Source organism: Protobothrops mucrosquamatus, unplaced genomic scaffold, assembly GCF_001527695.2.
Source record: "Protobothrops mucrosquamatus isolate PMUCROS unplaced genomic scaffold, P.Mucros_1.0 scaffold2282, whole genome shotgun sequence".
In the NCBI taxonomy this organism is placed as follows: domain Eukaryota; kingdom Metazoa; phylum Chordata; class Lepidosauria; order Squamata; family Viperidae; genus Protobothrops; species Protobothrops mucrosquamatus.
Genome location: NW_015388369.1, coordinates 273,014 through 345,102, shown reverse-complemented (window position 1 = coordinate 345,102; position 72,089 = coordinate 273,014). Strand labels below are relative to the sequence as shown.

General features: G+C 41.6%; 2 protein-coding genes across 2 annotated transcripts in view; one reads left to right on the top strand and one right to left on the bottom strand.

Annotated features, from left to right (window-relative positions):
- Positions 1-27,188: 27,188 nt before the first annotated feature.
- On the top strand, positions 27,189-50,747 carry SMPD3 (sphingomyelin phosphodiesterase 3). Its single transcript, XM_015824561.1, has 8 exons — positions 27,189-28,004; positions 28,035-28,532; positions 36,350-36,425; positions 42,710-42,865; positions 45,184-45,273; positions 46,173-46,236; positions 49,558-49,720; positions 50,646-50,747. Exons 1-8 carry the CDS (start codon positions 27,189-27,191, stop codon positions 50,745-50,747), a joined length of 1,965 nt encoding a protein of 654 aa, XP_015680047.1.
- Positions 50,748-64,798: 14,051 nt separating this feature from the next.
- The window catches only part of PRMT7 (protein arginine methyltransferase 7), a 23,051-nt gene continuing 15,760 nt past the window's right edge, over positions 64,799-72,089 (bottom strand). The window contains exons 12-17 of the mRNA XM_015824567.1: positions 71,926-72,015; positions 71,464-71,625; positions 70,257-70,331; positions 68,133-68,293; positions 65,983-66,079; positions 64,799-65,034 (exon numbers count right to left, since the gene is read on the bottom strand). Of these exons, the coding sequence (XP_015680053.1) occupies positions 64,873-65,034; positions 65,983-66,079; positions 68,133-68,293; positions 70,257-70,331; positions 71,464-71,625; positions 71,926-72,015 (747 nt within the window). The 3' untranslated portion in view covers positions 64,799-64,872. The remainder of the gene's footprint in view (positions 65,035-65,982; positions 66,080-68,132; positions 68,294-70,256; positions 70,332-71,463; positions 71,626-71,925; positions 72,016-72,089) is intronic.

The following is a 72,089-nucleotide window of genomic DNA, read 5'->3' as shown; positions in this document are numbered from 1 at the left end:
GTAAAATCAGAATAGTTTAAAGCAGCAACAAGGAATTAACGGCTGCTGGTGTCTTTCTGCTTTGAACCCTTTTAAGACTTCTGGATATCTGTGAGCTTTGCAGACGTGTAGATAGCTCCACTTCCAGCAGGATTGGCCTTTGTTTGTCAGAGTGCACTGTTACTGGAAACGAGGATAATAAAATTAAACAAATAAACATAGCTAAGGTTCTACAAGAATAGTCATGATTTTGATGGTCCGGTGGAGAATTTAAATAAATCAGCCAGAGAAACTATCTGATCTTAACTTCCCTCAGTTCTTGTGAGGGCTAGTTTGGCATAGTGAATAAGTATTAAACTTAGAGGTTGAGGTGCATGTCCCTACTAAGCCATAGGCATCTCTTCTTAACTTGCTGATGGCAAAAGAAAAAAGGAAAATGAATAGTGGGTCACAGCATGGTATGCAAGTATGCAGAGGCAGAATCTGTTTTGCAACATTGCAAGCCGTGCTTTAAGTATTAAAGTATTAAGTATTAACACCCCCCTCTGCCTTCTTATACATGGGATATTCCTGTTTAGTAGCTCTGGATCCTTCGTACCAAATGTGCCTTTTGCAGCAAGAACACTAATGAGGCCTCTCTAGAAGGAGAAGGAGAAGGAGAAGGAGAAGGAGGAAAAGAAGGAGGAGAAGAAAGAAGAAGAAAGAAAAGGATGAGGAGGAGGAGGAGGAGGAAAGAAAAGGAGAAGCAGGATAGGAGGAAGAGGAGGAGAAAAAGAAGAGGAGGAGATGGAGATGGAGATGGAGATGGAGATAGATGGAAAAGGAGAAGAAGGAGAAGGAGAAGGAAAAGCTGTCTTATCTCCAGAAGAAGGGGAAGGACAAGGAGGAGGAGGAGGAGGAGGAGGAGGAGGAGGAGGAGGAGGAGGAGGAGGAGGAAAGAAAAGGAGAAGCAGGAGAGGAGGAGGAGGAGGAGGAGGAGAAGAGGAGAAGGAGAAGGAGGAAGAGGAGGCTGATTTTCAGATATTTATTCAGTATGTTTACAAGCTGAATATAATGAAAAAATAATTGAGGGAAACAACTGCTACATTTGTTTTGGCTCACGAGCAGTAAAGGTATCAGGAGGACAGAAGAACAAGGAGTAGAAACATTACTAAATGTTCACAGAATATTTAGGAAGTAAAACCGAAGACAGACGCCTGCTGCAGAGATTATGTTTTAATTCGTGCTGCTAATAATAATAATAATAATATTAAAACAGATCAGGAAACAGCACCATACTGCCAGCCACAGGGGAAAAAAAATATGCTAAGAACATAGCACTGAATCTTGGGTTATGGAATTTGGTGCCTAAATCTTTTTGCAACTCAATAGTCTCAGGCAGTTCCATTGTTTAAAAATCATAGAGTTTCTTGCTCCCCGTTAATTTTGTTCTGGTCATTTAGGTCAAGACATCTTTAAGACGACCACCGGAAATACATTTTGGTCTTTTGAAATGTAATAAATGTTATGGAAAAGTTGAAATTTTAAGTTTTGTCCCGTTAAGAATATTATTGTTCCCGATACGTTTCTTTACTGTTTCTCGAACTTTTATTAATGATGGACGTAATTTATATTTAGAAGATTACCTTGTCACCATAAGCAAGTGAGGGAGATTAAAAAAATATTTTAAGGAAATCCGCTGTTCCTAAGAACCATCTGTGTTTTAGGCCAATATTTTATGATTATGATTTTCCCCACCCTTTTTTTTTACAGATTTGCTTGGTGAGCTTGTATTGGCTTTGAATCTGAACAGAGTTTTGCATTTATTTCTGAATATGTAGAGATCAGACACTTTGTTAGCAAGCTTTACAGTATATTTTAAGAGATCTAAACCAAATAGTCTCTGATTTCAATATGTATTTGGAAAGCATCGCATGTAAGGCAGCCCAGAAACTTGACGTGTGTGTTTCTTTGAGCTTACTAGGAAATAAGAAGATTGTGACAAATACTTTTCAGATATTTTATTTCCTTTCCGGATGCTTTTAAAACCATTCTGGAAGGCTTTTGAAATGGGAATATGCAGTCTGTTTTCAGAAAAGTCTTAGCTGCAACATATAGCAGTTCTTCATGTGGGTGTTTAAACAGATGACAACAAACTTTTCATTAAATAAAAAGTCTCTTTCATTATGCCAAATTAAATAGCAAATGCACAAAGGGAGCTATGTGGATAATGTGATGGACGATGAAAAGTAAAATCAAATCAAATCAAACATTAAAGAGCAAAGCCTGAAAAAAAATTATACCTTAAACAAAACACAGGCATCTCCATGCACTCAAAAGTATTTAAGTATTTAGCCAATTTGCTTGGAAGTCTCTCTCTCTCTCTCTCACTGGCTGAGGAATTCTGAGAGTTGAATTCTGCAAGTCTTAAAGTTGCCACGTTTGAAGACCCCCTGCTTAAGATGGGCAGGCATACAAATCTTTAAATAACGAAATAAATATCACCCCGTTGAATATAATTCTGCTTCTTGCTAACCAGGAAGCCAACTTTGCATTCTGCTAGCACAAAGCTTCATTATGAACACAACCTGTTGCCTGAAAGGGGAAATGAAGCAGCTGATTGAAAGTATGCGTTATAAATATTAAACCTGGCTGCCTTCTAAAATTAGAAAATGCATTCATGCTTCTGACTAGGAAGGAAATGGCTTTATCTTTGCATGCCGCCTTCTTTATTCCCTCCAACCCTGGGCTTATTCTGTTTTTCTCTTATTCTGTTTATTCTGTCTTGCAATTTTTGGAAAGGGATTTATCCCTTGATCTCTTTTCCCTCATTTGGATGTGTTCTTGATATGAGAAGAAGGCAAGGGATGTTTTTGCAGGCAGCAGATGCCTCCATCTGTGGCAAGAACATCTGAACTTGCCAAGGTGTTTTGGAGTTGGTGAATTAAAGATTTCAAGGGGTTGACAACCTGATCTGATACAATTGCAGGAATGGGAATGAACTGTGCATCGTGCCCAGTGGGATTTTACTCCTTTGAGTAAAGAAAACTATTGACAAAGAATGAAAATGAGGCCAAGGGCAATCATTTGATTGAAAACTGTACGAGGATTTCTTAATTCAAGCACCAAGTCCAAATTTTAAGAAAACTCTGTGTCTCTTCAAGTTTCTGGAACATTATTAAAACAATTCTTTTTTTTAATGTTTTAGCAATGTTGGAGCACCCACAACTTCTGAAAGGCAAGTCATTCCACTGATTAATTGTTTTCACTATGGGGAAATTTCTCTTTAGCTCTAGGTTGGATCGCTCCTTGATTAGTTTCCATCCATTGCTTCTTGTCCTGCCTTTAGATGCTATGAATGAATGCTAATTCTCCCTCTCTGTTCCATAGCATTATATTATACTAAAATTCACATCCACTTGAATTCCAGCTCAGAACTCTAAGTCCATTTCATTATCCAAAGTTTATGGGCTTTTGCACCTGAAATTCACATTCTGGTAATTCATTCTGTTGAACAAATTAACAAAAGTATGATTTTATCTGTAGAGCATTTATGGCATTGTGCACTGAAATGACAAAGCACTAAAGTTGATGAAGACAATAAAGCATATGATAGCGAGTATACCAAGGTGTTTTTTGTTTTTGTTTTTTTTTAAAAAAAGAAATTAAAATAATGACAAGTGTCGTGCGTACTTTTTTATGATCTTAGTTTCAGCAGGGACAAATTCTCCTTTGGATTTGGCTGCAGATCAGACAAAATGACTTAAAGCCTGCCCTGCTTTTTGTTTTTTTGTCTGAGGTCAATAGGAAAGTGATTTTTGTAAAGAACAGACCAGTGGGTTTTATTCTGCAAATGAGATGTTGACATTCCACCCCCCACCCCGGGTTCTGTGACAAAAAAAAACCAACATGAAGCAACTACTGAGTTGCAATATTTGAGGGGGGCTGTCACCCAGGCGAAGAAGTCAACCTATTTCCCAAAGCACCCAAAGCAGGAAAAGATGGAAACTCATTAGGGAGAGATACAACCTAGAAATAAGGAGAAATTTTCCTAGAGTGAGAACAATTAATCAATGGAACAGCTTGCCTCCTGAAGTTGTGGGTGCTCCATCACTGGAGGTTTTTAAGGAGATTGGACAACCATTTGTCTGGAATGGTATATAGAGTCTCCTGTTTGTGCAGGGGGTTGGACTAGAGGACCTCCAAGGTCCCTTCCAATCCTATGATTCTATGTCCTATATATGTTCTAGAGCCACATAAGGTTTTTATTCAGGTAGGATTGAAAAGATCCAAGATTTGCATTCCAATTGCTTTATTCATTCTACTTCATTCCCCATAGTTGTATTACAGAAGGTCATAATATCAATGTTGATATTTCCTTCTTTGGAATGGGGGTGGTGGTGGAAATATCCCTTCCAGCTCTAAGCCTATCAGTTTGATAGAGTTAGTGGAAAAGTATGTTTCAGATATCTTCTGATTAAATTAGAAAATTGGACTAATTGCTAATTTGGGGGGGGGAGGATTGTTTTATTATTTTTGTGGCATTTTTTTTAACGTACTTAGATGTTTTGTCGATTTTTCTTTTGCAATTTATAAATCAAATTTGAAAAAAAAATGGAGACATTGAAAAAAACAATCTCACCAACGATCAACTGATCTGAGGAAATTCTCAGAAAATAAGAAGAAATTTAACAGATTTGCTAAAGAAAGAAACAGAGGGGGGGAAATATATTGAGTGATTCATTTTATAATTCTTTAGATTTCTGTGGTCCTTGGTGCTCCTTAAGCATGGCTGTTTTCTTGCAAACATTTCATTACCCAACTAGGTAACATCATCAGTGCTAGAAGGGATTGGGGTTGGGGTTGGCTCTCTGTTTATATGCAAGTGGCAAGAGTTGTTGGGAGTAGTTTCTTGGCTGGGTTATTGTCTGCTGTTTGATTATTTTTCAGAGTCTGTAGTTCCTTAATTGGGGTATTGTTTTATAACTCTGTTAAGGAAAGGGAATGCATCAAGCAATCCATTTCAATTGCATTCATATTCTATACATAAAAATGAAACCAAAACGTTTTTCTGGGCCTCATCCTGCCCACCTCCTTCCCATGGTCTCCCCCCGCTGTTTTTGTGGAACATGTTCTCAGCGAGAGAAAGCTAGCACACCCCTTTACGGACTCCAACTGGGAGATGTTCATGAGCAACCTTCAAAAGGATAAAGCAGACCTGTTTGAAGAAGCCCCACAAAGGTTACTCTCATTAGTACTGGGAGAACCAGAGACTGGGTTCTTGCTGAGACATCACTGTTCCTTTTGAAAACATTAAGTTTCAAAGATGGTCTCTTCTGAGCAATTGTTTCTCTGTCATTACACTGGGCTTTTAAAAAATGTATATCTGAAGGTCCTTGCATAATCAAGCAGGATCAGAGAAGACCTAGCCTTGTGGTATCTTAACCATGGGAGATTCTCGGTTGCTTGCTGTGTCTTATGTTACCTGCGCCCAGCCCATCTCCAACTGTCTCAACTTTTGTCCTGCCATTGGAACAAGATGGAATCTGGGAAGAGAGAGTGAGGCTGACTATGCGCACCTCTCCCTCACTTTAATCCAATCCACGCGCAAGTCTTGACATCTTGACTTTCCCTAACTCCCACAAATCTTAAAGTCCTGTGGCGATAGGCGAGCGGTGAAGCAGCAGGTGTGGAATCACTGGGAGCTGTGGACGCGGACCTGCACACAGGCGGCTCAGGTCTAATGGTCGCTTCTTGCTGATGAAGCAACAGCTGGATTCGGCGTCTATCTGAGTGACTGAGCAGCCCTTTTTAGGACCACACTGCTCACCTCCGTAGTATGAGGAAGGGGCTAGAAAATGTGCCCTAAACATTGTTGCTTCTTTTAAACCCTGTCCAGCCTACCGCGGTTGGAGGGGATCCCACTTCATGCGGTCGAAATACAAAAAAAATGTTACCTCAGAATAAGGAAATAACACTAACACTAGCAATAATAATAAAGTTGGAAGGGACCTTGGAGGTCATCTAGTCCAACCTTCTGCTCAGGCAGGATACCCTAGACCAGAGGTCTTCAAACTTGGCCCTTTTATGACTTGTGGACTTCAACTCCCAGAATTCTGGGAGTTGAAGTCCACAAATCATAAAAGGGCCAAGTTTGAAGACCCCTTGTCCTCTACCATTTCAGACAAAGATGGCTGAGAAGACATTTTACTCCAATGAAATCCACGTGTCCAAACATCTGGAGGTTGTTGAGACCGGTGTCTGCCTCAGAAGCACAAGTTCTGTGCTGTTCACAGCACCAAATAAGAGCTGGATTTTACATTACTTCCCTGAACAACAAGTCAGCAGAGTTCTTTTAAAATATTAACACTTGGCATTGGGCTACCCAGTAATTCATTGTGCTAATCAGGAACTTGAAGAGGAAAAACAGCTTGTGTTGCTAATATGAAATATTTTGGCCAAGGGATGCTGCTCTTACAGTCCTTTGGTTTCCATCAAAAAATAAAATAGAATAAAATATAATTACTGACTAGGAAAGGAACAGTCAAGAGGAATAGAAGAAATAAAAAGTTACCTGTGAAAAGCACAAGGATAGCAGGCTTTGGAGGGGTTCTTTTTAGTGAAGCAATCCGAACAAGAGAGAAAATGTATTATTTTGCTGTATTTAAAAGAGCTGTCTTCCACATATGCTACAATTTGTTTGAATGTTTTTGTCTTTTTTCCTCCTTTTTCTTCCATTGTGTTCTTTTTGACATCCCTTTATCCTTTTCATTTTAGTAAATTAAATAGTGCCAAAAGGAAACGTGTTGTGCTGAAGCACAGATTTAGATTGTACATTCTTAATCAGTGGGTCTCCCTGGCCTGGCCTGGCCTGGCCTGGCCCGGCCTCCACCTCCACTTCCCCTTTATATTTCAAATTAAAACTGTGGAAATCTCCAGCCTGGCCTTAAGAGGTGTTTTATAGCAGCAGAATAAAAAAAATGTTTTAGGCTTTCTTTTCCCATGCTTAACTGGGAAAAACAGAAGCTGAAAAAGATTCTAACTATGCATAAATCTGATAGCGTTCACTTCCTCTCCAGAATGCTCTTGAAAGTAAGAGCCTAGGAAAGATTTAGATATTTTTCTTTTTCTATTTCTGTTTAAGAGAACAAAAGAGTAGTGGAGGAGGAAGATAAAACAATGGCGAAGGAAAAGGGGGGAAAAAAGTTTTATTTTCCCAGTTAAGAAAGAAATAAGAGAGAAGAATGGTATAAATCCTCCATGTTTTGTACTTTATTAACACTACTCAGGTGTACACCCTTGTGAAGAGACTGCTCTAATTTCCCCTCCAATATTGACAACAAGTCTAATGATAGATTGAGCACAAGGAGAATGAGATTGAAGTTGAACCAGGACTCCCTTCTGGTAAATTAGGACTTTAAGCAAATGTTTTATTCATTTGATAGATGCAAGGCTATAGTGGCTTAGAAAGTAAGACACTGGGCGTGTCAACCAGAAATTTGGCAGTTTGAGACCCAAGCACCCCATGATGGGGTGAGCTCTGGATTCTTGCCCCAGGTCCTTCTCACCTAGCAGTTTGAAAGCATGCACATGCAAGTAGATAAATAGGTACCGCTTCAATGGGAGGGTAGCAACATTCCATGTGCCATGGTCATGCTGCCCACATGACCGTGGAAGTGTCTTTGGACAACATTGGCTCCTTTGGCTAGGAAACAGAGATGAGCGATGTCCTCTAGAGTTGAATATGAATGGACAGGGGAAATCTTTAGCTTTATCAAACCAATCTGGGAGGATATCAATAGTTTTTAGGGATTTTCCACTTAATAATAATAAAAAAAGAAACAAGATGCCATCAATTGTTGCAAAACAGGAGTGAGAACAAGCTTGGGGAAGAAGCAAACAAGTGACAAGGAGATTTGTTGGCTGTATTGCTGGCTCAACCCACTAATGGAAGGGAGGGAAGTGAGCTAAGATGGGTGGATGCCAAGTCTAAGTGGTCTAAGACATCATGCTCTCAGCCAATAACATTCCCCAACATGATACCTACAAGCTCCCTCTGTGTCCTAAGAAATGTAAGGCTGAATCAAGACACAGCAGGTGGCAATATCTCAGTTGATCTTGGCTATTCTCCAGAAATTAAGCTGAGCTATAGACCTTTTTATGCTTGGTTGGGAGACTACTTGGATATATAGGGCTGAAGACTTGACTGGGGTGTTGAATGGACATATGCCCATCCATCAGGTATCTTCCCAAAAGTACCAAAAGGCAAGATGAGAAACAATTGATGGAAACTAATCAAGGAGAGAAGCAACCCGGAATGAAGGAGAAACTTCCTAACAATGAGAACAATTATCCAGTGGAATGGGTTGCCTTCACACGTTGTGGGTGCTCCATCACTGGAGGTTTTTAAGAAGAGACTGGACAGTCAGTTGTCTGAAATGGTACAGGGTTTCCTGCTTGAGCAGGAGGTTGGACTAGAAGACCTCCAAGGTCCCTTCCAGCTCTATTCTGATTGATTGATTGATTGATTGAAAATTATATTGCTTATTAACTTATATTTGGGGTACTTATTTCATAAATAATAAGAGAAGGAAACCACGATAATGGAAAGGCAGAGATATTCTCATCTATCTTGCCTTTTTTCCTAGTTCTTGCACTACAAAGCTCTCACGGTTGGGATGTGTGCCAGCAATACTGAGAAGTGTGATTAGGATTGCCCATTGTGGCTATTGATGAGAATTATGAGTCAAAGTTTATAAGCACAAAGGATGCCAAGGTTGGAAATTCTGGTTCATTACATTACATTAATCCATTTGTTACTGCGAAGTATCATATGATAAGCATCTTATCTTGGAAGCTTTTGTGAGAATGTGTTCCAAGTTTCTGGGAGATGATTCCGATGGAGATAAAGAGTTTTGGAGGGCTACCAAGCGCTGATGAATGCAAAATAGTGGCTCGGATAGGTAGATGTATCCTACGCATTGAGGAATAGGCTAACCCTGCGACACATTCTCAGCCAAAAATCAGTGACTATCGCTAGGACCCGTGTTCAGTTTAAATGGAAACACAAAATAAGAGGAAAATCAATGTCTGCAATGGTAGGAGATCCTGAAATTATACCTATAAATATCTTTGCTTTATGAGCTGCATCGGATCCCAGTATACTTTGAGGTGCACTTCAAGATGCTGGTGGTTACCTTTCATGGCTTGGGACCAGTTTACTTATGGGACCGTCTCTCCCCAAGGGTGCCTATCCACTCCGTTAGATTCAGCAGGAAAGGCACGCTCCAGTTCCCACCAGTGAGAAAGTGCCATCCGATGGGCTAAGGAAGACGGCCTGTTCTGTCATTGCCACTACCTCTGGAAGCTCCTTAACCCATAAGATCCTTTTGGAACCCCTTGTAAGATCAGACTTGCCCCAGTCCTCTTGATCTTTCATAAGGCATTAAAACCCTGGCCTTGCCACCCACGTTCTGGTCCTGACAGTTACGGGTGAGCCTGTTTCATGCTTAGTTTAAGTGTGGGATGTTTGGTATCTTCTCAGCTGTTATCTCATGCTACTTTATAGTGCTTCTTCTTTTTTAAAAAAGTTGCTTTTATTCTGTTTTTAATTGTCACCCACCTAGAGTCACCTGCATGAGATGGGCAGCCACATAAATTTATTAAATAAACGAGCAGTTGCTTAATGACCCCCCCCCCCAAAAAAAGGAGATGGAAAAATAATGCCATCTTCTTTGCTTGCATGTGTCCTGCCCTAGACAATTTTGGCCATGTCGATCATGTTCTGAACAGCAGGCCAATCTCTCTGTGAATTCTGTGTATTTTTAATGGCATTCCAGCTGGGAAGCGTTTCTCTGCTTGATGACAAAGAGGTATTAATATGTTCTGAACAGCAGGGAAATTTCTAAATGTCTAGGATTGGGAATAAACTGGGTCCTCCTTCAGTGCAAAAAATAGGAAACAGGCTTTTATCCAATTAGAATTTGGGTGGGGGTATGTAGATTTGTCTTCCTAATCTTTTCCGTTTCTAGCCAGAAACCTCCAACCTTTCTGAAAAGATTATTAAATTTGCATTTCTAAAAGCTGGCCTCTGCCTAGTTTCTGCTTGCAGAAGAGGGACTGGGGCTGGTTTTGTCTTTTTTTAAAGATCTTCTCCATTATTCCTTTGGGGAAATATATTCTGCCTCTTTAATATTTCCCAAAATATTTCCTTCTCTGGATTCTTCCCACAACGTAGCCAAGGGGATGCTACAATGGTTGTAAGTGTGAAAACCGGTCATAAATCGCTTTTTCCCCCGTGCTGCTGTAACTGTGAACGGCTACTAAACAAATGGTTGTTGTACATCAAGGACTACCTGGATACTGTTGTGATTACCAGTCCCATTAGTTCAGTCAGCCTCACAAATGTTGTTGTGAAGTCCAGTTGAGGGCAGACCTCCCACTCAATCTGCCTTGAACTTTTAAAGAAAAGATGGGAGATAAATAATAAGTCACGTCTCTGTCAACTAGGTTCCAAGCTCTTTTGCAAATGAGGACCGTTTAATTTTGAAGCATGAGAGACTGTGGGTAATGTTCAGTTCATCTTGATGGGAAACGGACCAGAATAGGAAGATAAATTAAAACTCATAGAGGAGTCGGTGGCAGGAGAATTAGAGCACAGCTTGACTTGAAAGCTAAGGGTGGATGATGACTTACAAGAGTGAAATGTCTTTCTTTCCTTCTCTTTTTACTTCTGAAAAAGAAAATGCAGCGGCAGCAGAAAAGTCTACACGACAAAGTCAACATCTAGAAAAGATGTCATTGTTTGTGACATTTGACACTTTTTGTGCATCTTTTTCTCCTTCCATCTCTGTCCCCCATCAGGACTATCAGCCGCTCTTTTCCAAAACTTCTGGGAGATGTTTAATGGAGCAGCTGCAATTAGAGATAAAAATTGGAACCGTTCCTCTGCAGTGATGGCCTTGTACCCTGTTTTATTGGAGACATTTCAAAACACCTTTTCTTTCAAAGTCTGCCCATTTCAACCCAAAGATTAAGAACTGTAAAAAGAAAAAAAAAGAAAATAGGGATTTTGAAGCTGTTACATCTTTAAGCTCTTGAGCACAGAGTCTGGAGGATATCTCTTCCAAATAGGAGAATGAATCACATATAATTTTTATACATTGATATAGATGTATTTTATTTCATTGTTGCTCGACCTTCAAAGACTAGAGAGATAACATATTTGTTGCTGTTCAGTTGCTGTTGTATTCAACTCTTTGCAACCCCATGGACCATAGCAACAACCCCCCCTCCCATCCTCCACTGTCTCCTGGAGTTTGCCCAAATTCATGTTCATTGTGTCAATGACACTATCTAAGCATCTCAACACTATTTAACTATCTAAACATCTCAACACTATCTAACCATCTCAGCTTCTGTCGTCTCCTTCTCCCTTTGCCTTCCATCTTTCCCAGCATCAGAGTCTCTTCCAAGGAACCATCTCTTCTCATTTGGTGGCCAAAGTATTTGAGCTTCGGCTTCAGGATCTGTCCTTCCAAAGGACAACCAGGGTTGATTTCCTTCAGGATTGGCTGACTTGATCTCCTTGCAGTCCAAGGGTCTCTCACGTTGTATTTTCTGCAACATGAAAATAACATATAACATAGACCATAAATAATGCACTGTATAACAGTAAGACACTATGAATTTCAGCAAATTCAATAGATTCTGTTCAAAATCTTCCGGAGACAAACTCTTCCTGAAAAGAGTTCCATCAGATCAAATAAAAATAATTTTAAAAACCTCAAAAAAGCAAAAACAATCAGATTTTATAAAAGATAAGGATGCGGGTCTCTCCTTCGTTTGGGGTTGGACTACCCCAACCACTTCTCCTGGAAACAGCAACGACCTCAAATTTTGATCTCTCAGCAGGCAAGCTACAATCATTTATTTTGTTGGTCTAGGAATTTGCTAACAAAAGGTCGAGTGAGCTCAAGATGACGGGTATGATGTAAAGGGCAGTTTAATGGCATGTAAGTTATTGACTCAGTTTCAGTATCTGAGCAGATAAAAAAATATGGTAAGGAAGATTATACTCCCCTCCCACCATCAGTGCTAAGAGCGAAGTATTGAATCGCACGACAGTCAGTCCTCAGTTTACAACCATTAATTAATGCAGCGATTTCAATCAGAATAGAGCTGGAGGGGAACCTTGGAGGTCTTCTAGTCCAACCCCCTGCTCAAGCAGGAGATCCTATACCCTTTCAGATAGATGCTGTCCAGTCTCTTCTTAAAAACCTCCAGTGATGAAGCACCAACATCTTCTGAAGGCAACTTCTGTTCCACTGGTTAATTGTCCTCACTGTTGGGAAGTTTCTCCTTAATACAAATTGCTTCTCTCCTTGATTGTTTCTTGTCCTGCCTTCTGGTGTTTTGGAAAATAAGTTGACCCCCTCTTCTTTGTGGCAGCCCTTCAAATACTGGAATACTGCTATCACGTCACTCCTAGTCCTTTTTTTTCTAGACTGGCCATACCCAATTCCTGCAACCGTTCTTCATATGTTTTTTGCTTAACCATTGTGGCAAAAACGATCCTAAAATTTAGTGTGTCTCACTTAACAACAGCCTTACATAACTGTGGAAATTCTCATGTCAGTTGTGGTCATAAACTGAGGACTACCTCAAATACGTGTGTCTGTTAAAGGTAGTTTTCAATTTATGTCTAATTCCTTCCTAGGTGGAATTCCATGTTTTGGTTTGCCAGCTCGGACAACTCAAATACTCAAATATATTTAATCATAAACTAAGGAACCAGACTGGGTTTGCTCAAAAGAGTCAAACCACTAAAAAAATAAAGTATGTTAGAATTAACCAAACCTCACATGCTGTTCAAATGCAGCATTTTTATCTATTAATATTGTGTGAAAATAATAAGTGTGGTCAGAAATATGTATGCATCTGTTGATTGGAATGGGGAAAAAAACCCCATAATCACAAAATCAGTTAAATTAAGCAATGCTAATACTGTGTATAAACACACAGACACACAGAGACAATTAAAAGATGCTTCTGATCAGGTAGCAGACTGTAATCTAACACAAACAAACAATGTGAGCATTCATAAAATCTGCAAAAAAAAAACACAAATAACCACTTAAAACAGATCAATACGTATTTGTTATAGTCAGCAGCCAGAAAAATACAGTTAAGACAGCAGAATCTACAGCACTTGCATAAACATTTCTAATTAAATCAGACAGGAAATAAAATAAGATTAATACAGAAATAAAAATACAAACAAAACCAGAAAAATGCCTGGACAAGCCCTTGCAAATTTTTTGGGCAAATTTTTGTGAAAGTGGTTTGCCATTGCCTCCTTCCTGGAGCTGAGAGAGAGTGGATGGCTCAAAGTCATCAAGCTAGCTTATTCCTAACTAGAATTAGGAATTCCTAATTATTCCGAACTAGAACTCACTTTCTCCCAGTTTCTAGCCTGGTAACTTAACCACTACCCCAAACTTGGTGCAGAAACTCTTCTACCTGTATTCCAAGGAATCTATAAATATCTAGCTATCTCTTATATCTTGAATTATGGAACTTTTAGTTCCTTACACACACACACAAAACAGAGAGAAATGATTTTTAATAAAGAAAAAAATCCACTGGCCTTCTGCCACTTTCTATTTTCCTTCGCGTGGCAAAGATATCCTTTGATTTATTTCGTTCCAAGTCCCTTGGCCAAGGAGAGACTTTTCTGTGTACATATTGGATATGCCAAGTGATCTCCGGGGAAGGGTTGTTGTCACTTGTTGCAACCTAATAGAATAAGAGTTTTGGTGGTTCGCCAAGTGGTTGTGAGATCTGTGAGATAAACAGAGCGACGGCTGTGCAGGCCTGCAACAAACCCATGGAAATGGCCAGTGGGTTGTTAGTGGCACCCTTAGTCAATCTTCAGTAGGTGGAGTTGTGCTCCAATGCCACCTCAGCAGGAACATCCAAAGAGGAGGATCAGAGGTCAAGATGAAACTCTTGACTTGCATTGGGACACGAGTAAAAAGAGGTTGTGTCAGGAACCAAGGCTGTTGAAATGAGTACAAGTTTATTCCATGCTAGTTCCCTACAAGAATCCAAGCTGAGCACGGTCAAGGCAAAGTGGTGGTACTGTAGATAACAGTCAATGGAATTCAAGGAGGGATGGACTTAGATCTCTTGTGGATGTGAAGGGACTTCAAACTGATGACACGCTTGGCTCCTCCCTCAGGCTCAGACTGGTCAACTCCTGCAGGTGGGCCTTCACTCATGTGGCCATCTTCTTCCTCTTCCCAATATCTGAGGTGCTTTTGAAACCACCCTGCTCTCTGCTTGATCATTCAGATCAAGGTTCTTCTTGTTCTCAGTTTCGACACGTTTTCTCTGAGATTCCTGATGGCTCCCTCTTGCCTTCTTTGCTCAATTGCTTCAAATTGATAGAGATCAAAACATGACAGCATCATTTGTTCTTCCTGACAGGGGAGAGGCGCAACTGCTGAGAACCAGGACATGGTGGCACCACCGTGACAAACTTTATAGCATTACTCATGAAGTCCCCTATCAACCCGGCCAAATCTTTTCCCCTGGCACGTCCCAATACGCCAATGGGGTGATCTTGTTTAATTGTGAATTTTGTGATTTAAAGTTCATATCCTGTCCTTTCTCCCCACCAGTGACAAATCAACGAAGCTTGGGTGGAGGGGAGGTGGAGGGCAAGGAGAGTGGAAGAGAATTTTTGGCTCCCTTNAGAACAACGTGCTAGGTTTTTTTTCCAGGGAGATGGAGAAGTCTGCAATTTCCAATCTGTGGCTGAACTTCCTCTTGCAGGCAGATGAAGATGGCTCATTAAATTCCTATGGTGGATTTCCACCAACCCGCACACACAGACACACAACGATGTAAAAAAGACGCTGAGACTCTAGAAAGAGTACAGAGAAGAGCAACAAAGATGATCAGGGGACTGGAGGCTAAAACATACAAGGAACGGTTGCTGGAATTGGGTATGTCTAGTTTAACGAAGAGAAGGACGAGGGGGTACATGATAGCAGTGTTCCAGTATCTCAGGGGCTGCCCCAAAGAAGAGGGAGTCAAGCTATTCTCCAAGGCGCCTGAAGGCAGGACAAGAAGCAACGGATGGAAATTCATCAAGGAGAGAAGCAACCTAGAACTAAGGAGAAACTTCCTGACAGTTAGAACAATTAACCAGTGGAACAACCTGCCTCCAGAAGCGGCGAACGCTCCAACACTGGAAGTTTTTAAGAAGAGACTGGACAGCCATTTGTCCGAAATGGTATAGGGTTTCTTGCCTGAGCAGGGGGTTGGACTAGATGACCTCCAAGGTCCCTTCCAACTTTATCATTATTATTATTATAATTCCCTTTGTGGCATTCAGTTCCACAGCCCTCTTAGAGAACAAGGGTAGGAAATGGCATTGCAAAACTGTCATGCCACAAAGGCTTTGTGAGCATTTAAGGTAAAATTCAAAATGACGGTCAGCTGGGCTTTTCAGGGCTCCTTTGATGCGCTTGTCTTTGCAAGAAGGGTTGATCTCTGCCTCTTCTCAACGCTCCCATCCTTTTATCATCATCTTAGCATCATCGGGAAGCTGCTCTGAAGGGGATCTCGGTATCCTCCTGACGAAACGAGCGAATCTTTCTCAAGACCCAAGTCCATTACGAGTGTCATACAGATGCAAAATAACCTGAATGGGGAGGGGGAAAAAAAGGTACGCTTCACGCTTGCTTCGGGTTCTGCAATCTTCTCTTTCATAGCCCAGAAGAGGATGCATGCAGCCCAGTATAATTGCAAAGGTGGAAAGTCGGTGAATGAAAAACCTCAGCGGGTTGAGAACAAGAGTGGGTGGAACATTGTGAAGGAGCAATAAAAAAAAGCAGGCATGTGAATGCAACGGAGCAGCAAGGAGGACGCTTTCTCCAGATCCAGCTGGTCTGAATCAAGGCGCAGCTGTTTTCTCAGATCAGCGAATGCCCACTTTTGTCATTTTGAAAGGAGAGTTCATAGATAAATGGCGCTTCTGGTTGCTGGAGGCCTGCCCTGTGATCGCAAGATAGAATAGAATCTGTCTGAGGGCTCAAACATTGGCCCTGGAAAGTGCCTCCAAAAAACCCTCAGCAGCAAAGGGATGAATCAGAGAATCGTAGGGCTGGAAGAGACCCCAGAGGTCTTCTAGTCCAACCCTTCGCTGCCAAGCAGGAGACCCTACACCAGTGGTTCTCAACCTTTTTAATGCCGCGACCCCCAACCGGTCGTACGTCGAGGACTAAACCGGTCGTAAGTCGAGGACTAAACCGGTCGTAAGTCGAGGACTCCCCAACCGGTCGTAAGTCGGGGACTTTCCCTGCCCAGGAGCGCCACGCATGCGTGGTTCCGCCCCCTGCGCCGGCCGAGGCGTAGCTGGCAAGCGGCAGAGACGGAGCAGGCCGACCACCAGCTGGCCCAGCCCAAGGGAAGTAAGGCACCCGCCGGAAAAGGGGGAAAAAATGGCGGACAGCCTTGTTTGGTGACCCCCATGAAATGGTCGATCGACCCCAAATGGGGTCGCGACCCATAGGTTGAGAACCGCTGCCCTACACTATTCTGGACCAATGGCCGTCCCATCTTTTCTTGCAGACCTCCAGCGATGGAGCATCCCCAACTCCGGGAGGCAAACTGATCCACTGATTCATTGTTCTCACTGTCGGGAAATTCCTCCTTCGCTAGTATTTAACTAACTCTGAAGAGCCAACGATTTCCATCTCCTACAACAGGGGTGTCCCAACTTGGCAACTTGAAGACTTGTGGACTACCACTTCCACAATATGCTAAGCTGGCTGGGGAATGCTGGGAGTTGAAGTCCACAAGTCTTAAAAGTTGCCAAGTCGGGAGATCCCTGTCCTGCCACACCAGCCGTTGGAGAGTGGCCATCGGTGCAGCGTTTTTAGCCTGATTGATTCTGTACTGTTGGGATGACGAGAAGATGTATTCCCGGAGCGTTTGTGCCACTAGGGTCTTGTAGATAAATCAAGCCAGTAGAGGCCTTGTCCTCAAGCCTGTAATCAATGAGCCAAGCTAGACATGACATTCTTGTTCTGTGTCTCTTTCTCCAGACAGGCCACATTGTGAGCAGAAAAACACTTAAGGGAGGGGACGGAGTGATTGCTTGACCCCTGCCCTTCCTCCTCCATTTCTCTGCTTGGATCAAATCAAGCTCTTGCTCCTCTTCCCTCCAGCATCACCAGCCTGGCTGCTTTTTTATTAAACATAAAAAATCATCTGGGGGGAAAAAGGCAACTGAAGCCCTCATCCATTTACTAATACTGATACTGATACCAATACCGATACCAATACCAATACCAATACAAAGAGCAATACCGATACCAATACCAATACCAATACCAATAGAGTTGGAAGGGGCCTTGGGGGTCTTCTAGTCCAACCCCTTGCTCAGGTAGGAAAGCCTATACCATTTTTCCAGTCTCTTCTTAAAAACTTCCAGTGTTGGCGCATTCACCGCTTCTGGAGGCAGGTTGTTCCACCCTCTCACCAACTCCTTGTAGCCTTTAGGCAAGACAGAGAAAGGTTGATGTCGGTCTTCAAAAACCAAGGAAGACACAATGAGGTTCTTCGAAGCAGTTTCCCTAATGGTTCCTCACCTATATACAGAAACCTTGCCAAACGATATGCCATTAAACATATAGAAACAGAAATAGAATTCTTTATTGGCCAAGTGTGATTGAACCCAAAAGGAATTTGCTTCCGGTGCATAAGATGATGATAATAATAATAATAATAATAATAATAATAATAATAATAATAATAATAATAACAACAACAACAACAACAACAACAACAACAACAACAACAACAACAACGCTGGAAGGGACCTTGGAGGTCTTCTAGTCCAACCCCTTGCTCAGGCAGGAAACCCTATACCATTTCGGACAAATGGCTGTCCAGCTTCTTCTTAAAAACTTCCAGTGTTGGCGCATTCACCGCTTCTGGAGGCAGGTTGTTCCACTGGTTAATTGTTCTAACTGTCAGGAAGTTTCTCCTTAGTTCTAGGTTGCTTCTCTCCTTGATTCGTTTCCACCCGTTGCTTCTTGTCCTGCCTTCAGGCGCCTTGGAGAATAGCTTGACTCCCTCTTCTTTGGGGCAGCCCCTGAGATATTGGAACACTGCTATCATGTCCCCCCTCGTCCTTCTCTTTGTTAAACTAGACATACCCAATTTCAGCATCTGTTCCTTATATGTTTTAGCCTCCAGTCCTCTAATCATCTTTGTTGCTCTTCTCTGTACTTTTTCTAGAGTCTCAACATCTTTTTTACGTCATTTTTACAATTTATTCACACTTCATTCAGACCTAATCTGGTTATTGAAGAAACCCATTTTCTTGGCTTGCACAATGCACCAAACTATAAACTCATCAGTGAGCTGGCTTTATCCAACACATGATGCCACAAAAACCTAATTGACACTAACCAGGTTTAGCGTGTTGGGTGCAAGCAAACACTGCATCTTAATTGACCTGCTTGAAGAAAGCCATGCCTTAGTCATTTGAAATCAGAAACCAGATTGCATTCACTGATTATTCTAAAGGTTAATGCACTTTCTTTGGTAATGATTGAATATGTCGTGTGAAGCCACCCATTAGGGTTTAAAGATCAATGGAGGCAATTTTTTCAGTCAAGATCTGCTTCCTTTTGAAAAATATTTACAGGTAGTTGAACTGGCATGTGGGCCGAAGTGGTGATGTGAAAAGGGACAGAGAGAAATACTGGAGAAATACTCTGGAAAAGTAAGAAATAGTGAAAGTTTAAAGATTGAAAATAGATGTATTTGGGTATATTGCCCTGCCTTGTTTGAGAATGTAGTTTGAACCTGGTCAGTCACTGCTTATGCAATCATTCATCCTATGGATTAACTTCCAGTCCCCTAACCATCTTTGTTGCTCTTCTTTGCATTCTTTCTAGAATCTCAGCATCTTTTTGTATCATGGTACCAAACCAAAGCAGTAGTCCAAGTATGTTCTTACCAGTGTAGTATAAATAAATAAATACATATGAGTGATTTTCTATTTATTGATAGTGCTATCTAATTACTGTTTCCATACAGGGTCACTGAGGTGTGGTTGGTCTGTTGGGTTGGAAATGGAGAGATTCAAACTCAGAAAACACATTTGACTATTTGCATCTTTCAGCCTTACCCGCCTCACAAAGTTGTTTGTGCCATCTTGAAGTCCTTGGAGAAAGAGCAGTGTATATAATAGACTAGGTACTGTGTGTTATTCAGGCAAAATAACATTTGACTACGTCAACTGAAATCATCATATTTTTCTGACCAACCGTTCCTTGATATTTTACTTTTGTTTGAAATCAGCTTGGCTTCCAGTCAAACTGTGATTCCATCTCTCAGAGTTTCAAGGCATAAACAGGGTCATTTTGATTTATGACTCTATTTTTTTTTTTTCTGAGGAGGTCAAAGAAACTAACATTGGATTCCTTCTCGTTTTATCTGCCTAGCAACAGCCCCATAAAATAGGTTGGGCTGAGATAGTGGGCATTTCTCACAGTGAGCCAATGAGCTTCCACGGCTGACGATGGACTTGGATTGGGGTCTCTGTTAATTGCCCATTCTCTATTCTAATATAATGTTTTCACCACCGTACCATGCTGGCTATCCGTGAGCACACAAGATAGATTTTAATAAGGTCCCTTTTTGAAGAGATGGTCCCATGAAATGTGTTAAGTTACAATTGAACTTAGCCATGTGCTTAGAAAGGACCCAGTGGGAAACAATGGAATAAAAATGGATCTAAGCCAGCATCTGGCTTAGCACATCGTTTTTAACTAACAGGATATGGTTTTGCTCAGGATGGCATGCAAATCTAACTTTTATGGCTTCTGAGTTGTGTTTGGTGGCATCACATTATGTGTAGGTTTAGGAGAAGAACAGGCAGAACTGGGAGGGGGGCAGAGTTAAGTGAATCGTTAGCCTAGAGTTGTTACGTTCCCACAAACGCTCTAAGCACAATCCCTCCTGAATCGCCAATTAGTTGACTACATTGTATAGGCTTGAGCAATAGATCTTCTGAACTGCAACCTAAGCAGGGGGTTGGACTAGAAGACCTCCAAGGTCCCTTCCACCTCTGTTATTCTATTATTCTATTATTCAAACCTTCCTCCTACTAAATCACATGGAAGTTCTCACCGTCAAGTAGAACATTCCACAAGAAATAGCCTTTCCCTTTTCATAAACACAGAGGTGATTTAACACAGATACCTTGAATCACCCTTACTCCGAGTTGCAAACAGATGGGGAATTGTGTGAAAGAAGAAGCCTCTTTCTCTGAGCTGTGTTTTTTCTTGGGAACAATGGAGTCTCCAGGAATGAGATGTCCCAGCTTTCTCAGCCTCAGTAACCACTTGGTCTGCTCAGTGTGTTTTTAAAGATGAAATGATTCCCTTTCCACCTGAACAGTTGAGCACCCAAGGAAGAAGGAATGTAAACAGCTCTCCTTTACATTAAATAAATGTTCCTTTTTATCCAAGCAAATATTCCACAAAGTCAGAATGTGACTCTTGTAAAAGTGGAAAGAGACATTAGAAGGTTTCTGGCTTAGCATTCCATACTGAGAATCCAGAACTAGAACTCTCCCAGACAGTTGACTGTTGAGCTTCTTGGGGAAACATCTTCAAGGAGAGAGCAGGAGATCCTAATCCTGGTTAGATATGTGAGCCTGTTGCCAAACTGCTCTATCTAAGAAGAAGCCTTGTCCATGGGCTTTATCAAATTCTCCACCCAATTTGTGGAGGAGAAATTGGGTGGACAATTTGGGCATATATCTCCATAGAATCATAGAGCTGGGAGAGACCTCAGAGGTCTTGTAGCCCAACACCTTACTCAAGGCAGGAGAATTTATACGACCCCAGTCAAATGATTATCCAGACTATTTTATTTAAGAACAAATTCTCCAGCACTTCTCATGGACAATACTGTGGACATCCTGTAATCAGAGGTGCCCCCTGATGTCTTTCCTTGGGGTTGAATGGAAACATGGAAGGTGGAGAAACCGTAAATCAATCCCGAGAGGTTTTGATCCCGAAAGGTAGGACGGTTGCTATTCAAAAGCAAATTCTCTTTCATCAGGCTGAATGGGAATTGATAGACCACGGTTTTTCTCAACCTTGGCAACTTGAAGATGTGTGGATTTCAGCTCCCAGAAGGATGGTTGGGGAATTCTTGGAGTTGAAGTCTACACATCTTCAAGCTGCTAAGATTAAGAAAACTGTGATAGACAATTTGGAAGGGTTTTTCTTCCTGGCAGTAATACTAGTTTCCAGTTCTTCCCAAATGTAAACTTACGTCATTTATACCCACTAAATTTAATCCTGATGACTTCAACTATATCATCTACCTACCTACCTACCTACCTCTCTCTCCTCATATCTCTCTCTCTCTCTCTCTCTCTCTCTCTCTCTCTCTCTCTCTGTCTCCATCCATATCTATCTATCTATCTATCTATCTATCTATCTATCTATCTATCTATCTATCTATCTATCTATCTATCTCTCTCTATCTAATCATCTTTGTTGCTCTTCTCTGCACTTTTTCTAGAGTCTCAACATCTTTTTTATAGTGTGGAGACCAAAATTGGTTGCAGTATTCAAGGGGTGAGAAATAAAGGCTGATTTCTTGAAGGCATCTCAAGCCCAACCAAAGCCAAAATGGGTTTTGATTTCAGCATCTGAGCTAAAAAAGAATATCTAACGAACTTGATCAGGGACCTTTGTGTATCTCTCTGTTCATCTTGACGCTGCTTAGGCAACTGATGTTTGCTCTTGAAGCCTCCCTCAGTACCTTCTGCGCATATAAATAGGTCCAGGGCAAGATGCTCTGAGTTTCATTTAATATTGAACATGTGTCACTGTCTTCCTGGCTCCGCTGGGCTAAATAAAGATGGATTTGGCTGTTTGGGGATTTTCCTACTGAGTTGAACTCGATGGATGTAGTTGGGGACCCAGCAACTCAAGTCATTTACAAGCACAAGTTAGAAATAAAATTTTATAGTAAAACACAATTGAGTTGACAACTTGTTTGGAACAGCCTTTGGTACTTTATGGACTGCCCAAGTGGTAGACAGCTGCAAACTGTTTGATTTAACTTTGAAGGAGTGAAGGAAAGGGATAAACCTTACAAGTGAATTAAGACATGATATCTCATGTCCTTCTCTGCCGGTATGATTGTAAGTGGACATTGTCACATTTACACATACAACCAGGCAGGCGTATTATGGTTGATTTTACCTTGGATCAGGTGGGATAATTGTCAGCCCTTCAAATAATTGAGTGGTAGGCAATATTTCTTCTGTCAAGGGAGACAGAAACAACAAAGTAGGTGGGGCTGAGGTAAAGAATGGGAGAGACCAAAGCCCAGTCTGGATGAGGACAACACATTTTCTTTGACGTCTTCAGTTTTTTGACACTCCTCTTTTGTCTTCAAGTTGTACGTGGCGGAGAAGGGTCTCCCTTTTTTTTTTTTTTACTAGAGTCCGAAACTGCAGGAAAAAGTTCAGAGAAGAGCAACTAAAATGATCAAAGGCCTGGAGACTAAAATATATGAAGAACGTCTGCAGGACTTGGGTTTGGCTAGTCTAAAGAAAAGAAGAAACAGGGGCGACATGATAGCAGTGTTTCAGTATTTGAGAGGCTGCCACAAAGAAGAGGGGGTCACGTTATTCACCAAAGCACCAGAGGGAAGGACGAGAAACAATGGCTGGAAACAGATTGGGGAGCTCTGCCACAGAGTATAAGTCAATCCCCTCTTCTCTGTCATAGCTCCTCAAGTACTGAAAGACAATTATGTCCCTCCTAATCCTTCTCTTTGATAGGCTAATATACTGTATCTAGCTCCCTCAACCATTCATCCTGTGGTTTAGCCTCCAGGCTGCTCGTGGTCTTTGCTGCTCTTCTCTGCTCTCAGCTTCTTTTTTGTAATCGTGGCGACCAGAACTAGACACAGTATAAAATCTTGGGGAAGCTTTCTCATCTCTTCCTTCCATTGGGAGGTATTGGGAAAGAGAAGTAAAATCAGAGCAGTACACCTGCCAGAAGGATGTCAACCCACCAAAAAGTGTGCTGCTGTTATTTGGCTGTTTGCTGTCAATAGGCTGGCTTCGTGGAATGTCTCTGAGGTTATAACAAAGGGGCCGGCGGCTGTGTGCAACTTGGAAGACCACAGTCTTCCCATCCTTGTGGTCTGACTCACGCTGAGACAAGAACAAATTATTAGAAATTCAGACTTTATTCTACCCCAGAAAGAGTAGAGTTATTGAGTGCGTAGGAGGGGTGGTGTGGATTTTTTTTTACTTAGTCAGTTCTCCATTCCTGTCTTCCCGTAGAAGAGAAGACCCTCACCATGCCCTTGGGTGACAAATGTACATTTATATTCTCTGCGTTCATGCTCTCCCTTTCAGGTCATCCACCCAGCTAGCAAGACTTTTTCAGCCATTAACTGAACTCTGGCCCTTGGTCAACCACAGGAATTCACAACAGGAATGAAAAAGTGGGCAAGTCAAACCACTCTTGCGGCCTCTTTTCCTTAATGTGGGAGACAGCAACAATCACCCATTTGCTTATCTAAGCAGATGTACGTTAGCTTTTAAAAAGGCTGAATCACCGCACATTCATTAATGGAGTCAGCAAGTACATTTCTCCTGACTTCTTCACTATTTTCCCCCCCCTAAGCAGTTTGAATTCAGTAGATGAAAGAGCATTTGCTTCTGTGGTGGAAATTTCACCCATAAAGCACCAACCATCGGAGAGATTCCAAATAATTATTTTATGAAGCTTCAAAGCTACCAAGTTAGAGTGAGCCACAGGTCTCTTTCACCAAAGAGCGAAGAGCTTCTATGTTACATACACCACTATTGAACAAAGGTAGTTGAAGTGGATGTGTCAATCAGCAGAAGATCCTAAATAGAGAATAACAGAGTTGGGACCTTGGAGGTCTTCTAGTCCAATCCCTTGTTCAAGCTTATAAACCGGGTATCATTTTTGGAAACCTCTGCAGGCAGCAGGCAACATAGATGGGATAACTTTGAGTGGCAAGTAGGGATCCAAAGGACCAAGATGGGTCATTTGGCCATCTTTTTCATTGATAAAAGGAGGACGAGATGGAGGTTGTGTTGCAATGCACCATTCTTGCTCACTTTGATCCCTCTGTTGGAGATGCCGCTGGAAGATTTACTTAACCACTTAAAAGATTGAAGTAACTGTGTGTGGCCTCCTTCCATAATAATACTGCATCAGACAATTTGTATATTTATCGTCATCAATTTGGAGTGGCTTTCTTTGCCCCCCACCCTCTTGTATTCTTCTTCTACCAACTTCGTATCCCAAAGTTCCTTGTGGATTGGTAGGAAAAGAGGACAGTTTAAGCATGCTGTGGTTTTTCAGTACACAATCTCTCTGTTTTGGTTGTTTGTTTTGAATGAAAAACTGTCCCTTTTCACCAAATGAATCCTAGATAACTTGACATCTATCCTAACAATATAGTGCTATCATGGGGACACACATTTTGGCAGTAAGGAGGGAGAGAAAGAGGGAGAGCTACATGGAGTGGATAGGGAGAGAATTCTATATTGCTTTATTGAATTTTGGGCTACATCTTAAATGTGTTTAATTTAAGTGGTGCTGAGATCCTTGAAAGAGGGATGAGAATGGAACCCAATTATAAAATGAACAACTTCTTACACAACATCCAATCATCTCTATTGGATACACATCTTGAAAAGAAAAGAAAAGGGAATTACTCTAAGTCTTTTGGCCACATGGCATTTTTATACCCTAAAGAATGTCTCGTTATTTTCCCTAGATAATAGCTGCAGATTAGAGAATTCTGCTCTGGTGAGCAATTGCACAATTAGCTAGGCATTTAGAACTATATTATAAATACCTAAAAGATTTGGGAGTCCTGTTTCAGGTGGAGAAGTTAATTGTAGGATGAAAAACTTGGGTTACTTGTGAGCAGTGAAGGCTGAGCCAAGTAATCTTCTTTTTATACTGTTCCATAATCTCATTGTTTGTTTTGGAAAATTAAGGGAAGTTTCTGCTAGACCTTTTCGTACTGGCCAAATTTATTAGGCCAGTCTCATGATTTTACCAATTGTGTTAACTTCAATCACTTTAATCCTACGCTTCCTTCAGTGACCTCCCAGTAGGGTATATTGAGATATTTAAATTTACTGAGAGAAGGGAATATTTCTAACTCAGGGTTGAAATATGTGGGGGTCCTTGGTGCTCTCTGAGGTTGGTGGTTTCTTGCAGTGGTAGAGCACTGATGATGTTATCTAGTTTGGTAGCGGAATGTCTGCAAGAAAATCACCAGGTTAAATGCTCTAGAATTCTATTTTCTTTTTTGTTCCAGCTATAGATTCTCCTGGTCATTTCAAGGCTGACTAACTTAGCAGTGATAAAATGGAAATACAATACAATCTAAGATCCCATATGCACATAATTGGTATAACTGGCTAAGAGGCAGTTAGTGCCAAGATACGTGACAATGGCATGAGAGAGAGAGAGAGAGAGAGAGAGAGAGAGAGAGAGAGAGAGAGAGAGAGAGAGAGAGAGAGAGAGAGAGAGAGAGAGAGAGAGAGATGGTTAAAAACACCATTCTCACTAAACCAGCCCAAACATCTTCCCAGCAAGAGTTGAAACTGCCACAAGACTGTGTTTTCTGTGAATAGAAATGGCAATGGAATTAAGAAATATATGCTGAGGATGTCTATGGAGATTCTCAGTCATCCAGGCCACGATTTTCCCAAAAGTGCTTTTTCAAGAGGCAACTGGACTTCTTTGTTTTCCTTGAAGATGTTTTGCTTCTCATCCAAGATGCTTCTTCGGTCTTCAAGGAAAAACAAAGGACGTCCCGTCCAGTTCTTCATCCACATGTTCTTCATATGTTTCTCTTTCCTCCACACCCCAAAAAGTTAAATCCTGACCTTGACACTCCTCTGGTCAACTGAAATCTAAGTGCTCTATCCACACATTTCCAATTGACATATGTTTTGCCTAGGAGGTAATACAGGCTGGGTTGTGTACGGGTGTTCGTCTGCATGGTAGAGAGGAAGCCGTGTTGAAAAAGGCGAGAAAGGCCTCCCTAAGGGGATAGAGACAGCACTGCCAAATGTGCTCCACATAAATAGCATGCCAGATATGTTTTCAGTGATTTATACTGCACTCATGTGCAAGCTTCTCTGGAAACTGCATGGGACCTGCTTCTGAATAACAACCAGGAGGGGCTGGTAAGCTTGATTTGACAGCTCTTTCATTTAGCCACATTTTCGTTTTACCCAATTTAATAACCAGCATTTTAGCGCTGTCAGTTATCCTCATTCCTTCTCCTTCATTGTTCTCAAATTCAGGCAAAGAGGCAACGATTTGATTCTTAGTGGGCCGTTGTATAAAATGTTTCCAGCACTTTTTTTTTTCCCTTTTTAAACTCTACAGGTCAAAGTGCTGGAATTCTTTTTTTTTTTTCCTCATGGAAACTGAGTGATCAAGCAGAATGCCTGGAATGATTTTGTGGAAACAATCGGCAGGCTTAGGTGACTCAATTATAGCAATGGTCTTGAGGTTGGATAACTTGATAGGATGCTCCTTTGGGAGTAAAGCTCTGTGATCTAGAACAGCTGCTAACCCACTAAGTTGTCCCCCTAGCTATGTAAACCCAATCATTGTAGGACATAAACTATGGCTTAGAATATTGGTCAACCCAGCTAATGGTTTATTCCAGTCATGGTTATTATGCATATCATAAGCTTTGTGTAATGTGTGAAGGCCACTCATGATTGTCTCCAGCAAATATCTGATAACTGACAGCTATTCTCAATCTCCTTCTTTTTCTCTCTCTTTCTCTTGTACCTTTTCAGACACTTCCATTTCTCATGTCCCGATAACCTCCATGTTGCCTGCAGTGAGGAAATGATACAACCTGTTGCCTCCAGACCTTTGAAGCTCACAGGAAACCCCACCTTTTGCTCATCCTAAATGAAGTTGAGTTGGTGTCCTTCAGAGGATAAATGCTCATTGCAATCCAGAGGACCTCAACTGCCAGGAGCATGTCCGTTCCACCTCTTGGCCTGCAAACCCAGATTCTGACGGATGGCAGACGGTGGTGACACCATGTAGAAGGTGTTGAAGGGGTGTCCTAACTGAGTTGCAATGGTTTTATACACTTCCCCATTTCCTAATGGCTTTCTTTCTGCACTGCATTCCTTCTCCTGGGGCTTAATCTTCCCATGCTATTGGCTCGGGGACCGGCTTCTGGCCTCTTTTGTGCCTACCACCTATGAGAAACGTCAAAGGGGAGATGACCCGTGCTACTTCCATGCTCTCTGCATCATCATCACCACTCCCATCTACTTAGCATTGCTGGTGGTTTCCCTTCCTTTTGCCCTGATTGGGTTCCTGTTATGGTCCCCTCTCCAGTCCACGAGACGTCCATACATTTATTCCAGACTACAGGACAAAAGCCAGATCAATGGATCCACCTTACTCACCGAGTGGAAGGCGGCCAGCAATGGGAAAAGCTTTTGTTTTAGCAGTGCCAACGTCTGCTTGCTCCCAGATTCCTTGGCGAGATTAAACAATGTCTTCAACACACAGGCCCGAGCAAAGGAAATTGGGCGAAGGATCCGGAATGGGGCAAGCAGGCCCCAAATCAAAATCTACATAGATTCTCCCACCAACACATCGATCAGTGCAGCAAGCTTCAGCAGCCTCGTTTCGCCACAAGGTGGAGATGGCAATAACCGGGCGGTCAACACGAGCATTAAGAGAACCACGTCCATGGAGTATAAAGGGGACAACGCTGGCTCTAACCATGAGGATGGCAGAGATCCCAAAGCTGGAGGAGATGCTGGTGACGGAGAAGATGGTAACACTTGCATTGTGCGCATAGGTGGTGAGGATAATGGTCATATTTCAGACCTAGAGGCCGACGGGACGGGAAGCCACATGAATAACAGCAAGGGAGCAGTCAACTGTTCACCTGAATCAGAAGCTGAGATCCTGAAAGGTCAAACACCCAACCATAAGCAAAAGGAAGGGGATTCTGGAAGCTTGGATAGTTATACTGCCTCGCGAGAGTCCCTGGTGAAGATGCGCTCTGGAGATGGTCCAGTTGACCAAAGCACCGTGAACAGTAAACTCCTCTACAAGGCATCGCTTATGAAGAAGACCTCTGTGAAGAAAAAGAAGAATATGGATGAGCCTTTTGACCACGAGATCTCCGCTTTCTTTCCTGCCAACCTGGACTTCCTCTGCTTGCAGGAAGTGTTTGACAAAAGGGCGGCAGAGAAGTTGAAAAATCAGCTGCACCGCTACTTTGAGTACATTCTGTATGACGTTGGCGTCTACAGCTGCCGTGGCTGCTGTAGTTTCAAATTTGTGAACAGTGGCCTGCTTTTTGCCAGTCGCTACCCAGTTATGGATGCTGCCTATCACTGTTACCCCAACGGAAAAGGAACAGATGCCTTGTCTTCGAAGGGTGCCCTGTTTCTCAAGGTAAGACCCTTGTGGGACAGAATAAAGGGAAGCCGTTCCACGGGTTGATTGTTCTCACTGTCAGGAAATTTCTCCTTAGTTCTAGGTTGGTTCTCTCCTTGGTTAAGTTTCCATCTGTTGTTTCTTGTCTGGCCTTCGGGTGCTTTGGAAAATAGGTTGACCCCCTCTTTTAGTCCTTCCCCATAACATTTTTACAATTATGCTTTGAGAGAAAGGAACCGTGAGTGGCAGATGATATTTGAGAGAAATAAGCACACAGCAGGAACCAAGTTAGCAATTGAATTGTTGGGGAGGAGGAGGAGGAGGCATCCTGGGCAGCAAACAAACAAGGAGGATAATTAATTTCTTTTTAAGTGCATCAGTCTTCTAGAGTGATATATTTCAGGAGGACAGGAGAGATGCAGCCTTAGCATGAATTGCTGGCTCACAGTTTAGAGAAACAGAGGGAGGCAGGGAGGGAGAAAATAAGATAACGGCTAAAATGTTGAACAGAGAGTGTGGGGAATAACTAAATAAATGGTGGGAGTATTAAGAAGGAAGCACAGAGAAAAGATGATGTGATTTTGTGGAAATGCCTCCCGGGAAGGTCTTAGAATAGCGGGAGGGACCTGAAACCACCCAGATCTTTTGAAGGACATCACATCATCTAACAAGCTGCGGCATTGCTCATGCTGCCCAGCGCTCTTATGATTGTAGACCAAAAACATACGAAAGATCCACAAATTTCTCACCTTGGTTAACATGTGATTTATGATTGCTCTTCACCCAGAGTCACCTGCTTCAGATTGGCAGCTATAGAAACTGACTACATAAAGTAAAATAACAGAATAACAGATTTGGAAACGACCTTTGAGGTCTTCTAGTCCAACTCTCTGCCCCTAGCAGGAGATCCTACACCAGTGATGGTGAACCTTTTAGTGACTGAGTGCCCAAAAACTGGACCCGCCCCTTGCCCCGCCCCTGCACCGCCCCAATCTCCCACCTGCCCGCAGGGCCACTCATCGCCTCCAGGGCCCGCCGCAGATCTGCCAGGCATCCCAGCAGCCACGCCCTCTGCCCACACCCTGCAGCATCAACTGTGCACGATGGGGTGTGAGGGCAGAGTCTTGTCTACGCTGCCTGGCTGCCATGTCCTTGGCTGCGCTGCTCCGCGTGGGCCACGCTCAGGGGTGACTCTCCTTCAAGGGGGCTGCTGGAGAGGAGGGGGTCATGGGGGGAGCGAGGCTGGGGCAATAACATGTGTGCCCGCAGAGAGGGCTCCGAGTGCCACCTCTTGCACCCGTGCCATAGGTTCGCCACCACTGTCCTACACCATTCTGGTCAAATGGCTATCCAATCTCTTCTTAAAAGCCTTTAGTCTTCTAGAACTGAAGGCGTTATCTAGATAAGTAATGAAATATCTGCAGGAAAACAGCCAAGCTTAGCACCAAGGACCCCACAGAAACAGTGAAAGGGGGACAAAATGACTCTTTAGTTCAGGTTTTCAAAGTCAACAGCAGCCAAGAATTGCCCCCTACCCCCAAAAGTGGAAAGTGGACCCTGCCTTCATAAACTAAAAAGCAAGTCAAATGGATGTGATTGTGATTATTGCTGTGAAGTCTCTCTTTTCGAGTACGTGAGGCCAGCAGTTAATTTGCAAATAGGATCTGCTCCTTGGAAACTTCTGAGATTTATAGTTTTGGTTCTCTATGTCCATATGCAAACTCTTTGGGGAGATGGAGCTCAAAGCAAAGGATTGAAAAGACAGCCAACATTGTGGAGACAATGAAGACCATAGAAACACCAGCAGGTACCCCGAGTCATGAATAATTAGAGCCATAGCATCCTACAGTCATCTTAAGCATCATTAGATATATTCCTCTTCAACTGATTGATTGTGAGATACCAAGGAGTGAGTCATTGCATGCTATTTTACTAGATGAAGTTCCCACAAGCTCCCTGAGAAATTGACCCGAGGGATTGACCTGTTGGTCAATTCCTCAGCTAAATAACCTGAGGAATTTGCCAACAGGTTTATCTGGCGGGAAGATATGTAATATTAAAACCCTCTGTCCCTGGCTGTAAAAATACAGTGAATTAATTCTGCCATCCCTGCGTGACATCTCAGAGCTGTTGCCTGAAGCATCTGCTTCAGTTTACTTAATGATTGGGGTTGGTCCCCTGTGAAGTTATGACTCAGCCGGTGAAACTGTCCAAATGAAAGAAATTGAGAAAAGTTTCAAAGAGAGAGAAATTAACAGAAGGTACCATTTTTTTCCCTTAAGCAAGATCATCTCACTCCCTAAGCAAGAATGAAAAGATTTTGTTTTATTTTTAATTCAAGTGGGTGGGTTATTTTTTTTAAAGAAAAATAAGGACTTATCAATTGGATAGATTTCATCCAAATCGTGGTAGAAAGAATTTCAGATAGTAACAAATAATATCAATGATAGAATCAGTTGGGAAGGGGGACCAGGGAGAATTCATGGTTGATCCATCTAATAACTAGGGTTTTATCCAGCATCAATTAAAGCTGGTAGAAAGCTTTTATTTTAATCTGCTTTGAATCTCCAGAATGTGGTTGGTGCTCAAATCTCTGGTCCTCTTTCAGCATGTGCATATAGACAAAGCCCATGCATTTTCTTCAAGACTATCTCCTTATACTAAACTAATATTTTTTCAAACTTGGCAACTCTAAGATGTTTGGATTTCAGTTCCAGGAATTCCTGCAGGGTTATTCTTGGAGCTGAAGTCCACATATCTTAAACTTGCCAAATTTGAAAAAGACTGCTCTAAATCTTCTACCTATACTGTAGCTTTACCTATAGGTAAGAACAGTGTGCTATTATGTTTCTTTTGGTTCTGTTTTGGTGATATGACCTTCTCCTCTTCCTCCTCCTCTTTCTTCTCCTCCTCCTTCTTATCCTTATCATATCCTAGAATCTGAATTACTTCTAAATCTTTGCCAGAAACAAAAACAGAAGCCACCTCAGTTTACAGAATGTAACTGAATGTAAACGGAATGTAGTTATTATTACTCATTTTAATTTGGCTCAAAACGAGGAGGAGGAGGAGGAGGAGGAGGAGAAGGAGAAGGAGAAGAAGAAGAAGGAGGAGGAGGAGGAGGAGGAGGAGGAGGAGGAGGAGGAGGAGGAGGAGGCGGCTACTCAAAGGTGCTTTCTTATAAAGCAACTGGACTTTGGAACTGTTGAAAGGACTGCGTTGTAGACTGAAGATAGATGATGTCATATCCCTCCCCCTCTTTTGAGAAAAGGCTGTTCAACTTTGATATAGATGGCCTCTTTGAACAGCCCTCTTTTAACAGAGGGGGAGGGATATGACATCATCTATTTTCAGTCTACAACACATTCCTTTCAGCAGTTCCAAGAAGGCTCCACACCCATTTGCACCACTCAGGTGACCATGATGACATAGATAAGCCTCCAGGTGGCATCGACTCACTAAAAAAATGCAAATGACCAGCTGTCTGCAAGGAGTATACATTCTTCCATTCCCCACCATCCGGGCAGATCTGAAGAAGCTTCTTGGATGAGAAGCGAAACGTCTTCAAAGAGAAAAAAGAAAGTCTAGTTGCCTCGTGAAAAAGCACCTTTAGGGCAACCATGACCTGGATGACTGAGAATCTCCATAGACAAGAAGAAGAAGAAGAAGGAACTTTTTAAGTGCATCTTCTCCAACCCAGCACTTTCCAGATGTTTCATGGCTAAAACTCCTACCGACTGACGAATTTCAGGAGTTGGAGCCCCAATATTTCTAAAACTTTCCTTGATGCAGGCCATTGTTGTACTATTACTGATCAAGGTCTAAAGGTCTTCCTCTAATCTGAGACTCTAGCTTGGAGTTTCAGTCGACAAAATGTGATGCGAATATCAAAAGTAACATCAAGGCAGGCTGCTGTGTGCCAACGGGGCAGCTCTTCAAAGAGAAAAACAGTCCAAAACTCCACTAGTGATGGTGTAGATCTTATTTAGAGATCAAACTGTTGGCTTGCTTATACAGAGACAGACGAACAGACCCACCAAAGTTTCAGAACTTTGCAGCTACCTTGGGCCCATCTCAGTCAGTGGATTTGTCAGCTTTTTAAAAACAAGCTTTCTGCATTAGGCCAAGGCAGTAATCTAAATATTTTATAATACACATGCTGCCTCTGCTAATGCAAGCCTTGGCCAGACTCCACCCTTCCTGGCTGTATTCGAAGATCTTCCTCAGCTCAGCGTGTTTCAAATTGTCTACAACTCTAATCATCTCCAGCTAGGAGGGAAACATGGAAGAGAAAATTAGGAAGAAGCATTTCTGGCTTTCGGTTATTAAGCAGAGCAAGAAAAATTGCTTTAATAACAATGTTCTTTGCTATAATAATAATAATATGAATATCTCTTTCATTGCTTTTCCTTTTTCTTTGTTCTTCTCAATAACCAGTGTAGTGAAAAGGGAAGAGTTGCCACTTTTCACATTCATGGGTTGGACTGATAAAACACACTAAATCTTAGGTTTGGGCTAACGAAGAGTGATTCTTGCAATTATAGGCCATAACAGAATAACAGAATAACAGAATAACAGAGTTGGAAGGGACCTTAGAGGTCTTCTAGTCCAAACCTTTGCTCAAGAGGAAAACCCATACCATTTCAGACAAATGGTTGTCCAATCTCTTTTTAAAAAACTCCAGTATTGGAGCATTTACAACTTCTGGAGGCACATCATCCCACTGGTTGATGGTTATCACTGTCAACAAAAAATATCTCCTTAGTTCTAGGTTGGTTCTCTCCTTGATTAGTTTCCATCAAACTAATGCTAATTGTCCTGCCTTCAGGTCCTTTGGAAAATAGTTGACCCATGTTTCTTTGTGGTAGCCCTCAAAGAAATATGAGTGCTCAAAGAAATAATCCATATTATGGCTTAGAGGGGTGGTCTGCTTCATGCTCAACTCAATGGTTGGGATTCCGGCAGTTGCAAAGTCTTCATTTTGAGTAGTTCTAGTGTGCTATGCACAACTAGTCATATTCTCCAGTAATTCCAATAACTGTAAAATGAGAGGGTATTTATCATTTAAGATGGAAGAAAATGTTATAGCCCTCGTAATTTTATTAAACGCCTTATTCTTCACGAATTCTGCTAATCCCCTTCTAATATTGTGCAGGTCTAAGGTGATCACCTCGACATGTAGAATCCCAGCAGTTGATAGAGTGCTGTGTGGTGTGCACATCCTGAATCTGTGGCCACGTGGCTTTTTTCTAATGCTATGAGCAGGACGTCTCCAAGGGATCCACCTTCTGAGGTGGAAGAAGGACAGCCCATTTCTCTCCTCGGTTTTCTAAACTATTTATGCCAACACATCTCTTCACCTTTGGCCTCAGTGCTTCAATTCACCCTCATGTTCTCCACAGGAGCCCACTATCTGGGTTCAACCCAGATCCTTGATCTGGTCAACTAAAGACCTACAAGCTGCATTTACACCGTTTGCTAAGCATCTTGGCTGAGAAAGACTGTCATGCCAAGTCTGCTCAAATGTCATCTTCTGAAGCTTTATTGAGTGTCCTCTCCTGAACTTCTTCCATTTGACAGCTAACCTGCCTCCTTTAGTATTTTGAAAGGCTGAGATTCTTTTTCTGTTTAGTTCTTCCTCTCACGATCTCTTTCCCGTTTCATCTTATCCTTAACAGAATAACAGAGTAGGGATGAACCTTGAGATCTTCTAGTCTACCCACTAGAGACCCTTTAACATTTCAGACAAGTGGCTGTCCAGTCTCTTCTTAAAAGCCTCCAGTGATGGAGCACCCACAACTTCTGAAGGCAAGCCATTCCACTGGTTGATTGTTGTCACTGTCAGGAAATTTCTTAGTTCTAGGTTGCTTCTCTCTTTGTTCAGCTTCCACCCATTGCTTCTTGTCTTACCTTCAGGTGCTTTGGAGAATAGATTGATCCCCCTCTTCTTTGTGGCAGCCCCTCAAATAATGGAAAATATTTCTTTAAGGTCCCACATCGTTTCCCACCCATCTCAAGACCCCAAATTCCACAAAAAGGGGGCAGTTTACCGCAGCCGCCAGGTATTCCAACCGAATGGGGGAAAGGAAGCAACCGGCCAACGATTGCAGGTCTTCCCATTAACATTTCATACTTACATTTCATTCTGTTTGAACATGTTTAAATAATAGATCATCTTAGCATAACTAACAGAGCGGTTTTATAAAAGCACAAGACGTCTCTGCAAGCAAGAATGCCAAACTCATAAAAAAAGGATTTCTGCAAATCTTGTTTAGACCCAGTTTGAAGCCAATAATGTGGTGGGCATTCAGCATAGAAGCAGGGAGGGCAAAAGAAAGAAAAAAAAACCCTTTCAAAAGCTTTAGGTTGGAAATGGCTTTTGTATTTTAGTCGGTGCCACAAATGGCTTTGCTACACAACTCTCCAGAAAGGCTATACTTGCCTCGCTCAGCTCCCACTGTGCAGCTTTGCTGAAGAAATAGGCACCCTGGAAACTCTCTCCTTTTTAAGTGACATTTCCTGGAATCCCAGACCAACCGGGAGAATGAAGACGTATACAAAAACCAAACTCTACACGTTAAATTAAAGAGGGTGCAAAGCATCCTGTATGCTGTTGCCTCCTGTTTAAACATAGAACACAGAATCCCAGGCCTGGAAGGGACCTTGGAGGTCTTCTAGTCCATTTCCCTGCTCAAGGTAGGAGACCTTATGTCGTCCAGCTCAAATGGTTGTTGAATCTATTTTTTTTATAACTCCTGTGATGGAGCATCCACAACTTCTAAAGGCAAGCCATTCCACTGATTAATTGTTCTCACTGTCAGGAAATTTCTCCTTAGTTCTAGGGTTCTCTGCTTGGTTAATTTCCATCCATTGCTCCTTGTCCTGCCTTCAGATGCTTTGGAAAATAGTTGACCCCTCTTCTTTGTGGCAGCCCCTGAGATATTGGAACACTGCTATCATATTATCCCTAGTCTTTCTTTTCATTAAAATAGAGATACCCAATTCCAGCAACCGTTCTTCATCTGTTTTAGCCTCCAGTCCCCTAATCATCTTTGTTGCTCTTCTCTGCACTCTTTCTAGAGTCTCAACATCTTTTTTATATCATGGTGACCAAGGTAGGCAGCTGCAAGTTGTTATTTTAAATCTCCCACAATCTCCTGGTAGAGAAAGATCCAGAGCATTCTGAAAAGCGACACCATGGCAAGGATTGAGTGTGAAATTCTAAAAAAAATCTCTTCTGGTAAATTCAGAACAAGAGCCAGAGGGCCTTACTAAAGTCTTTACAGCTGCCAGAGGGCATAAATGCTGAAGCTAGTTATAAAAAGGCATATCTGATGTCAAGACCGTTTATTACTTATGGGCTCAGCTACCTCGATCCTCCCCAAAGTGAAATTAAACTGAAGCAAAAGCCAAACGTCTCTCATGAGCACATCTAGAAACAAGATATGCCTTCTGACAGGATCACTTTTCACAATAATCTTTTTATTATTATTATTATTCCCTCTTGGCACCCTGCTGAAAGTGATCAAATGTTGAAGCATTGCTTTGTGATCCTTTTCTGGAAAACTGGCAGTTGTTTGCTGCCAACAATACAATTTGTATTGGTGCTAACTCTCTATTTAACTTGTAAACATAGTCCTCCTTTTAAAAACAAATGAGTCCTTTTTGCACACAAGGTGAAGTTTTAGGAACATATAGAGAAAAGAAGATGCTATTATATCTGCTAAGAAAACAGATCTTGTGTTTCATCATTTTGAGGTTAGATGGAGACCAAATGTCCCATTAACTACTCTCTCTGTGTGTGTGTCTCTGTCTCTCTATCTCTCACCTTCCAGGTGCAAGTGGGAAGTACACCTCAGGACCAAAGAATTGTGGGATACATTTCCTGCACCCACTTGCAAGCTCTGGCAGGTAAGTATGGAATTGTTCTTCCGATCATCCTGATGTGGTATGGGAAAGTTTCTATGGTTTTTGACTTCATCTGCAGAGAACAGGTTGGATCATTCTCCTTAGATGATCTCCTGAAAACCACACATTTTGAAAATAAAAATGTTGCATGCAGGATTAGACTAAGGTTCAATACTCTGTGAAACAAAGAGACCAAGCTAGGCAGTGGCAGCCAGCCAGCCTTGCCTAGTCTTGGAAAGCTAAGCCAAATTCTTCTCCATTTAAATACCTTTCAAAATCAGATTCTGTTCCATGGAACGGAGGAGGAGGACAGATAGAAGTATCGCAGGATAATTTCTCTGCATGCCATTGACATATATTCAGTTTGCTTTAACAATGTAGAGCGATATAAAGATGAGATGGAAGAACATAGAATATCAGAACTGGAAGGGACCTTGGAGGTCTTCTAGTCCAACCCCTTTCTCAAGCAGGAGACGCTACCATTTCAGACAAATGGCTGTCCAGTCTCTTCTTGAAAGCCTCCAGTGATGAGGCACCCACATACGTCTGAAGGCAAGCTGTTCCACTGGTTTATTGTTCTTGCTGTCAGGAAATTTCTCCATGGTTCTAGGTTGCTTCTCTCCTTGGTTAGTTTCCATCAATTGTTTCTCATCTTGCTTTTTGATACTTTTGGGAAGATACCTGATGGATGGGCATATGCACAAATGGCAAGAGATATGAATAAAGGAATCCACAGAGCCTCATGAATTTATAATATGGCTTGTCTTTCTTCAATGGCTTTGCAAATTAGTCTTCCATGTCTAGCACGGCTGATCCTAACATATGCAACTTGGTCTAAAGCAAGTTCCATCTTTCAAATAATGATGTATTTCCTAAACATCATGTAATAAACCATTATTGGCTTCTCTTTCTGGTCCATATAAATCTTTTCCAACTATCACGTGAATCTTCAGAAAAAGATACCTGTTGAAAATCAACTTGTGAGTCTGAAAAATGTGTGAAAAATAATTATATTTAATTATTTCTTGGTTGCATAAAAGTACTCAGAAGGCGCTTTGGATGCCCTTTGTGCTTAACCAGTCCTGTTTCAATAAATAGTTGTCTTTTTTTTTACCCATAGGAATGCAAGATAATCTAAATATTATATAACTCTTATCTCAAAATAAACCGTATGTCATCTGGTAATGCTTTGGGATTAAGTTATATATTCAAAGTTTCTTTTAAAAACGAAAACATCCAAATTAATGATAGTTGGGGGCAAATTACTTGATAGAACAAGTGCCTTTTTAGTAGATATATCCAAATTCTTGGCTTTTCAACATTTAACATAAACGATTGCCAAAAGTTTAAGAGTATGTCCTGTTCTGAATAAATTGCTACAAATAGTACTGGAGATAACAAAGTAAAGAATTGTTTTTAATGAAGGAAAGAGAACTTAGCATAAAGTAGAGATAAAGAAAATTAGGGCTATCGTAATTGACCCATAAAACTTTAGAAAATCATTCGATTGATTGACTGAGTGATGGATTAATTGATTATGTGCCATCAAGTCATTTTCAACATTTAAGCAACCATACTGTATGTATATTCCCCATGATGATCTGCCCCCCCCCCCCAGCCTGGTCCTTCAGCAATTCCAAAGATGGACTTATTACTTATAACCTGGTCCATTCACCTTGCTGTTGGATGTTCTCTTCTCTGCAGGTTATGCATGTGAAAACTTCATCAGTGGGTTCCTATTCGGTGTTGTGTCATAGCTAATTGATAAAACATGCAAAAACTAGACTCCTGCAGTAACAGAATAACAGAATAACAGAGTTGGAAGGACTTGGAGGTCTTCTAGTTCAACCCCCTGCTCAAGCAGGAGACCCTATACTGTTTCAGACAAAGGGTTGTCCAATCTCTTGTTTAAAACCTCCAGTGTTGGAGGACCCACAACCTCTGGAGGCAAGCTATTCCACTGATTAATTGTTCTCACTGTCAGGAAATTTCTCCTTAGTTCTGGGTTAGTTCTCTGCTTGATTAGTTTCCACCCATTGCTTCTTGTCCTGCCTTTAGGCGCTTTGGAGAATAGCTTGACTCCCTCTTCTTTGTGGCAGCCCCTCAAATATTGGAACACTGCTATCATGTCAGCCCTCGTCCTTTTTTTCACTAGACTAGACATACCCAATTCCTGCAACTATTCTTCATCTGTTTTACCCTCCAGTCCCCTAATCATCTTTGTTGCTCTTCTCTGCACTTTTTCTAGAATCTCAACATCTTTTTTTACATTGTAGCATCCAAAACTAGATACAATATTCCAAGCGTGGTCTTATCAAAGCATTATCAAGTGGCATCAACACTTCACATGATCTTGATTCTATCCCTCTATTGATGCAGCCTAGAACTGTGCTGGCTTTTTTGGCAGCTGTAACTTAGAGCAGACTAAAATGGAGTCAGGTAATTTGTACCACCAGACATACTGTTTAATCCATGAAGTACAGTTTCTCATACTGGTTTGTCTTGATAACCTTTCTTGGTGATGTCAGGTGTCTTGTCAAACAACGTATTAACCTATAATATAGTTAGACTAATCTTGGCTTGGGCTGTTACATGAGTGCAGTCGTGGTGGAGCGTAAGCTGTTTAGTAGATTTTGTGGACCCAGTCAAGAGTATTATTTAGTAAACCACGCTGTAGCCAACTGGGGATTAGCATGCTCTGTGAATGCAGCCAGTGTTGATTGTCTCAATTTGCTGAGAGTTTTTAAATCTATATCTCCTTGACAGCTCTCACATTTAAAAGCATCTATATCAGGGGTATCCAGCTTTGGTAATCTTAAGATCTGGTGACTTCAACTCCCCAAATTCCTCAGCCAACCTATTATATATTATAGGTTATTATAGGTTATTAAGGTTGTTTGATAAGACACCTGACTAAGCATCAAGAAAGGTTACCAGAATAAGCCAGAATGAGAAACTGCAGTTCATGGATGAAACTCTATGTCTGGTGACTCCATTTTACTTCAGGAGTCTAGTTTTTGCATGCTTTATCAATAAGCTATGACACAACACCTAACAGAAACCTACTGGTTAAGTTTTCACATCCATAACTTGCAGAGGAGAAGAGAATGGCCAGCAGGAATTTGGGGAGTTGAAGTCCACAGGTCTTAAAGTTACCAGAGTTGGACACACACACACACACACCGAGTCTCAATTTTTCTCACCTAAAAATGCCTGATGGATCTTGAGCAGCATTCAACAAGAGAAGGTTCAGCAAAAAAGCTAATGAAAATATACCGTGCATGTAGCGTGCTTGTATGATGTTATTGGCAATTTCAAAGGAAGCCTTCCAACCAACAGCGCATTATCTTGGAATGATGGATGAGTCAAAGGAGTCAGGCAAGGACATTTACAGCAAGTGCCTCTGACTGGCTGGCCGGCAATAAATCAAACTCTACAAAGTAAGGACGAGCTCCATAATGATGCAAACCAGGCTGAGCGTGGAGACCTTGAAAGGTCACGGTTTGCCTGACTAGACAAATACACACTTGCATTGCATCTGTCACCTGGAAAGCCAGGGGTGTCAAGAGCCCATGTTCAGTTTGCGTTTTGCACCAAAGGGTGTGTTTTTTTTTTCCACCGCCACCACCTGGTTAGATTGGACAGAAGAGTGTTCACCAATCCCTTCTTTCATTGTCCCTTTTGCAGACATAATAGCAGTCATTCTAACACAGGCAGCCCTCAACTCCAGATTACAGTTGAGCCCAATATTTCTATCGCAAAGTAAGCAGTTGTTATGCAAATTTTGACCCATGTTATGACCTTTTTTGCCGCAGTTATTAACTGATTCACTGCAGTTAAGTGACTCATAAGATTGTTAAGGCAATCTGCCCTTCCTCCATTGACTCCCCCCCCATTGTCTAGAGAAAAGAAGGATTAGAAGTGACATGATAGCAGCATTCCTGTATTTGAGGGGCTGCCACAAAAAAGAGAAGGTCCACCTATTCTCCAAAACACCAGAAGGCAGGACAAGAAACAATGGTAGGAAACTGATCAAAGAGAGAAGCAACCTGGAATTAAGGAGAAACTTCCTAACAGTGAGGACAATTAACCAGTGGAACAGAAGTTGCCTTCAGAAGTTGTGGGTGCTCCATCAACTGGAGGCTTTTAAGAAGAAACTGGAGAGCCACTTGTCTGAAATGGTATAGGATCTCCAGCTTGAGCAGGGGATTGGACTAGAAGACCTCCAAGGTCCCTTCCAGCCCTCCTTGAAGTTCACTGACTCTTACCTGGTGCCATTTTGCTTTGACTGTTACTAGTTCTGTCACTAGTTCTGCCTAGTCTGAGGGGAAGAGCATCTGGGAAATTCTGACGATGAGAATTGGAGCAGCTTTGAGCCAAACTACAACATTGCCCCACGTTTTGGATATTCTTCCGGCCACTTGTCGCCATGTGTAGACAGGGGCACAAGCAATTTCTGGAGATCAGCCATGTCCTCTTGGCAATAGTATTAAAAAATGCCAGAGTCAACATTAAGAGTAGAAGACAGGAGAGGCAAATCCAATCGGCTTCCAAGTTACTTTAATTTGGATAGAATTGAGCGTTCCTTGAAGCCTGCAGCCATTGTTTAGTCAATATATTAGATCCATATTATAAAAGAGCACATAAAAAAAGAATTATTCCGTGGTAGTTCTATCTGGGGAATACACTAGAGGGAAAATCTACATTGTCAGAGATTTTGCTCTTGGTTCTGGGAAGGTTGACTCCATAGAACAGGGGTCCCCAACTCCAAGGCTGTGACCCGGTACTGGGTTATGGCCCATTTGGAACCGGGCCGCACAAGCGGTGGGAGAGCGCAGGAAGACCAACAGAGTCCCAATAGCATCAAGGATGCATGTAAGGTCTTGTAGTAGTAGTAACCTCCCATTCCTGAATTTTGGAAAAAAAAATAAATCGCCACGGCATCTCCTTATCATTCAGTCTCTCTGCTTAAAGTTGGTGGCTCCTTTTTTTCTACTTGCAGTTGAACCCCTGCTGAACATTATTTCAGATACAAGATTTTTAGAAGACCTATCCTGGCAATACCAGCAATTTGCAGCTGGGGCCTCTTATATGCAAATCTCCTGTTTGAAGCAATGCACGGCTCTCCGATGAATATTTAATCACCTTTAGTCTTTGATTTTCTCTGTAATTGGCTCTCTGGTTCTTGTTCCAGTCCCACTTATTCATATTTAGATTTCTCCAGGTGCCCATCTAAAATTTATACTCGTTTGCTTTGTGATCAAAGGTCAGCGAGGGATGCCTGGATAGTTTTTCTTTCCTTTTTTTTTTTTTTTGCAGATGCCGGTTCATTTTTTTTTATTTTTGAAAGAGGCACTTGTTATTACTGCTTTTGCCTTTTGAATAATCTTTAAATACCCGTAGCCAAGGAAAATCAGCTTTTCAAATTTCAGGCAGGAATGTTCTTCCATGCAATGAGAGCTGCATTTGCGACTCTTTGTTTCATCTCACTGAATAGCAACAGCTTATCCGCAGTGGAAAATCAGAACCTAGAGCTAATTAATATCTGCTGCTATCTGAGCCATTTAACTTGTCGTAGGAAAAAATATATAAAAAAATATATTAAAAAAATATCTTTCCCAGTGACTACTTTTAAAGCCCTGATGATGTTGGGTGGGCCCAACGAAAGCTCGGCTCATTAAATTTCTTACTATTTATTACTTTCCTCTTGGTGATCGATATTTATTGGTTTTATCATATATATATATATATTCTCCGGTGTCTTGGTTAAATGGTGAAATTGGCATCGGAAAGAGGTTTCAGCATGGACCCCTGGCTTAAGAATGCTAAAAATGTCGTCCATTATCCTCGCCATACTTTTAAAACAGCTATTATTCAAGTATGGTTGTGAATTACACGTATTAATATTTTGTCCGAAAAAAGAAACAAGTTTTTTAAGAGTATCATTCGGGTAAGTCTTAACCAATTGGTCATGAAGTTATATATGAGGAGGGCAAACCTCGAGATCATCCATGAGTTTGGATCAAGTGTCTGCAGGAAATGGATAATCTGTATACTACTAAACAATATTATATGCGATATTTAGGTTCTGGAATTTGGTTAACCTTCCACATTTAACCATTGTGCCCAGCTGCTGAAATGGTAACCAAAGTCACCTTGTAGAGGATGGGCAGCATAGAAATGTAATAAATAAACAAACAAACAAACAAATAAATAAACTTTTAAATTGAAAAATAATGATTAAATTTGAATGGCTTGCTTTGTCCTTTTTTTTTTTTTTTTAACAGAGGACACAACTGTTCGATGTGAACAACTGGATCTGCTTCAGGATTGGCTGGCTGATTTCAGAAAATCTACCTCCTCGTCCAGTACAGCCAATCCAGAGGAGCTGGTGGCATTTGATGTGGTCTGTGGCGACCTGAACTTTGACAATTGTTCGTCAGGTGAGGGTTGGTTTTTTTTTGTAATCTAGAACTCAAAACAACTGATGCACCCAGAACCCCAGGGAGCATTGGATGTGACCCCTTCAGACGTTTCCATGGGGTTGTCATTTTTAATGTAACAGATGAGGAAACATTTTAAAGGCACGTTGGCATTTTCCTCAGAATCTCGGTTTGTGGGTTAAATGAAACTAAAATGGTCCATTCCAGAAAACTCAAAAAGCCAAAGGTGTCTTACTACTTGTCAACAGTGGGGCATTCTTAGAACATAAAATAATAGGGCTGAAAGGGACCTTGGAGATCTTCTAGTCCAATTCCCTGCCCAAGGCAGGAGAACTTGTACTACTCTGGACAAATCCAGAGACTATCCAGCCTCTTCTTAAAACCCTCCAGTGATGGGAGCATCCACAACTTCCAGAGGTGAGCCATTCCACTGATTAACTGTTCTCGCCATCAGAAAATTCTTCCTTAGCGCTAAGTTGGATCTCTCCTTGCTAATCTTCCATCCGTTACTCCAACCTGCCCTCTGTAAAAACTAAATCTAGTTCTTTGAAGAACTAGATGTCCACCTAGGACAATGTAACAATTGAACTCAACAACACCCAAGGTTCTTCATAGTTCATTTGTTATGAAGTCCTTCCAATAAGTCCTCTGTTACTTCTTTTCCTGCCCTCAGGTGCTCTAGTTTTACCCCATCCCAGGACACAGGAGATTTCCCTCTTCCCTATGTCCAAGACCACTAACTCTGTCATTTATAACACAGGGCACATGTAGCTTTAAGAGGTTCCATTTTCCTGCCCTACTTATTGATACCTGCAGTCAATTAGATCTCCCCCCGATAAAAGAATATGTCCAAAATACAAGTCCTTTTTAGACAATCCAATTGGCATTACCTTCAATGCGCGAGTATATTTTTAGCTTCAGGTGAAATTGGTTATGCCCCCCTCCCTTTTTCCCCGTCCTTTGCTAAAGCCTCCCATTTATGAATTGTGTTGCCTTGACAGTAGACAATGATTAATGACATCATTAGCACTTCTGGAAGACCTACTTCTGGGATTCCCTTGAGAGAAACCAACGAAACACAGCAGTCCCCACCAAGGAAAAATTATGAAGAGGTGCTGTTAGATACCTGCATTTGCTCAGGGTTAAGTGGACGGCAAATGAGAATTTAATGTTTTATGGTACCAGGCAAGGCTCTGCAAAGTTAAATTGGAATCAATCCCCTCCCCTATCCTGCAAAACAATAAATTAAAATATTGACTCATTGCAGTTGCTTAAAGGGCTTTCTTTCCTCTCTCTTCTATGATAAAGCCTGTCTTGTAAACACAGTCTCGGGATCTAATAATAATTGTAATAATTTATTAAACTTGTACACTGCCCAGCTCTTAATAACTCCATGTGGCTCATAGTTATCCAAGAAAGAAATGATCATTAAATCTATAAAACATAAAAAATAAAGATTAAAAAAATGGGCAGTATGATAAAGTGTAGGTTCATAAAGGCTTAGGTGAAAAGTTACACACATCCATTCCATTTTCTGGGTTAAATTAACACGCAAGACTAAACAATCCGTTTAATGCAAACACAATCGTTAAAAAGCATTTAAAAACTATAATAACAAAAAAAGCAGGGAGCAGCCATTGGCATGGTCTTTTTATCCTCGTTGATGAATTCTTACAGGATTATTTATAGTCTATCAGCTGGAATAGCTGTGAATACAAAATTCACCAATCCTCGCTTTCTAAATCATTTTGGAATATAATAAATTTATGAGCTGAAAAGAGGTCTTTGAAAAACAGTAGGTCAAAAAAAAAAGAAGACTTGCTTGTGAGTTAACCTGTTTTATAAATTATGGAGAGGAAAATAAAGAGGAAAATAATTAACAAAAACTAAAATAACAGCAAAAGTCTTAATCAAGATTTTGACAAACAAAATTATGAAAGGGTAAAGGGGACAGCATTAATTCAAACATGCTTCAGATAAACACATGCCCATCATCCAAGAAAAACTAAAAAAATAACATAAAAATATATTAAGTATAAAAATAGTGATTAAAAATGATTAATTAATTAAAACAAAAAAACCCCAAATAAACTCAAAGACTCAGAACCAGGATAGAGCTGGAAGGGACCTTGGAGGTCTTCTAGTCCAGCCCCTTGCTCAAACAGGAGTCCCACTAGGTCTTTTCCTGCTATCAGTTTTCTGATAAAAGCTCCACCTTTTTCTGGAATTTTGTCATAAATGTTGGCTCCACTACCTGTCTCCCATGACTTTCTCTGACACGTTAGGGATCTCCTTCATTGTCTTCCTTCTGGTTGCAGATGACAAGCTGGAACAGCAGCACTCCTTGTTCATCCGCTACAAGGACCCATGCCGCCAAGGTCCAGGGGAGGACAAATCGTGGGCAATTGGTAAGATGGAAAGCTATGGTCCAGAAGTGGGACAGGTGTCCTTAACTTAGCAGGAGGAACCTGCTTAAAGAGCCTAGATCTCCCATTTTTGCTAGCTTGTGCTTTGGTTTTAGTCAAGGTAAGTAAATTGCCAACTATAAACAACTGATACCAACCACACCTAGGTGATCAGGAAACCGAAGAGCAAATTAAAAGGTCACCAGTTACAGGCACCATAAAGCCTGTAGGAGAAAATGGCATGAAGACCAGACTCTACTTTTAAAGATACCAGTAAAGACACTGCCTTCCCAATAGATACCAAATTAAAGATACGGTCAACCCTTTGGCTAGGATTTGCACATGTTTAGCCTGAAACCTGGATTAACAATCATAATTCCAAGGAACAGTGTGCTCCCCTCAATAAAGCATAAGAAGACTTTGCATGATAGCATGCTTCACACAACATATTAAATCAATTACTACATGTCCACAATAAATTACTCTGTCTCTCTGTCAGAACAGACATCCATCCATCCATCCATCTGGAATGGAGCATTATGCCCCATCATTATATCCATCCATCCATCCATCCATCTGGAATGGAGCATTATGCCCCAACATTACTGTATATTAATCCATCCATCCATCCATCCGGAATGGAGAATTATTGCCCAACATGATATTCATCCATTGATCGATCTGGAATGGAGCATTATTCCTCAACAGGATGTTCTCTTAGACTATAATTTCCCAGAATTTTGAGCCAACAATTGTGGGCTTTATCTGGGGACACAGGATTGGGAAAGGTCAAGAAGTCCAAATAGCTTAAAATATAGACACAATCTATTTCAAACTTTTATGGTCCTTTTGCTTTGGAATAATAGTAGACTACTGCATTTATATATATTTTTTTCTCTCAGGAACCTTGTTAGATCCGAAAGGACTATATGACGAAGAAGTGTGCACTCCAGATAACTTACAGAAGTACGTATTATTTTGCTTTCCACCTTATTTCTATCACCAGTATGAATGGGCTGCTCCAACTTAAACGCTTCAGTTGTTGATATTTTACTTGTGTCTCACGGATATTTTTATTGGCTTATTTTTGAATGTTATATATTTACTTTGCATGGTGGGATTTAAGTCCCACACAACAAAAAAAAAGAGACACAAATTTAAGCAATAAATTCTTAGAATGTGCTACTTATTCAAAAGTCTTAAAATATAAGCCAAACAAAGAGGACAAAAGGTGAAAATTGTAGGGCTGAGTAAAAAGATCAGGCCTTTGTAATGGCTGTCCATTACAGGACAGGATGTTGAGTCTTTCTCCTGGGGTCGGTGGAAGCATTAACAGCTGGCTTGAGACCAGATCCTGGGAGAGAGGTGGAGGCCAAAATTCCCACCAATGGGAAAACAGACCTTACACTACATCTACGGAGCTGGAGCATCTTTGCATCCACATTGTAATACTTTGAATTAATTCAGAGTAGACTCAGAAATACGTCAACTCTGCAAAAAAACTATAATTGCATGCACAAAATTAGGTCCACATCTGGCGGGCACAAAAGAATGGGTGTAGATGTTGCCCTTAGTCATTCAGAATCTTAGTTCAGAGTTATTTTGAAAACCTATAGTAACTGACATATTAGCTTGCAACCCTGACACTTTATCATCATTAAAACGCACAAAGAGAGAGAAATAATTACCTCTCTGAAATGGCTAATGTCATGGGCCAACTAGATTGGGCTTAAAACAGACCCACACGGAAATTGTTCAATAAAAAAAATTTGGCAAGGGCATAAAACCCTAATTTATCACCCAGTTAATACTGGCACTGCTACATCTGGAAACAGCACAGTAAATTAGAGTTGTGTTAGCCCTCCAACGCTAACCTCAGAAAACCTATTAATAAAGTTAAGGAGGCCGCGGTTTTAAAGACATCACTGAGAATCACGTAGAATTCTAGATCTACTTCTTTAGGAAAAAAAATCAATAAATATCATTGCTTCTGGAGTACGTGCCTCTATCATTGCTTTAACGATTAAGGAAGTCTTTGACGACGTTTAGGTCTCTTCCAAACCTGTTATTCTATGTTCTGTGTTCTAATTTCTTTGGCTCAACTGAGGTTACCTTACTATGATGGTGGCTTTAACCTACATGATTTTCAACTGTATCATTAGGATTTTATTTTAATGTCTATATTTTGGAGGAGAAAGAGTTTTTATGATTGTTCTTCTCTTTGGGCCCATTTGGACAGCAAGCGTGTTATACCTTCAAGGTATTGGTAATTTTTAGGGTCCAGGTTATATTAAGATCTTGTTAAAAGTACCAGATTTCCTATTCTAGCCTTGAGTAGAGTAGTAATTCTAAGCAAGTTATCATATCTTCTCGGTGGAAGACTGTCCCCTAAATATGAAAGAAAAATGTCAAACTTCCACAGGTAGCTTTGAAAAGAAAGCTGTGGTCAAACAAAAGCTATCAGGAAGTCCCATCCCTGATGGTGCCTGTATTAAAATAAAAGTTTCTTATTTTACAAGGACGCATGCAATGGGAATTTGCAAGGTGAGAAGTGTAATTTAAACTCATCGAATTGGAAACAAAGCACGTTCAATTAGATCCTTTAGGATTAAGTGATTTGAAGTTGATTAGAAGAACTATGTAGGACATGATTCTATAGGAAAGAATGAAATGGCAATGACACTCAAAAAGGACACCACTAAATATATGGTTGACTATAACCCAAGGACGCCAGGACCATATTTATTAAAATTAATGGATAACTAGGCATCAGACTTTGTGTGTCTGTCTGTCTTTCTGTCTATCTGTGTCTGTGCCTCTGTGTATTCACCATACTGCAAATTAGGGCTCCCAAGTTCTTATAGAATGAGATTGGTCAACTAACAGCCTTGCTTTTTACTTGGTCATGAGGTCAAGTAGACCAGCAGGGAACCGTTTACTTATTTCATTTTTTAAAAATCAATTCACATAGCTTCCTATTTCGCAGCTCCATTTTCCTTGAAGATAGAGCAGCTAGCCGATCCAGTATTAGCGATCCGTGCTACAACCAGGCAAAATGACCCCTACATGGCCCTAGAGCAGGGGTAGGCAACCTTGGCTCTTTTATGACTGGTGGACTTCAACTCCCAGAATTCCTGAGCCAGCCGTGCTGAGGGAAAAGGGAGAGGTTTCCAAGCTGAGCCATGCTGGCTCAGGAATTCTGGGAGTTGAAGTCCATGAGTCATAAGAGGCCTAGGCCTAGGACAGAGGTAGGCATCCTTGGCTCTTTGATGACTCGTGGACTTCTACTCCCAGAATTCCTGAGCCAGCCATGCTGAGGGGAAAGGGAGAGGTTTCAAGCTGAGCCATGCTGGCTCAGGAATTCTGGGAGTTGAAGTCCTGGGAGTTGAAGTCCTGCTCAAATAGGTTCTCCTATTTGAGCAGGAGGCTGGACTAGAAGACCTCCAGGGTTCCTTCCAGATTCTATTCTATTCTATTCTAATTCTAATTCTAATTCTAATTCTAATTCTAATTCTAATTCTAATTCTAATTCTAATTCTAATTCTAATTCTAATTCTAATTCTAATTCTAATTCTAATTCTATAGAATAGCTTGTCTTCTGGGATTGTGGATGCTACTACTGGAAGTTTTTAAAAATAGACTGGACAATCATTTGATTGGGATGGTATAAAGTCTCCTGCCTGAAGCAGGGAGTTGGACTAGAAGATCTCCAAAGTCCCTTCCAGCTCTCTGTTTTTTGAGCCTATGATTCTGATTCTATAATTCTATGACTGATTCTATGATTGATTCTATGGTTCTATAATTCTATGACTGATTCTATGATTGATTCTATGGTTCTATAATTCTATGACTGATTCTATGATTGATTCTATAATTCTATGATTGATTCTGATTCTATAATTCTGATTCTATGATTGATTCTATGATTCTATCATTCTATGACTGATTCTATGATTCTATCATTCTATGACTGATTCTATGATTCTATCATTCTATGACTGATTCTATGATTGATTCTATGATTCTATAATTCTATGACTGATTCTATGATTCTATGACTGATTCTATGACTCTATGACGGATTCTACGATTCTGTTGTGACTTTGCCCAAACAAGGGTTGAGGCGTGAACATCCTTCCCAACCAATGAGTGATTTCATTCCCCTTCTGGAAAACGTCTTGCCCTTCCGTGTAAGGGGAAGCTATTTGCTTTATGAGCAAAACTGCGGTGGGTGAGACTGAGCTGGAGCTGACCTGCTCTAAAACCTCCCGTGTCTTTGCAAACCAGGACGATGGAAAGCGAAGACGGACGGAAAGCCTTCCTCGAGTTTCCCACCAGTAAGAGCCAGGCCTCAAGTCAGAAGGGAAGGAAAGGGGCTCTGAAAGGCAACGGCAGAAGGATTGACTACCTGCTTTATAGCAAGGAAGGACTCTACCTGGAGTGGAAAACAGTAAGCTATTTTTAATGAAATTGAAAGCTAAAATTTCAGGTCCCCTGTAAGGAAAGGGACTTCATGACACAAGTCACTTCCCACCAGGAATACCAAGTAAGAGATTTGCATTTGAATGGCTCAATAATATAACTGGGAGGGTGGGGGGGGGAAGGAAAGGAGAACTTGATCTTTCCAAACGGAGGGGAAATTGCATGGTGTGCCCTGAATTCAAGGAAAGATCTAAATTTAATTATCTGCTAGGGTTTATTCTCCTGCAGAATAAACAACAAGAAGAAGAATTGGGAATCTGCATAGAAGAGCAAATGTTGAGAAGAGTGTATGGGTATATTTGTGTGTCTGTAGGTGTGTGACTATATTGCTGTAAAATAGGCATATACAATATAACGTATTCTGAAGTCCAGAATCGGGGGACAAATATGAATGTAAACAGTTTCGGGAGCATCCAAATCAATATGCTTGTGAATTGCTCCTTTGGTAGAATGCCAGGCTCCAATAAATTCACGTGTGTGGCCGGTGTTGGCATGTCTCGTTTCTATTCTTTCAAAACCTTTGACAGCTTGCAGCAGGGGTCTTCCAACTTGGCCCTTTGATGACTTGTGGACTTCAACTCCCAGAATTCCTCAGCCAGGCACGCGTGCCTGGCTGAGGAATTCTGGGAGTTGAAGTCCACAAGTCATCAAAGGGCCAAGTTGGAAGACCCCTGGCTTGCAGCATCAATTTTTTTTAAAAAAAAAAAAAATATCGCCTCGTGCGTCAAATAACGATCAAACTGATTTGTAGGAGGACGTTTCACTTCCAACCAGACGCCATGAAATGGCTCGTTGGACTCAACAGAACGGAGCCTCAGAGCCGCTGAAGTTCTACGCTTGCTCTTTCTAAAAACAAAAACAAAAACACCTTTCTTTTGTCGTCCCGTCTGCAGGAAGTAGAAGAATTCAGTTTTATCACCCAATTGGCAGGACTCACGGATCACCTGCCTGTCGCCATGCGGCTGGTGGTTTCGACCGGAGAAGAAGATTCTTAAATAAGGGAGGGTGGTCATTTTTTCCTCCAGAGCTTAGAAGAAGAGGGAACTTCTAAACTTGTGACCAAGATGCAAGAGGGGTCTTTTCTGGTGCCCCCCCCATGCCTCTAAAACCCCTCAGGATGGACCAGGCTGGTTTCCAATTGATTTTTCTACATTCAAAACCCACTTGGAGGATGTTGAAAGAAGGCAACGTAGAGGCGTATGTGAACATATGTGGGGAACTGGACGAGATGAAGGTCAGCCCCATTGACAAGTGTCACAAGTTGCCCCCACCAACCAGACAGGCCTATATTTCTATACTCTCACTGTGGACGTAAAGAAACCAAGATAGAAGTCCCAATTCCTTTGAATCAGTGCCATTCTTACTTAAGCTACGTACACCCACACCCGCACATGCGCCCACCCACATATATATCTATATATAGAGATAGAAATATATATAGGTATATACGGATATATAGCACAATTTAGTTTGTAATCGGTCTGTGTTTGTGCTGCTCCAGATGTGAGTTTTTGCTTTATTTCTTTAGATAACCTTAAAATGCTAACTTTCTTTTTCTCTTCCTTCCTTCCTTCCTTCCTTCTTTCCTTCCTTCCTTCCTTCCTTCCTTCCTCCCTCTCTCTCTCTTTCTGTCAATTTTTTTTAGCCTTGTAAAGTTGTAGCAGCATGCCTTGGATGGGAAGCATGCGTTCGCATTGCATGCCACTCACTTTGAAATGAAATGGTTGTAAAGGTGACCAGTGAGTTTGGAGGGTGGGGGTGGGGGGAGATGCTACCACCCCAATGATGATTCAAACCAAAAGAAGCCAAGTTAAAAAAAAAAAAAAGCATTGTAGAGAGTGAACCCCTATTCAGGTTCACTGATGAACACAAAAAGGCAATCAGGTCAGTTCAGTATGGACTTGGATCAGGGGTCTTCAAACTTGGCCCTTTTATGACTTGTGGACTTCAAAGAACGTAAAATGTCCTGCCAGGGTGGTGTTGCCCTTGGTTTTTCCAAGGAGAAAACCACTTGGTTTCCAGGTTTCCAGTTTCTTGTTTTCCAGTTTCTCCAACACTGGCAGGACACTATGGGCGCTGTGTACGTAAACCCAGAGTACACCCAACAATCAGTAGCATTGATATTGATAGATTGGACTATAACCCTGATCATTTCCAACCAGGACACTCAGAGGTCTTGCTGATTCAGAATTATGGATGATATTAAATAGGGCAACACTGCTCCGCAGATTATATATAACATCCTGAGCAGCACCTGTACCGAAGGTGTTACCGCTATTTATAAGTGATGAAGATCAAAGTTTATGTTACATTCATTCTACTTGTCCAGATGCTATTCAGCTGGAAGCCAGCATGCCCCCCAAAGGGTTTTCCAGTGCAAAAATAGGCATAGATCAATAAAAATGCCTTCCTATCAAGAATCACGTATATTGGATGGCTCTAATACTAGCTACTGGTGCTTTGGGATACTCTTTCCCAACTAGTTGCCTTCCAGTTGCACTAGGCTAATGGTCATACTGGCTAGGAATTCTGGGAGTTATAGCTCAGTGCATGTGAAGGACAGTCAGCTGGGGAAGGGAACCTTAGAAGAAAAGAAGGATCTGGCAGGTAAAAGAATAACAAGATTATCTGAGAAGCGATCCCTGCAGATCTTAAAATGTGATGTCCAAAGGCTGGGATTATGAGCAATCTTGATAGATCTCTGCGTCGGTGGCACTGTATCCATAATTGTGGAAAACCTTTTACAAGGCAGCAAACGTGACTTCAAAAACACCAGTGCACCTGTCCCTTGAGAGACAGCCTATGCTAGTCCCAAAGGTGCATTTTCCAAAGGCAACTGGACTTTGTTTGTCCTTGAAGACGTTTCGCTTCTCATCCAAGAAGCTTCTTCGGTTCTGAATTGAAGAAGTTCCTTGGAGGAGAAGCGAAATCTCTTCAAGGAAAAACAAAGGAAGTCCCAGTTGCCTCTTGAAGAAAAAAAAACACTTTGGGGACAACCACGACCTGGCTGACTGAGAATCTCCATAGACGTCTTCATAAAATCTTGCCTGTGGGAAAAATAAGATGTGTCAGGACAAGTTAAGTCTCTGTAGTGATTGAAAAAAAATGGTAGACTGTACATTTGAGAGGGGAGAAGGGAAGGCTTGAGGAGATCCCGACATATTTTCTCCCCCTTCTTTTACTTTCCTTGCCTACTGTTTCTGCCATATATGACAATCACATGTGGGATCATGAGCCTGCTGGTGTCATTCAGGAAAGGCGGAGTTACTAGAATACAACCATCCTACCAGTTCCTTCCCTTCTCTCTTATCCTGTCATTCAAAAATATGTCTCTCTGTGTGTGCCCGTGTGTCTGTATCCCAGATTTCCTGATTTGACACTCTTGTTCATGGACCAATTTGGCTCCACTCTTGAATCTCAGCCAACCTAACCCCATTCAGCCTGGAGAAATTGAGAGACAAGAATGATGCTTGCTTATCACTTGGAATAGAGGAACTAAATAGACTAGAACAGGGGTGTCAAAATGCCAGCCTGCGGGCCGGATGTGTCACCCGGAAGCCGCACCTACCCCAGCTCCGACAAGGGGAAAATAGTCATGATATGTCAAGACACATCACGTGACGTGGCGAGTTTGACACCCCTGGACTAGAATGAGCTCTGCTGGACACCCAGCAACAAGAAGCGAGCAACTTAGACAATAGGAGACAAAACGTAGGAAGTCAACCATATAGGCCAAGGTTGCTTTTACATAGGCGAAGCAAAGTTTACTGCAGTAGCTCTTAGGCCCGTTAAAGCTAACATTTTGGCCTATCTGGACATTGCTTCTTATTTTATTTTCTATCTTGCTGATATCTTACTGCTTTTTTTAAAAAAACAAAAACAAAAAACAAAATATAAATTACAATGTGTGTTGTCCACAACCTCTATGTAGAATTTCTGCCACTAGTATTAATACTAAGACAAGATGCAGTATTTTAATAGCTTCCTCAACAGTGTACATGACTGTGGGACTTTATACACATTCTCTGAGTAGCTGAATGTACTGTATGGTCGACGGTATCGTGCCAAACAGTGCTACGTTTGTTACAGTTAAAAAGCTAAGCAAGAAAAGAAAACAAAATCTACCATCATCCATAGGTCTCATTTGGTTGCATTTGTGCATCTTAAAATTACAAGCGCATTTTTCCCCTCCACCCTCAAGTTTAGATGAACTGAAACTCTTTTTACATTTGGAGGGGTGTCGGTTTTGAAGTTTATAAGTCATGGATACTGTATTTCCCCTTTTTAATTGTACAAAACTAGCTAGATGTAAAAAAAAAAAAAAAGATGTTGATTACTTTTGGATTAGCCATAACTAATGTCGTTTGTTATCACTGAATAGTCTTGTGGGTCAGACTTTTGGAAAACATATAGACCTTTGGCCTTTTTAGTATATTGACACCGTGCCTTCTGATGCCTTGAGATCCTATGGGAAAAAGTCCAAGTCTTGTTGGAGGGCAAATGGAAGGATATGCTTCTCGTTTCAAAGAATTGTGTTTGAGGAAGAAAGAGGACCAAAATAATACTAACAATAATCGTGGCGATCAGCTCTGTTCCCTGAATGGCAAGTCTGCATTCTGTGGTATGATGCACACAGCGTAGGCTCTGTGGGAACCAATTTTAATTTCTCCGAGGCGAAAGACAGCCAAGTTGGAAAGAAGTGGGCACCTGATTTTGGAGCCTTACCCTGCATAAATCCAGCAGTAGCCAACTCCACTCTATGGGGGAAAGAAACAAAAAAGAAGTTGTTTCAAGTATTTCTGAAAAAGACCTTTGTTTCTCCTTGTTTGCTAGTCACTATGATGAAACTATGGTGAACAAGGAATGGCTTTTTTAAATAATAATAATAATAATAATTCAACCACTCATCTCCGGAATGTGGACGATTCAACCTGAATGTTTGATTGGTCAAATACATGGAGGTGATTGTCCTGATGAGTCCAATTGGGGGCTAATAGTTGGCTTTACCCTACAGCAGACATCCTAGTTGGAGGACAATGGATAATCTGTAGCCCATTGCATTGTGCTGGGCATGGCCAACTTAGAGGAATCGCAACACGTTTTGCTCCATGTATAAGCAATCAATTCATACGCAAAGTATTCTTTATTTGAAGGAGACCCATTTGTATGAAGCGGAGTTTTTGGTCTTCAAGATTCATGAAGGGGGGACCTGATTCTTCCCCAGTTGCGCTTGGCTTGACCTATATCTGGTGAAGACAAAGCCCCTTTTGTAAGCCCCTCAGTTACAAGTGGTTGTAAGGTTGACTTCTCCATTCCATGGGGAGGCTGGGGGTAAAGAGCAAAGAAACCCATCTCACCTTGATAAGCAGATTTTTGAGCATCTGGAGAAGGCTGTAATTTAATTATTATTGTTTCTGTATTTTGTACTGGGAATTGGTTACAAAGGACAAAACAGATTGTGGTATCTGGCACACTGCCCTCCTCTCCCAATTGTTGCTTGTGATCTTTCTCACAAGAAAGGCATGAAATCCAGGAAAATGCAAATGTTGAAATTTGAAGAAATATCTTGTACTTTGGAATTGTTTCACTAAATTGATGCTATAGGTATAAGTCCCCCCCCCATTTATTTCTCATGGAAGCTGGAAATCAATCTGGCTTCAGCCTTGCAGAGCCCATTGAAAATGGCATTTTTGAATAAGCCCCATGAGATGTTTCTCAAACTCCAAGGAACTAAAACCCATCTTTATCCACTTAAAGCAGGGGTCTTCAAACTTGGCCCTTTTATGAGTTGTGGACTTCAACTCCCAGAATTCCTCAGCCAGCGTGCCTGGCTGAGGAATTGTGGAGTTGAAGTCCACAAGTCATAAAAAAGCCAAGTTTGAAGACCCCTGACTCAAAGCCACTCTGAATGAATGAGAGCAAGGGTGTGTCATGCTTGAAAAATGTAATATGTAAAGCAAAGGGAGGGAAAACTCTACAGCAGTGTTTCTCAACCTTGGTGACTTGAAAATGTCTGAACTTCAATTCCCAGAATTCCTCATGTTGAAATCCAGACATCCAGAAACACTGCTCTACAGCTATTGGAGATCATGCAGGATGGTGGAGTGTGTAGCCTATAAGCAGAGCTATGCTCTTCTCTTAAATATATATACATATAGATGTAGCACTGCTAGCAATTTCTGTTAAGGCAAAGTACTAGTTAAAGTTGGCATCTAATGTCATCAAAGGCAACATTTCCAGCTGGGTTTGGTGTGTGGTCCTCAGGAGAAACATCTGGGCAAAGTTAAGGAATGAATAGGTTATGAAAGGGTAGAGCAAGTATCCCAACTTGAATTGCTAGGAAAGAGGCCACCCATCAAAGTAAACTGTAGAGTTTGCATCACTCGAATTTTGTCATCCCCGATCCTCATCCCTCATCTGTGTCATTATCATTGGGAGTCTAGAGCTGGTGAAGGCTCCTTCCCCCAAATTAAGATGTCCAGAGATCTACGCGAGACTTGTATATAAGGTGTGTCCCTTTGAGGTGAAGAATGTCAAAGGTAGGCCTGGAAAACTATCCTGTCTTTCCCATGGTAAAAAGGGCTTCCAAGAGAACTTAAAGGTTGGAGAGGGTGTTGGAGGTTACAGACTGACAAATGAAAACAATCTGTTCAAGTCTCAAAGGCAACTAGACTGTGTTTTTCCTTGAGGAAGAAGACAACGTAGAAACGAAAGGTCTTTTTCTTCCTCAAGAAAACAACAACAGTCCAGTTGCCTTATGAAGAAGCACCTTCGAAACAACTAGGACCTGGATGGCTGAGAATCTTCGTAGGCATTTAACCTGTTCAAGTATTCAACAAGATCCTCCGTGACCCTCAGGCTGCAATCCTTGGGTAGGTATGTAGAAATAATCCTAAAGTCATTCACTAGGACGTACTTCTGAATTTCCTAGACATGTATAAGATTGCACTGTTGGGTAGCTGAATGGATGGACTATACAGTATAGCATATAAACCTTCACCCATTACTGCATGTCTCCCAAAGAGACTCAAAGTCACGTTTCTGCTTTAAGTTACTACTTTCTGGGACGCCTACATTTAGTTCCCACTAATGCTGTGTCCTAAAGCCAAGCTTTACCCTTCAGCATCCATGCCAGAGAGATCTGGTTCTTTTCCCAATGGCACTTTGCCCTGATCGATGCCCGTTGAAGACAATTGTTCAGTTGGAACAATTAATCAGTGGGACAGCTTGCCTCCAGAAGTTGTGAATGCTCCAAAACTGGAAGTTTTAAAGAATACATTGGAGAAATATTTGTCTGAAATGATACAGGATTTCTGGCCTGAGCAGGGGGTTGGACTAGAAGACCTCCAAGGTCCCTTCCAACTCTGTTATTCTATGACATTCTATGACAAAACTCTGCATCCATACATTCAACTGAAGGGGTTGTCTTGATGATGTCCCTTCAGTATGGATACAGTTGCACAGGATTCTCTGAGCTTTTGCAAGAAGGCAGAATGTTTGAAAACTAACAAATGAACCAATGATTCATTTTAAGGTACTTAAACGTATTGATATTTCTGCCCGTGAAGAGTTTTTTTGTTTCTTTTAATTAATTATTTCTCTCTTCTATTCAGGATTGAGGAATTGGCTTTAAAAAAAATGAAACAAGTATACGTTCCCTGTATTTCGATTTCTTTTTCTAACCCTTTTTTTTTTTTAGAACAGTAAGATCCCTAAATCTATTCCATGCTGCAAGGTCAAGCAGGCTAAAATGTCCTAACCTCTCTCACTCACCCACTTCTCAATAGACTGTTAGATTGTGAAGGGCTGTCACAATATCATAGCAACGTTGAAGGGATCTGGGCTTCTTTCTCACAAAGGGTCACCTGGCCAAAATGTCTCCTTGCTTAAAACACATGGGAATCGTGCCAAATGAGAGAACACTCAAATGCCTTTTTATGTCACCTGACCCACACTGGGTCCTACCTTGGAAATCTCTGAAAGGAAGTTTAAGTGGTTGAATTTAAGAGCAGAAGAGTAACAAGTTGCAATACCTTTCATTTTGGAAAGGTATCACACGGAGACTTCTTTTGAAGAAAAGAGGTCGGTGTGTATCTCAGTTTCCTTTTATATGGAAGAGCCAGCCCTTAAATTAAGCCAGACATTCTGGGTGCTCCAACACTGGAGGTTTTTAAGAAGAGATTGGACAACCATTTGTCTGAAATGGTATCATGCTTGAACAGGGGGTTAGACTAGAAGACCTCCAGAGTCCCTTATTCTAAGGACAAATATCAAAGGGTGTCCCAGCCCTTATCTGTTCTTCCTGTCTTCCAAAATAATAATAATAATAAATCTGTGAATAAAACGGTACTGCATGCCCAGCAACAGGGCATCAATTGCAAACTCTGATGGTAGGAAAGCACACAGCAGAATGACATTATGGTAAGGTTATGTAAGAGTGCTATGCTCAAAAGGTGTGACGAGAAAGAGAGTGACAGAAGAGCATCGCTGTGCGTTTACGGCAATGACATAAATATACCCTTAGTTACGGGACCAAAGGATAAATTGACTCAGTTCAGATGTAACGAGCATAACTGAAAAAGCAAGGATTTACCAGACTGAAAATCTACATCTAGGCTGCAAACTCTGGATAGGCACTAGATGTTAAGAGTCATCTGGATTTTCCAGTCCTGACCATGTAACCTTATAAAAACAGCAACAAAAAAAATGTTATCCATCCTCCTCGCACATACCTTACTGGTACAAATGGCAGTGTTTGTTTGAGCCGGTCTTGGATTTGATTTACACTGGGAGACAGTCATTTAAGAACCGTTCGCTTGACTTGTAAATTGGGATCACGCTCATGCATTACAATTCTCCTTGCCGTCAAATCTTAAATCACAGCTTGTTTTTCAGATGTAAACGGAACATTTGTTAACGGAACAACTCCGCGAAGGCGAGGGTGTCGTATTTTTCCTTCCCTTGAGCTACATTCATCTATGTTTTGGAGCTGTAAACATTCCCAAGTAAAAGCCATCTGTATGGTTACAGAAAAGTGCACTTAATTCTTACTGCCTATTTTATGTCGTGTTTATTAAAATCCTAATTGGACAATGTTTTTAACCCTGCGCGTTTCTACAGGCTAAGTGAAATAGCGCCAAAATAGCAAAACTACTAGATTTCTTGAGTAGGTCTCTATATTTTTTTCCCCCTTGATTCTTAGCTGAAAGAAAATTCTCCTTGTATCTCCCCCCCAAAGACATTTAGTGCATATCCTACAAAATGGTTAATGGCAAGTAGTAAAATTTGAAGACTTTGTAGACTGTTGTAGAGGTGACAATTTTCCAGCAGGGCTACGCTCTAGTTCTATGTTTGTATATATCCAGCAGGCTTAAAAGATGTACCCAGTATAAATTTATTCCTCATTGGTAGGTTGCCTGGATGTCAATTCTCCAAATTATTAGCTCAACCCAGCCATGCCACTAAGGATTACCATGGGCCAACAAAACTAGGGGACACCAAGTCAGAGTGGGGTGCTTTTGAGGCATGTGAGAGAGAGACTAAGAAAGAGAGGCTATGGCACAACCTTACCCTCATTGGCACAGAAGTGAACGATGGTTTATCAGACTGAGATTATCCTAGTCAAATTGCGCTGGTATCTTTTACCCAAACCTTTCTCAGCTGAAGATCCTTCATAGCAAGTGATTTCTGAGGATTGAAATCTAGTTTCTCTGAAGGTTATAAAGTCTGAAGAAGCTGTTTTAAAAGGAATCTCAGAAATTACACAATCTTTTAGGTAGTATTCTGGATTTAGAGAAATCAATACTAAACAAAAACCATGTTTTTGCAGAAGTTTGCCGGTACCTTGTGTTTTAGTAAGACTTCTTCAGTGCAAAGTTTCAGAGATGCTTCCCCATTATCAACCGATCCCAAAGATTTCAAATTCCACGAACCAAGGCCAATTCAAATTCCAAATTCCATACAGACTACGAATACTACCAGGCAATCCCAACTTCTGAATTGTCGCGTTGAGGAAATTTCTCTGTAAATGAAAGTCAAAACATCTGCCCCAAGAAAAAAATGTGACCTCTACTTTGGTACTAAGCCCAGAGAACTCCGACTAAAAGTATATGCAATATAAAAAACCTGAACGATTATTAGCTCGAGAAATCCTCAGAGATTACCTAGACTAGCAATGACTGGCTGCAATCCCTTCATACATCATCCTTCTTCAGGTAGCCCACATGCCAGAGCAGGCCAGTTTGGAGAGGGTGACTATGTTATGCCCGAACGTTACCCAGATCATCTGACTAACTATTGTTGGGGGGGGGGGGAGAAAGCCTAATGAGATAGAGGAATTCTGAAGAAGGCAGAATTCAGAGATTATCTTTGTTTGACAATTCTACCACTTTTAGATGCTCTCCTAAGCTCGACTCCTCCTTCTCTTTCTCTTCAGCTACCTTAGAGATACACAATTTATTTTCATTAGACAAGGCAACTTTCTATCCTCTTGATCTGCCCCTCTTCATTAGGAAACAGATGATGCCAGATCAACTCAATCTCTGTCGTGGCTTGAAACCTGTTCTTCAAACTATGGTTGGTTGGGCCATGTTGATCTGGGCTAAGCCTGGCATTCATTCCAAGAAAGATGATCCATCTCCGTCCAGTTTAAAGTTTGAAGATACAACTGGTTTCCATTCAGGGAGGGAGGGAGATTCTGTAGACTTCAAGCATGTAATATACAATGCCCACATTTACTATTCTCATTGATAACACAGATAAAATAAAAACTGGTATTACAGAAGTGGTCATATTCCTCCATCCATAACCTGCACATATTTTAACTATAAATCTTTGTCTTTTAAACTATTGTATTAACAGGTTTAGAAAGCCTAAAAAACTTTTTTTTTTAATTTCAATGATTTTTTTTCTGTATTGTATCCTTCTGAAAAATTAATGTTTTTATATGGTAAGCACATACAAACCTTCTGGCATTTTGGTTATTATTAATATATTATATTATATTATTATTATATCTATATTAAAGAAAGCCAAATGAAAAAAAAATGTTTCATCCATTTCTTTGCGTGTATTGAAATGAATGCAACTTGCAGATCTTCCAGTAACAGGAAGAAACAAGGAATTTGGCCATATTAATGATTTTATTACTTTTACAAAACATACAAAATGAAAACTAGCATAAGCTAACCATCAGAAACAAAGATTAAAACTTCCAGCGATGGAGCGCCCACGATTTCTGGTGGCAAGCTGTTCCACTGGTTAATTGTCCTCACTGTCAGGAAGCTTCTCCTTAATTCCAGGTTGCTTCTCTCTTTGATCAGTTTCTAACCATTGTTTCTCGTCCTGCCCTCTGGTGCTTTGGAGAATAACGTGACCCCCTCTTCCTTGGGGCAGCCCCTCAAATACTGGAACACATAGCTATGATAGTTTTTAAAAACCAAAAAGCTTATTCCCACTTCAAATCTATCATACATCAGCTTGAGAAGGCCATCCTAGATTTACAAGCTGGTATTTCAAGGAGAGATTTTCTGACTGTGAGAATAATTAATCAGTGGAATGGCTTGCTTCTGGAGGTTGTGGGTGCTCCCTCACTGGAGTTTTTTAAAGAAAAGATATGACTGGAATAGTATAGGGTCTTCTTCTTGAGCAGGAGGTTGGACTAGAAGATCTCCAAGGTCCCTTCCACCCTTATCATCCTATATTCTCGATAGACCAACATGGTCAGCTCAGGAATTCTGGGACGCGAAGTCCACAGGTCGCAAGGTTGCCATAGTTGCCCAGTCCTGCTCTTGAGGCCACCACCGATGATTCAAAGGTTCAGGTCAATGAAATAAAAAAAAGGCAGAGGAATGATTTAATGACCCTCTTTTTGGAGATGCATCCCACTGAGGCGGATTTATCTAACTTATGCTGGAATGAATCAGGATCAATCGCACCGCCAGCGTCAGAAGTCCACCGGGACCTTCTAAGACAGGTGCTTCACCCCTCTTTTGAGGCTAATTGTTGCAGCAAAATCTCATTAAGAGGACATTTCTTTCTTTATAGATGAAAGTCTGGCTGCTCTGTGGTTTACCGACCGATCCTTGAACAAGTTAGTATAGATTCAGAAGAGCTGCAAGCGACCGAGACAGTTTGAGATTAATCGAACCTCCCGCAAGCTGGCAGGCAGACCGTTTTGATCAATGGGAAAACGGCCGCCCAAACCGGCGATCCCATTTTAAAATTCTCTCCCTATTCCTGTATTTTTTTCCACAGGGCGCGGATACCAAGGCCTGGAATTAGGTTGGCCCACCATCCTCAACCCCGATTTTTTAAAACGAGGGAGAAATCAATACAACTCTGGCTAATTGAACCAAGAAAATAAAATAAATAAAATAAAATAAATTCTACTCTACTTTTAATGAGCTCACACGGGGCACCAGCCTCTTAAAAGTTTCTTTCAGTTACTGTATATTCACAATTACGGTTCTTGCGTAATTGTTAGACGCTGGGCAGGAAATATTACTGTGCATTCCTGATGGGGTGCAAACAGGGACACCCATGAAAATCGCAAAGGCGGGATGGAAGCCCTTTTAAAATGGATCGCGTGTGAAGATTCGAATTCAGTTCCATCTTTTATTATGGTCACAGACCAGAATAAAAATTAAAACATTCAACTAAAACAGAGAGGGGAACAATTAATAACAGCGTCTGGTAAGGAATGGTGGAATTCCTTACAGGAATGGGGCCACAAGCATCGTCCTTTTTGTATGTTCCGATGAAGTTGACTGCTATACACAAGAGTCAAGGCTCCAGTTTGATGCCACATGACACACACACACACACACAGAGATGCTATTGAGTATACACCATAGATTGGCTCCAAATGAGTGCCCAGGGCAATATTAGAAGGGAACAGGAAGAGGGTGTATGCTGTAATTAGAAAAAAATAGAACTTGAAATGGAATGAGCCAAATAATTCTATTCTATTTCTGGGTTTTCCCAATGGTCTTTTACCCAACTGCTATCCAAGACCAGGTCTTCCCAGCTTCTAAACCCAGAAAAAGATCACCCATATCCTGCTACAGTATCTGCTGAAGCCCCTTTTCATTAAAATAGCTACTACAGATGTCTTAAGCACTCTTTTCTGTTCCATTGAAATGGAATTTGATTTCCAGCACAGATATACATGTTAAACCTTAGCTAGAATTTGTTGCAGGAATCTGGAAGATAAGTGCATGTCTAGCTAAGGGACAAGGTCATACATTTGTGACTAGTCTGGTCAACATCTCCTGCTGTTTCAAAACAATGGGAAAAGACAACGGCACAATTCTATTCCATTTTACCTAGTGCTCATGACTCATGGGAACATTGGCCTGGAAACTGTTTAGCAAGGCAGCGCAAGACGTTTACCAATTTCTTGGAAACACATTTTATTTCAAAGTATTGGTTTTGATGTATGGAGCCCGACATGCAATCTTAGCTATCTTTGCTCGGTATGTCCTAAGGAGTTCAACACGGTGTACTCTTTAAAGCGAGTATTGGATTGTAGCCTTCCGAAATCTCATCCCATTTGTTTTGTCATTCAGGAACAAGGTGTTTTTAAACAGTCACTCCTAAGGATTTGACCTGCTGGGAAGACTATCCCCAAAACTGTCTGGAAGTAAAAAAAAAAAAATAGGACCAGCTTTCTAGTTTTGAGGCACTAAAGATTTCCACCTCCTCCTTCAGACGGAGACTAACAACGTGATGCCATCAAGATGTACCTACGTGATAGGTGGAATTTTAATTTTGCATTGGATTTTGTCAGGTCATTTCATCAGGCGTCTCTGCTATGGAATTAATGGCTTCCATCCCCCTCCAATGAATGTTCCCCAGCTGCAGGGATGCCAGCTTGCCAGCAGCAATCCAATCTCCCTCAAACAAGGGCCAAAAGTATGTCATTCAATAAAAGCTCAAGCAGAAACGCACTGGGGATATTGACACTTGGCAGTTTGCATATATTGAACTGACCAAGGCGTTCGTACCGTATCTTTTGGAAGCAATGATCAATGCGGGCAGGTGCAGTTTTGGAAAGTCTGCCTGGTTCAGTCTTCATAAATTGGCAAGTTATTTTTTGTTTCAAGATGGGACCTGTAACGAGTAAAATGTCTAAAGGAAACCGTTACTTCTGCAACATCTGCTGAGCCTGTAATTCTGCAAGGCCCCTTGGGAACGCGGGAAGATGTTCAAAAAGTGCATTTGTTATTGGCAGACAGGCCAAAACTATGTGCTTATTCTATGCAGCAAGTTGCCCCAAACTGGCTCTTGGCCATTCCCCAGTCTTTTATTCCCTTTGGATCATCAGCCATCACAATATTGCTCAAATGCCAAGGAAGAAAAAAACGTCAGTACCCCCTTGTGGATTTTTGAGCTCAACACTCGTCTTTTCGCCGCTGTCGTGTGCGGTTCCAGTCCTGGCCTAGTTGGCACTAGAGATTTCTCAAGATGCTTGGGAGAAGCAGAAAGAAGGGAGCGATTTTGGAAAAATAACCTGTCGTCCTATATCGGCTCTTTCCGCCACATGCAGCTCCGAGGAAGCGTTGCATACCTTGGTCTCCTTCCTACATTTCAACTACCCCACCAGCTCTCTGCTTGCAGTGAGTCTTCTTTTCCTTGTTACGTTCGTACATCTCTTCCAAAAAGCAAAGGGACTTTCTTGGCTTTTTTCTTTGAAAACGTTTTGCTTCTCATCCAAGAAGCTTCTTCAGTTCTCTTCTTGGATGAGAAGCAAAACTCTGTCAAAGAAAAAAACCCAAAGAAGCCCGCTTGCCTTTTGGAAAAGTACCTTTGGGACAATCATGACCTGGTCGATTGAGAATCTCCATAGACAAATAAGACCGATGTGTCATATGCCTTAAATCAAATCCTCACTGCCCTTGAGCGGCCGATTTAATCCAACCGGCATGGCTGAGAGTTGGGAACTTGCAATCCAAAACTCTGAAGGGGATCAAGTCACCCAACTCAACCATCTTGAGATCAATAATACCCCTGGAGCCCACCCTTTCAAAAATGCAGACTTATGAGAGCCGTCTGTGGATGTATTTATTGATCAAGCTAAAAGGGAGATAAATGCTTTTGATATCACAACAAGAGGCTGTGTTAAATTAAGGGTTTAAAGTCCATGTTGACCTCTCCTGTCGCTGGATCGAAACTTACAGCATACGCAACTGCTGAGGGACCGCTGGCAGGAGAACCTGGTTCAAGTGCTGAACTGAAGAAATAGACCGCCTGCTTGCAGTGAGGGGTCCATTGACAATAGTCCTATGTAGAAAAGAAACAGGAACAATCAGATGGGAAAGTAAGTGAAGGTGTTTTAACATCCATAGCTATCGTTTTCCTTCTGTAGGCCAACATTGCTTGCTTGGGCAAAGAGATGAATAGTCATTTCCAGTTTGAATTCTAAGCATTCACGAATGAAAGCAAATACATGTGTCCCAGGAGAAGGCTGCAGGAATGTGCATATATTAAACTCCTGGTCCCAGTGACCGATCCCAGTGGATCCTCTAATTATCCAGAACATTTTACCTTGGATCAGCAGTACTGTCCTTAGAAATTCTAAAGTGGGGGATGCTGCAATGGCCATAAATGTGAGGACCAGTCATAAGTCAAGCTTGTTCGGTGCTGTCATGAAAGATCACTCAACCAATAGTTGTCGGTTACTATAGTGTTAAGATTTTTTTTCTTTCCCCTTTCTTCGCATTATATTTTAAATGCCACGATTCTCCTGCAACTTACTCTGTTATGCATAGCATAATGGTTCACTTTAAACCCCAGAACTGCTTGTGAAGCCTCCAGGCAAGTCAATCCAAGTGAGCACCAATTCAACTTTACGTTCAATCAACTCCAATCTACATCTGTAGTAAATCCTGTTGCAGGTTGCAGCTAAATCTCTGTTGTTAGGTCCTTAGTGAGCCTGCCCACCCTAACCACGCTGCGCAGTACGCTCTGTAGAGCCGTCCGATCACACGCGGTCCATTTAATTGGAACGGCAGATTCACCACCGTTAATTATTAACTCTGTCTCCTGCGTTATTTTCAGCAACGACTACAACTGAATTCATTCCAAATACGCTCAAAATTAGGCACTGGAACTGAGTAGAATTGATGGGTCTTTTTTTCTTTTTTTTTTAGTCTACGGTGAATTCAATACGATGGCTGTCCCACCTCGCCAATGTCTTGTGCAGCAGAGTTGAAACAGAACATAACCAACCTTTTCATTTGAATCCTGCACAAGTCCTGTGCTAATGGAAACGTTAGGCGCCAGGTGGTACTCCATCCACAGAACAGCTCCGTGACTTTTTGCACACCTGCAAAAATATAGATTTCCTGCAAACCCTGAAGAATACTGATAGAACAACACAGGCATTGTGTAGTGTGCAAAACTCCTTTTGAAATATGAACAGTATTCTGAGATCCATGGGGAAAAGAAAATCAAGATCTTTGCATTGGCAATGTTCGAATTATAAGTTTGCTACATCCTACTAGGCCCATTCCTTCCCAAAAGATGAGGACTGGAATAATGTTCAAAAGGAAGTGGTGGTTCCTCTCCTTCTTCCTTTTGGTTTTGTGAAAGAAATCAAAACCCGGCTGGATACTTTCCCAAAGGTGCTTTTTTATTTTTTTCCAAGAGACAACTGGATTTTGATTTTCCTTCTCATCTAAGAAGCTTCTTCAATTTTGATTGAACAAGTTCATTGAGTCAGAACTGAAGAAGCTTCTTGGATGAGAAGCAAAATGTCTTCAAGGAAAAACAAAGACAGTGCAGTTGGCCTCTTGAAAAAAAAAGTGCTCTTCCAAAAAAAAGCAAATGAATTTTCTTTCTTGGGTTTTTTTTCTTTGAAAACGTTTTGCTTCTCATCCAAGAAGCTTCTTCAGTTCTCTTCTTGGATGAGAAGCAAAAACTCTTTCAAAGAAGAAAAATCAAGGAGGTCCACTTGCCTTTTGGGGAAAAGCACCTTTGGGACAACCGTGACCTGGACGACTGAGAATCTCCATATCCGCTCCTTCTACTTTGCATTAAATGCTTGGTTATTTCCAGATAAAAGGGGTTTGGTTGACCAACCAAAAGGGAATTCTTCACTCGATTTTAAGAAAAAGAATCTCAAAAAAGGAATCTCAGACGCCCAACGTTTTGCCGCCATGAATTACAGGATATTTTCCCCCAAAAAAATTACATTTGATGTTTAAATAAGGATCACTCTGCAGACAAATATTGATTTTTATGGCACATTCCAACATTTTACAGCTGGTACGGCAATAACACCATAATTGGGTGCAACGATAACCCCACAGACTCTGTATATGTTCAGAAAGAAATGTTCAGCCAGGCAAACAGATGGCTGTATTTGGAAAGGAGAAATAAACATCATTATAAATCAAATCATTCCTATGGTACCGGATTGGTTATACATTATTCATTCAGAACAATATGTTACTTCATATGTGAGAGATTGTTTTAATTAGGCCATGACACTGCAAAACTAGCTCTCCCAGGTCAGTTATTCTATGTTAGGTTAAGGTTACTAGACTCAATGACAGAGGCAAGTAACGAACTGCTAATAAAAGACAGGGCTATAACTTGTAATACAACTTAGACGCAACGATGGCGAACCTTTGAGAGACCGAGTGCCCAAACTGCAACCCCAAACCCACTTATGTATCGTTGGGTGCCGGGTGGGCGTGGCTTCGGTGGTAACGGCAGACTGGGTGGGACTAAAAAGTTCAATCAATCAATTCCAACTTTGCGAGATCTTTTTTTTTCCCCGCGAGAAGTTGAAATTGATTGATTGATTGGACTTTTTTTTTTTTTTTGCACACGGTGGCGGAGGCCTAAAGCGAAAAGNGTTGCCCCAGCCTTGCCTCCCCCTGCGACCCCCTCCTCACCAGCAGCCCCCGTGGAGGAGAGTCACCCCCCGAGCGTGGCCCACGCGGAGCAGCGCAGCCAAGGACATGGCAGCCAGGCAGCGTAGACAAGACTCTGCCCTCACGCCCCAATGCGCACAGTTGATGCTGCGGGGCGCGGGCAGAGGGCGTGGCCGCCATGGTGCTGCTGGGCTGCCTGGGCGATCTGCGGCGGGCCCTGGAGGCGGTGAGTGGCCCTGCAGGCAGGCAGAGTGGGGGTGGAACAGGGGCGGGGCCAGTTTTTGGGCACTAGGTCTCTAAAAGGTTCGCCATCACTGTCCTAGCTGGCTTAACTTCAACTCCCAGAATTCTCAGCAAAGGCCACTGTGAGTGAGAAACTCTAGGAGTTGAAGTCCACATCAGTGGAAGTCCTCCCAGTTTGGAAACAGTGTCTTGGAGCGTCCTGTAAACACGTTCAATATTGCAGTTTAGTCCACCCACCCACCCTAGAATACTGACCGTGACAGGTTTATGATGCCTTCGTTCATCAGAGGATGTTCTGGTACGGCTTGCTGGAAGTCAAAGGTCAGAACTGTCAGGGCATCAGAGGTGGATCTGCACGGGTATTCCCAAAGTGGATGGGGCTCGGCTTCCCTCGATTCTCGGAAGTCTAAGGAATTCTAAAGGACGTGTCAAGAAAAATCGGGTTTAGAAAGAAGCACCTCTCTGAAATTCCAAAGTATTGAAAGAGTAGACTACTAAGTGGCTTGCTAATATGAACAATTAACGATGCAAGACTGTGAAACTTATTTTTTTTTCATAAAACAAGAAGAATAATGAGACTAGTTTTAATGCAGGAGCATTTTTTTGGGGGTTCAGATTCTAAATTTATGGACTGCTCACTGTAAATCCCAATTTGCTCTTAAGGAGCCAGTAAGGTAGGAGGTCTTCAAACTTGGCCCTTTTATGACTTTTGTGGACTTCAACTCTCAGAATTCCTCAGCCAGCATGGCTGGCTGAGGAATTCTGGGAGCTGAAGTCCACAAAAGTCATAAAAGGGCCAAGTTTGAAGACCCCTGCACTAAGGGAACCATTCCAGATTCTTTAGATCCAGTTTGGACAATATGAGACTTCAGATGGCCTGCACCACCACTGTTGAACACTCTGCTAGTTTGCAACCATTTTGAAATGACAGCACATAAAACAACAGATACACACTACTTAAAATGCAGGCCTAGCAATTAAAAATGGTCCTTCCCAACCTATAAAATATATGCAAAACATCAGCCCTGTTCAAAAGCATAAAGAGTCCTCTCTACTTTGCCTTTATTTAAGACCACAGTATTATCCAGTGGCTTATAAGTTTAGTTTCCATCTCTCCTGCATCGGCCCCGATCCAGGATCAGGATTTCTCAACCCTGGCCACTTCAAGCCGCGTGGATTTCAACTCCCAGAATTCCCCAGCCAGTCATGCTGGGTTGAGGAACCCAGTACTACAGTAATTGGTCAGAAAAGGAAAACAAGAGTCCTGAATTGGTGTAAAAAAGCTAAGCAGTTTTTACTGGTTACTACATGGATAAGAGACCACTAAGAGATCCCACAGCGCTAGGCTACACAGGAAAGCCAAACCACATGCCAGAAAATGGATATGGCAAAGACTTTTTTGACTATTGCCAAGGAAAGTGCCCTGGCCCATTCAGGAAGTCAGGGGGATTTGACCCTAATTCAAATGAGACTTGTCTTTTACTAATGTTGTTTCCTAATGATTGGCATTCAGCTACCTGCTCCTCCTTTAAAACCAGGAGGACAAAAAATATCACGGCTGCATCAGACCCCTGGGAATCATGCGGCTTGTTTAAGTTTTGGCTGAAGGCAACTTTAACAAAATGCACAAACCAGTTTTGACCTAACGCGCAACACGGCGAACCTGTGGCATGTGCACAGACTCAAGGCGGAGGGCTTCACCAGAATCCAGAAAGCATTTGTCTTCATTAATTGGTGAGGGGCTCCATGTTTGTGCCCTTTTCACAGCAGATTTTGCTACAGGCTCACAGCTGCTAATGTGACTCATTAAACCCATCATCCCAGACATTTCTAAGTAGTGCTTTCCAATAACTACACATTTTTGCAATTAAGTTAATTGGCCCTATGCTCTCCAACAATGAGGGTTGAGAACTTGCAAAACCCCTTATTATAATCACAAAAAGGATGTGGCACAAAGGTCCTTGTGGGAGTACACGGTATTTTAAGTAACATCGTTGAACCTTCCGTTTCTCAGCTTAATTTTGGCTGCTGCGACAAAGATTTTGCGCGGGATCGTTGTACAATGGCCCCGCTGCAAAGTTTCGTATTTTAAAAAAAAATAGATTAGTACTATTTTTAAAGGCACAGATGTGCTGCTGTTCTTATTGTTAGACTTTTTAGGCTAATAATGATTAGACTAGACACTATTAGATTTTTGTGTGCGTTTAACTGTAGACCAAAGCCAGATCTGATATCGATGGGGTCCTTGGTACTCTCTGACACTGATGGATTTCTTACAGACATTTCATTACCAAACTAGGTAATATCATCGGTGCATCTGACATCTCACAAGATATGAACACGATGATTCATTGGACTTTTCACCAGGTGACAGCTCACCTTTATCATGTCATCCATAAGGCGCATATCAAAACCTTCACAGGTACCACACGGGCTTCGGATTCGCCACAAATCCTAATGGAGGAAGAAAGAAGAAGCCTTTCTCAGCAGTGTAAATTCCAGTAAAACACAAGAATTGGCTCACAGGATAATCGTTCATCCCTCCTTAGCCACAGAAATGTTGGACTCAATTGTAGTCGTAAGTCAAGAACTACCTATAACTTCATAGAGATAGAGAGAGACAGAGACAATCAGACAGAGAAACAGAGAGACAGACAAAGAGAGAGAGACAGAAAGAGACACAGGGAGACACAGACAGAGACAGAGAGAGAAGAGAGACAAACAGACAGACACAGAAAGAGAAACAGAGACAGAGATAGAGAGAAGAGACAGAGACAAACAGACAGACAGAGAGAAGAGAGAGACAGAGAGAGAAGAGAGACAAACAGACAGACACAGAAAGAGAAACAGAGAGAGAGAGAGGAGACAGAGACAAACAGACAGAGAGAAGAGAGAGACAGAGAGAGAGAAGAGACAGAGAGAGAAGAGAGACAGACAGACACAGAAAGAGAAACAGAGATAGAGATAGAGAGAGAGAGACAAACAGACAGACAGAGAGAAGACAGAGACATGGAGAGAGAAGAGACAGAGAGAGAAGAGAGACAGACAGACACAGAAAGAGAAACAGAGACAGAGACAGAGAGAAGAGACAGAGACAAACAGACAGAGAGAGAGAAGAGAGAGACAGAAAGAGAGACAAACTGACAGACACAGAAAGAGAAACAGAGACAGAGATAGAGAGAAGAGACAGAGACAAACAGACAGACAGAGAGAAGAGAGAGACAGAGAGGAGAGAGACAGAGAGAGAGGAGACAAACAGACACAGAAAGAGAAACAGAGACAGAGAGAGAGAAGAGACAGAGACAAACAGAGAGAAGAGAGAGACAGAGAGAGAAGAGAGAGAGAGAAGAGACAGAGACAAACAGACAGACAGAGAGAGGAGAGAGAGATAGAGACAAAGAGAGAGAGACAGAGAGATGTTCATAGATATTAATTTGACCAACCACCCTCTGCTTTCCCACCCTACAGGATAATCAAGGAAAATGTTCAGCTGGACTTATATAACGCATTCCTCAGACAAAAGAAGTGTGAAACGAAAACATATTATTACTGGAAACCAACCAACCCCTCCCCAACTCATCCTTACCTTGAATTCCACCGTCATCAGGTGGAGAGAAGCCGATTGGGGAAGGACGGTCACGTCACGGGAAAGATGGCTCTCCAAAGCCGTCCGGGCAAACCAGAAATATAAATTGTGCCAGGGCAGCAGGCTCGTAGAGAAGAAAGGCTCGCCGATTAAAAGGGATATCTCAAGGAAAGGGAAACAAAAGGACATGAATAACTGAACCAGCCCCAGGTGGCACAGAAAGACGCAGAGAAACTCAATTTTCATCATCAACACCCAGGGTCTTCAAACTTGGCCCTTTTAGGACTTGTGGACTTCAACTCCCAGAATTCCTCAGCCAGCCATGCTGGCTGAGGAATTCTGGGAGTTGAAGTCCACAAGTCCTAAAAGGGCCAAGTTTGAAGACCCCTGCTTTAGGTGGAGGGAAAGACCGGCAGCAGCACCTCCCTTGCCCAACAGAACTGCATGCTCAGGGGGTCTTACCTTCCTGCCTTGAAAATCGGAGGGGGTTAACAATTCAGGATGCTTTTCTAGAATGGTAATTTCATCTTCCAAACGGTTGGCCGTAAAAATCTTTAGGGGAAGGAGAAGAAACAAGAAAGAAAAACCTGTCAATGCTCCTGTGAGTAATTTTTTTTTTGAAAAAA

Excerpts from the sequence above, each read along its gene's own strand:
- SMPD3 (XM_015824561.1), top strand. The coding sequence starts at position 27,189 with ATGGTTTTATACACTTCCCCATTTCCTAATGGCTTTCTTTCTGCACTG. Across the intron at positions 28,005-28,034 it reads TGAATAACAGCAAGGGAGCA|ATCCTGAAAGGTCAAACACC; the intron begins GTCAACTGTTCA and ends TCAGAAGCTGAG. Across the intron at positions 45,274-46,172 it reads GGACAAATCGTGGGCAATTG|GAACCTTGTTAGATCCGAAA; the intron begins GTAAGATGGAAA and ends TTTTTCTCTCAG.